Here is a 72,089-nt window from a genome sequence, read left to right as displayed (position 1 = left end):
ATAGCAATCTTGTACAAAAAAAAAGTGGGTTCTGAAATTTGCTCTTCAGGCATTGCTCAAATCACTAGGGCCCACTTATAATAAGGAGACTGTAGTTCCCAACAAAGTAGTTCAGTCCATTCACGAAGGTGCAATTATGCAGAAACATGCACAAGCTGAAATTTATTTCTATTAAAAAAAAGAGCAGATAGTAGTTTCTTTGCTAATTAACTGTAATAAAAATACATATTTTAAAATATTTTAATTGGCATACCAATCACACAGTGATCTTAATATTACACACAAGCAAACATACTTTTTTCTTATTTTTACTGACCTAGCAAAATGTATACATTTTAAATGCCAAGTTTCGGTATGCTTTTTTTATGATGACAAACAGGCAGGAAATGAGTATGAAGGAGAAATATGGTACTGTATTAGAACTGACGCCAAGAATCCCAACACATTATCATGGTTCACACCCTGTACATGATAGCAGCCAGGTTGTGATCAGGTGACTGCAAAGTTACATATAATTTGTTCAATCTACAGCCAAATGGTTGCAAGCACCATGTACTTAAATAATATGTGTAAAGTAAAAAAGAAAGAGCCCCTGAAGAAATGTTGTGCACAATAAGTATGCCCACAGCAATATATTATATCAGGTATCCAAAAAAAACAAGCAAGGTATTTCAGGGTATCCAAAAACAACAAGAACTGCAGAGAAAAATCTGATAAAAAAAATAAAAATACTCCACATGGAGCAAAATGAACTATGCTGATAAGTCTCTTTAATGACACAACTACTTGATAAAGTACAATCCCTCCTTTGTTTAAATAAAGTAATTCCTTATGTTTAGCTCTGAAAATTGCTTAGAAATAATTTCGCCCAATATTTCATATTGCTTACCTGTATATTTAACTTCAAATGCTTAGCTGCTCCACATTGTTTGGAAAAGACTGGAAATGACAGAGCTTCCTACTAGTTTACTCAGTTTGTTCAGGTGTGAAAAAAAAAAAAACATTTATGCCTAATCTGTTAAGTTAATTTGTTCTAAAGGAAAGGGAGAGTACCTTGGAGGCCTCTATTGGAAACATGCTCCTCATAGAGTACAGATTCAAGACTAGAAAAGTAATACAACTTGGGCTTACAGACAGTTTTGGAAATTTTAGGTGGCTGTTTATTGAAATAGAAATGTAAAATCTAATAGCTTTGAGTTGCTAAAAACTTTTATGGAAAACAATGCAATGCAATGGTTGCTGGGTACAAAATTACAACTATTGATAGACATGTGACCACATTCATTCAAAAGGTCCCCCTACCAATGCAAACATGGTTTCTCCTGCTCATTTCTGGCTTCAGCATTGCAGCTGCAAAGGCCCAGGGTGTTATGGGATATCTCATATGAATTCGTATCTTCGTGTAGATTGATGTCACATTAGTTTTGGGTTGGATTTCTAGAGTGCAGTTTTGCGCAGATTTTGAGATGGCCTACCAATTTTCTCAGTGAATATCAGTATTACTATTATATTACTACTATATATCACTATTATTATAACTGGGAGAGGGTAGGAGGTGCCCGTGGACATATATCAATAGTGCGGATCAAACATACAGTAGTTAGAGTAAGGTACTGAACTTCCTTGGCGCTTGGAACTTACGAGTGCGTTTTACTGCTATAAGATAGGAACTATAGTACCTTACTCTAACTACTGTATGTTTCCTACCTTCTCCCTGTCTTCTATACCCCTGTACAGGGGAGCGTACACTTGGAAGTCTTCCTAGTGAACAGTTTTTTACTTGGAGTAAATCATCCTGATTTAAAAAAACTTCTTGCTTTTACTTGGAGTAGCGACCTCCCATACTATTAGAAGCAAGGCCGAGTGGGGACGGCACTTCCTCACAGGCGAGAAAAGTGGTTGCTTGTTTTGGCAACCCAATCTAGTGGGTATATTTCTTCTCATCATACATATACTCCCAGTGTCCCTTTGATAATACACCAGATTGGGCTCCTGGTCTCCCTGTGTCCCTTTTTTATCTTCCACAAGAACCTGCCTATTATTATTACTACTCTGTTTGGCCATTACCAAAACAAATGCCTGGTATTTATAGATGATTTTACATTAACCCAAACCTGAGCAGCAACTCTAATGTAAAGTACTGCACTAAGCTAAAGGATTGCTTTTTGCGATCTCTTTTTTTTCTAATTGTGCCAGTCAAAATACATGTAAAGCTGGCCTGACATACCTAACCTGACAAACTATGTTGTAAGCATACAGCTAATGTCAGGATCCCTCCTGTAGCGTGTTCTGTCCATTGCAGTGGAGCTGCAAACGGACAGTTCTGGCTTATCTGCTTGCATTCGGTTGTTCATTCGCAATAAGTCTTATTGTCATTTGCAATTGTTCTCCAGTTCTGGGCAGCTCAGGATGCTGTCATCATTCCACCAATTGCTTGGTGCAGCTGAGATGTGGCTGGATAGCCCTGGATATCCTGCATGCATGTTGTCACATAATACTACATGTATTTCTTATGGGAGTTCATTGCATTCACAGCCATCTAGCAAATGCTAATCAAGCCAGCTCAGGATTGAATGATTACCATTCAGCTGTGTGTAAATTTGCATACTTGCATCCATTGGTTGATGCCGGCATAAAAGTCTGCCTCCCATTTTAGACTCTGCCCGACAAAGCGGTCAGTACGCTGGTCTGCTGGGCCCTTTGTCACTCTGTAAAAGATCTGTTATTGTAGTTCAATGTGACCATATTACTTGTACTTTAGCTAGTTTCTTGATAAATATATATGCATACTTGCTAATATATATTTATCCGTTAGTTGAGCTGTTTGTTATTTTTCTGTATTATTGTGTATTGCCTTGTTTCCATGCCTGATGGAGGTTTGCTGCATCCGCGGTGGGTCAGTGAAGTCCACTATCCTGATAGCTTGGATTCTTCCATCACCACGTTGGTGATTGGTAGTATTCCTGCTACTCTAGTTTCTAGGAACTTAACTATAGGCTGCAGTTGCTATTAGTTATGTTCCTGTAGTCTTGCTTGTGTGAATGCTTGCTAGTGACTGCTTGTTATCCTGCTTCTGTGGATGTGACTGTGAGCGGTGGTTGCTACTAGTTACGCTCCAATCTATAGTCCTGTCTTGTATCTGTCTGAATGTTTGCTATCGCTAGGGCAAGGCTTAGTCTTGCTAGCATTCTGTCTGTCTGTTTGTTCTTTGTCTGGTTACCCAGACCATAGGCAGCGCAATATCGCACTGCGCTGCCATTGTGTTTTATTTGTCGCGATATCGGAAGCCCAGAACTGCAGTTGCTCTGGACAACCTGTGTAGCCTCTTCCATTATCTAGCTGCTTAGCCTTGTTGTGCTGGGTGGTCAAAGAATCCCCCCCCCCCCCCCCAGCATTAAAGCTAATATATGGTGAGTGTGTTGAAGGATATTTTCAGTACCAATGGTTAAAAATGTAATTATTAGACACATATAAATATACTATTCACACCACAAAATATCTACAAAAGAAGTGGTTGTCCTTATATCTGGATAATATAAGCCATTTGAGTCACTCCTTATGCATATACTTATTGCACTATCTGACCATATTGACCACAACCACAGGGAGGCCTCATGAACTAGTCTATCTTCTTATGAGGGATTCTTAGTGTTTTCAAGAGCATATTCTGACAGTTGCTAAGATCTAACTGCCAAAATAGCAAGATACTAGCCAGCCTCCCTAACAGCAGTTAGACTTAGCAAATGATGTTCAGTAAGTGCTTTTGAAAACAAAGAAAACCCTTAGAATCCCTCACGAGGAGATGGAATAGTCCAAAACCTGTCAGTTCTGTCAGATACTTACTTTTTTCACCGGAGTGGTCCTTTAACTAGCAATCTAACATATTGAAGCTGTTAGGGATGAGAGGAAGGGGATTATTTGGGTGCTTTGACCACTCCATCCTCTAAAGATAGAGACACACATAGCAAAAATTAACCCTAAACACAAAACTCTTTTGATAGTGACATCATACTTACATACCCAAGCACCAACTAATGGCTATGCCAGCTTTCCAAGCTTTCTAATGGTATAATTTTCAGCAGGGTTGAAAGTTAGGGTAATAATATGTTATATCCCAACTTCTAAAATCAACCTTGCTTCAACTGCTTTATTCTGCTCTACTAAATCTTTTATCCTTTTGTAATTGAGGATGAAAGAGCCAAGACTTCCCACACACACAACTACGGTTAACCCCTCTTACGCGCTGCTTTTATTCAAAGAGCAATAATGATTCCCTACGTATCTTAACATCTAGGTGTCTTATCTTCTTGTGTGTTTGGTTATAAGAAAAGGAAACACAGTAGCCTTGTGTAAGCAGTAACTATGCGTGTGCAGTACTTAAAATGGCACAAAATGAAAGCTAAACTCGCTTGCTAAATAAAGCACACTTATGCCATGTACATTGTTTTGCTATTTTCATACAAGATACATTTTTGTTATTATTGTATCTGAAGGTTGCTTTATAGCAATCTTTCTACACTCAGCCCTAAAATACATTTTCCTTTTCTTTAGTACTAACACATCAAGTTTCAGGTGAGATGATAAGACAGAGAGTGAATGAGGAAGATTATGAGCCTCATGCAGTAAAGTAGATATGTCTGTTTTCATTAGTTAATCCCGACTGCTGTCAGCAAGAGGAAATGCTAAATGTGCTTTGCTCATCATAGGTAGGGAGGACGGCCGAACATCGCAAACGCGTTCACAAATTTTACTGCTGTAATGGCAGGCGAACTTCTAAAACCTTCAGGACATCTCTGCTGCCACAACTTCTATAAAAAAAAAAGTGGACAAATTGTCCAAAAATTCAAATCAATAGCAAATGATTCCCCCCAAAATATGAATTTTATGCAAACGCTTAAAAACGTATTTTAAAGAAATGTCAAGGCCACCAACTTTAGCAGTTAATGGCAAAGCCCCCGTACATTCTAGACTCCCCACATTTGCAGGGTATGTTAAGGGGAACAGTGGAAACAAGAATACATTTTTCTGCAGCAGATTTCAGAATGCCATTGCTCTAGGGCCTACTGCACTTATGATTCAGCTGTGTAAGGTGCTCAAACACCCTGAGAGAAAAAGCACAGAGAATAAAGGAGCCCCAATGGTGAACTAAAGCACAGCTGATTTAATTAGACAGTGGTACTCACAAATGAAGGTTGCAGGTGGGCAACCAAACACTGAAGGCAAGTGGAGATCAAAAACCCCGACTCCACTCGGGTGTCCAGAAGCACTGGACGTGGTTGCCCTCTTAGCAAAGGATTCCAAGTTGGTTATAAGGGTGGGAGAACACCTAACCGAAATAAAACACCCCTCCCAAAGAAGGGTGGGTAACACAACGGGGAAAGAGGCACCAAAATGGTGCTAAAACTGTGTTAAAAACAGCTAAAACGCAATGTAAGGTTAAGGTGGCTTACCTCAAAAGACGACAAATTTGTATATAAGATTCACAAATTTTATTAAGCACTAGGCAACGCATTTTGTGGTTCCTTACCCATTTCCTCAGGCCAAATACGGGCTAAAGAAAATCTCAGCCTGTGTAAGGGACACCAAGTTTTCTGGAAAAAAAAAGTGAATGCCACTACAGATAGCAGGAATCATCCTTTTTATCTTTAAGATTTCTGTAGTTTATTATATTTTTACCCCAGCCTGCTCTGCCAGCCCACCTTAGAAGATGTTGGTTGCATCTGGGAAGGCAAAAACAACCTCAGGGGTTTTATGCATACAGTTAAACACAAGCAGGAGATGGACAAAAGCTCAGCAATTTTAACATGGTTGTTGTTGCACACAATCAAATAAAAGGTCATAGTGCACTTTGCTGACTTGCTCATTATTTGGTCATTATACCAAGTTTATTACATCAGCTTTTAGAGAATACAGTAGGTGTTTGTTTGGAAGTCTGCATGTAAACTGGATTGACTATCATGAAAAATCACACTGCTATATATGAATGACCATACCCATGTAAGTTTACCAAAATTGCGGGAGATGCTTGCGCCTGCATGATACTTGTGCCTGGCTATAATTATTAAGTAATTACTTAAGATCTTTCCCACTATTTTTTCTTCTAAATAAGGTTTTTGAAGACAATTTCCCCTTGTAATGATCTGCTCAGCTGCCTGTGCAAGCAGGCAGCTTTTTGACCATTGTTTTGGTTTGCATGCTGCAGGACTCTGGAAAGGAGAGCTTCTGTCAGTTTTGCAGCTTGTGCTTGCTGAGAAATTTGCATACGTTGTCATGCAAATTGCCTGGCCACATTCATTGGAGGCGTGTACTATAAGTACTATGTGTTTCCCACAATGCTTGGCTGGTCATAAGGATTCCTTCCTGTGAAACACTCCTGGAGGAGTGTCAGCCTTACTCTTTGTTTGAAGATCAGCTTAGAGAAATTCCTGAAACTGCGCTAGGCAGGTTTCTCTAGTGCAGTTAGGATTGCTTATCTGTTTTGTTTGTTCTGTTGCGATTGTCCTGTCCCAGCGGTGGTCGAAAGGAAATCATTCTGATCTTTGTTCTTGGAGTATAGCTGGTGCAGCGGTTGCTACCAGCTATCTCTTCTGATCTGTCTCACTTGGATCACACTAGCATCCTGCGCTAGCGCTGTGGATCCTTCTGTTCTGTCTTCCTGGATCGCACTCACCTTGCGCTAGTGCTGTGGATCCTTCTGTTCTGCCTTCCTGGATCGCACTCGCCTTGCGCTAGTGCTGTGGATCCTTCTGGTCTGCTACTCTGTTCTGTCTGCCTGGATCGCACTCGCTTCGCGCTAGTGCTGTGGATCCTTCTGTTTTGTCTACCTGGATCGCACTGGCATCCTGCACTAGTGCTGTGGATCCTTCTGTTCTGTCTTCCTGGATCGCGCTAGCCACTTTCGCTAGTGCTGTGGATCCTATCTCTCGCTTGTCCCTGTTTTCGTGTGTCTGTCTTGTCTGCTACGAACGCTTACTGGAGGCTCAGGGAGGTAACCGTTAAGCAAGCGTTCGCGTCCTCTGTTTCATGTTTGTCTGTCGATGGTTAGTTAGGCGTGCTTGTCTCTATTGTGCTTATCACGTGGAGACCGCGCATAAACGCGTGCACTGTTGCGAATGAGTGCGGTCTTCGCGTTTAGCTAGCGTTTGTTGTTTTCCGTATCTCCTCATTGTCTGATTTGCTGTGCCTTTGCTACTCTCATGCTCTGCCTTGCTATACCCTTGTGTCACGTCTGGCGATCGCACTTCTCGCGATCGCGTTCCTACTTCTTATCTGCTGTGGTGTGTGCACCGTCGCGGGTTGACGACTAGTTTGGTGCACACACATACAACCTGTCCCTTTGCTCGTTCTCATTCGCAATCGCTTCTCTTGCGATTGCGTTCTGCGCTTCGTACAATTTCTGTCTGGCGTGTGTGGTAGGGCAGAGGAGCTGTTCCTCTGCACTCCACAGCTCCACCTGTCGACAGGAATTTCCCTCTACGGGTGCGTAGCACCTTTTGCTGGGTTCCTGCAATCATACGCTTGTGGAGGATTTCCGCCGTGTCAGCGCGCGCGTTGTGCGCTGATCACGGAGGAAGTTCCACAATCGTTACACCCCTGTTCTAATATTGTTTTACAGTTGAACTCATTTTTTCAAATAAAACAATTGTTGGTTACTAGCGTTGGTGTATGAATTCCGAACATCATTCTGAATTCCCCTGAACATTACACTTCAGCACCAAACCTACGAACAGGTACAATGGATTTGTTCACTTACTTGCGCTTCATGGGGCATTTTACTTGACTCCAATACTTCCTCCTTTTGACTGTGGAAATAGAAATTATTGAGTCACGTGAAACACTGCGAAGTGCAAGCAAGTGAAGTACCTCTGACCCTGTCCACAGGTTCAGTGCTGTATGGTGCTGAAGTGTGGTGTTTGGGTGATTTTGGAATGAAGTTCCAAATTCAAAGCCCAGCGATATTGTTAATACTATCAATGGATAAGGTATGCATGCACCGTTTTCTTCTTTCTTTTTTACATTTTGACTGTTAATAACTGAGGTTTGTATAGGCATTATAAGTGAATTTGTGACTACAAGATTTATACGAATGACACATCCTATGGTACGGGCTTAGATACTTTCCTTACATTAAAGTATACTTTAGCGGTCAGAAATTTTAAAAATGGGGGGGAGCAGGCATGTGCAGGAAGCGGTACTCACCACTCCCCCTGTTCTCTTCCATCCCCTCCCTTCTCTTCTAAAGATCCCACAAAATTACTTCCTGGTCAGCGAGGTTGATGACTATTGTGCATGCTCTGTCCCGGCAGAGCGTTTCCTTGACCACATACCTGCAGCCGAGAGTGCTCTGTGCATGTGCACTACATAGTGACTGCTAAGGTATCCTTTAAAGAACACCCATGACTACAATTTCTAGGTGATTCCTCTGTTGATCCAAGGATTTTATCTGATAACCATCTGGAGTTGGAAAGGATTTTTTCACCTCTGAGGGGGATTTGGTCCAAGCCGTGTAAGGGTTTTTCGTTTTCCTTTAGCTCACCTGAGATATGTGAAGTTGCAGGCTAGGGTTGCACCATATTTATAGGTAGTATAGTTGCCCCAGTATAGGTAGCTAGTATAGTTGCCCACAGTATAGGTAGTATAGTTGCCCAGTATAGGTAGTATAGTTGGTATTTGTGCTGCCATAGGAGCCTCTGCGGGTCACGCAGATCTGAGATCTACTACAAGCAGGACAGGGGAGGGGGACCTGGTAGGCCTGTCCTGCTGCAGGAAGCAACCACCGCTTTTTTCAACAAGGTAAGAGGGGAGCAGGATGCTGCCTGACGTGTGACACCACCTGAGGGAGTGGTGTCATGGTGGGATGGCCCTGTGTGTAATATAGTTTATGGTATGTTAAACCTTGATTTTCTTGTTGCAATATTGATAGTTGCACCAGCGTACCCCATGTGTGGGCCTGCTGCTAGACAGATTGCTTTTATGGTTATGCATGTAGATAATGTATATTATAGGAATATGTATCCAGTTATTTCACTTTTTTTAAAGCATGTTTTACATCAGAAGGAACTGCAGATCCTCATGGGGATGGGCAGTGCATCACAAGCTCTGTATGTTAGTTGACAATTAGCTATAATGTAAAGTGACATTAAATGTTTCTGATATATTATGTAAACGAATACTATTATTACTTAGACAAGCCAAGCATGCCTTTTACTGTGTTCAGGGTGATACATCAGGGTGATGTATGTTAACAAGCACCAACAATCTTTACATCATACTATTTTTCATTTTAATAAAACATTTTTAATTACACGCTGTAAGTATAAGGCTGATTAGAGCAGAATGTTATTTCATTTTAATAACTCTGTTGACAGGATCTTATCACAACAGCTGTGTGGAACCATGAGGCTGATTCTGATCATCCAAATGATATATGCAGTCTGTAAATTGATGGCTTCAGAATTGATGTTAAACTATAATCATCTGAGTGCATATCAAACTATTTGCATCTGATTGAATTACACATTAATTAAAGTGGGTAGTGGGAATGGAGGTCAGGCCTTTTCAATTGCACCACACTATGAACTGCTTCAAATGGACATGTGCTTTGCATGCGTACGCCAGCAGTGCTGACCCCATCATCTTCTGGTAAATGGGTGGGGTTTTTTGGAGTTAGAGTCCTACATTCATAATGTTTATGTTCAGTCTACAGCTATTAGTGACTTTATAAACACTGAGGGGCGCTGCCTGAATAGATGCCCTGCTAATAATACCTTATGGGCTAATGTTAATAATACAATAGCATCAATTATCAGATAATGATAATATTATTGTGCTGTTCTAAAAAATAAAAGAATAAATGATTCTAATCTATAGCTCTTCCTCCTGCTGCGACCAACTAAGGTGGGGTGTTCCCCTTTCCCCACCTTTCAAAAATAATCTATATATACACAATAAGAAGGTGTGCTGGACATGTACAAATGATTACCTCCTTCAAGTAAAAAGTCATTAATCGATATGTATTATATCCCATATATGCATGTAAGGTTATGTTCACCATTCATACAAACACACATACTAGATCGTGCTGGTTCCCCTTTAAAAAGTATAAAAATAAAAAAAATCTAAAGAGCTAAAAACGTATATAAAACACACTTCCTAAAATTAGGCGATTAATAATCAAGTTGTATTTAGGATTCTCAATACTCCACGAAGAGTTGTGCGATATTGTAGGTACATATAGTTTTTACCACCAAATGGTAGGATTTCCAAGGGTCTCTTTAATAAATTTTGCACTTTAAATCTCCTCTAGTGGTTTTCCTATTGAGCTATGTCCAATCTAAAAGTTAATATACATAGAAATCCTCATACGGTCTCATATTGCAATCTCACCAACCGCCGGTCACTGGAGTCCTTTGGTCCCGGTTATACCTCAATAGGCTGGGTGCAGTGTGCCCCCTTGTTGTCTATGGGCGGGATAATCTGTAGCTCCACTGTTCCAAATACTGCTATCAGCCAGTGAACTAGTTGTCCAGGCTCGATCACAGGGATCCATCTGAAAATGGCGCCTGCGAATAATGGTGCACGGTGTTGCCGCTAATCTGTTTGTCGCTTATCGCTATTTAACGTTAAAGCCTTATCGTTATTTAGCTGTTGAAAATCACCGTTAACACACAGAACCCTCTCTGTACCTATCCCTAACCCCTAGAACCCCCCCTGGTGGTGCCTAACCCCAAGACCCCCCTGGTGGTGCCTAACCCTAACCACCCCCCTGTGGTGCCTAACCCCAAGACCCCCCTGGTGGTGCCTAACCCTAACCACCCCCCTGGAGGTGCCTAAACCTAAGCACCCCCCCTGGTGGTGCTTAACCCTAACCTTGACAGTGTTACATTAAATCCATTCACCGTTTTGCAGTTAAATAATATCTGCAGTTTGGCTTATGTAGGGCGCTATTGATAAATAACGTTGCGGTGTGCCGTTTTTCGTTATGTGCGTCTCACACACAATGCTGTTGCCACTTCCTTGCATTCCACCTCATATACTTCTCACCTCTTAGGCAATTTTGAGCGGTGCCTTAAGTATAAAGGGATAGTGGCTGTCTGTAGCTAATCGGGGCGCCCCTCCACCTTCACAGAACTTCAAAGCAAAATGATTAACATGTTTCGACGGGCAGTCGGCAGTCTTCATCAGAATCATTGATTGATGGTATGTTCAAATGCCATATTTTGTAGTAATTGTACAATGGACAGCATGGCACATTCTGCCCTACATTAATGGCAAATATCTTATTTTTATTTACACAGAAATTGCTCCCACTGTACAACATATTATTAGAAAAATAACTCATTTACTCTATATTCATAAGTGTGAATTATTTGTGATAATCCTTAAAACCATAAGTGCATCTTATGTCCATTTGTGTAAATAATGAAAAATACAACCATTGCAGTTTACTGTGTAGTGTTATTGTTTTTTTCTTTCTCTGATGGTGTAACTTCCCAATAATCATGTCATCTAAAACAGCTGTTACAGATCTCTCCATGCTCTCAATATTTTTGTAACAATACTCATTCTATTGTAACTATGGAAGTAGACACCCCTTGTCATGCTAAATATGTGCAACCAAGCTTATCATGATTCAGACCTTTCACACTACTTTGTACTTGTTCAGTTATCAAGGATCTTGGCACACAACTTGACACACAAGGTGACAGATGTCATACTGCTGCATGCACATCAGATCTTCACAACTGCAGTATTAGCAGCTTTCAAGCACAGTCCAAACATCAAGCAAAAATAATAATGGAAATGCTAATGCTATCCAGGGTATATTGCATGTCTGCTAAATCCTAAATCACAAACTCAGTGGGCATGGTTTATCAAAACAGGTACACCACAAACTGATGCAAAGGTGAGGTTTACACTCACATGTCCTCTGTTGAATGAAACAACAATTGTGATTTGTTGCTCTAAGCAACTACTCTACTTTTTCTCAAGATTTATTTGAAGCTGGCATAAAGAAATGCTCTGTGCGTTTAGCACAGAGCATCATGACCCTGGTAAGTTCCAGGGAACTTGCCTCGGAGGGGAAAGGGTTACGCTTGAGGGGGGAGGAGTGGTGAGTCAGGCAGGGATGGGCTGGGGAGGAGTTAGGAGGAGCTGTAGGGAGTGCAGTTGGGGGAGGTCATTACCTCCTTAGCTGGCAGCCAGAGTAATCGTCTCACCCACCCTCCCTTAGGTTGGGGTAGTTAGGAGGGGGAGGTTGGGGTCTTTACTGTTTTTCCTTTTCTTGTTTTATTAGCTAGTGCCGATTATTATGGCTTCTGAGGGTGTGGGAACATGCGTTCGTTTAGGGTAGGGGTTTAGCTCGAGGTATGTTTTTCTTCTCGTTTCAGGTGTCACAGCTATGGTGGCGGTCCCCTCTTCTGGTAATGGTGGTTAAATGGGGCTGAGGAGCCGGAATTGGTGCTGTGGAGATTAAACGGCATGATTGGTACAAATTGTTGGGGGACAACATTGGTTGGGAGGTTTATGGATGGTGGAAGTAACTTCCAAATCGCATGTTAGCCCAGGGAACTTCTGGCATGGTTTGGGACGGCCGTTGTTCGGTTTTCATGCGGATGATGAGTGGAAGTTATTTAGGATGGGGGGCTCCTCAGTCGCCACCGGCCAGTTCTTAAAAGGGGGGATGAAGTCTTTACAAGAATTTAGAATGTTATGTTTACATTGTTGTATTTTAATGTGTTATTGTTAATTTGTCATGGTTATTTATTTTCCTGTTCTGTTGTGATTAAGCTGTGGCCGACATTAAATATCACTCCAACGAAAAGAAAGGAGTTTGTGATTATTTGGGATGAGTGTAGAAAAAGAGTCGGTCATGGCTGTATAAAAAAAAAAAAAAACAAAAAACGGGGGGTGGGGTGTAGGAATGTTGGGGGGTTGGATGAGTGGTTTGTTTTTTAGGTCAGTGTTAGCAGGGTGAGCTTTGAACGCTGCCGGGTCATGAATTAGCCCCACGATATCCTACAACAATGTTCAAGTGGGAGAGAAAAACAGACTGGCACTAGATGCCGGCCAAAGCCGTTACAGGGTCACCGGATCCTGTATATCATGCCCAACCGTGCACTCAAAAACAATAGCACATGTGTATTTGAAAAAGACAGATGAGACACTGATTGCTGCAAAAAAGTATACCTTTAATCCACGGTGTAGAGTCACAGCGGGGTACACAGTGGGGGTGAGGGAGGCCTGGCAGCTGTTTCACTTAAAAAAGCTTCCTCAGAGGCCAATAAGATGAACAAGTTGTTCATCTTATTGGCCTCTGAGATGAGATGAACAAGTTGTTCATCTTATTGGCCTCTGAGGAAGCTTTTTTAAGCGAAACAGCTGTCAGGCCTCCCTCACCCCCACTGTGTACCCGACTGTGACTCTACACAGTGGATTAAAGGTATACTTTTTTGCAGCAATCAGTGCCTCATCTGTCTTTTTCAAATACAGATACCCTACAACAAGTTGTGAGGCCAGTTTTATACCTAGCCAGTGCGTTTGCTGTGCGATGCCCCGCCCCCATAGCACCGCACTGCAATAAGCATCAATCATAACCATGCGGCAGAGTGGGCCAACAGTGTTATGTGAATAGCGCTGGACAGGAAGTACATCACTGGGATTCCTGGGGATCCCCGTCATATTCACACATACGTGCCATACCAGTGCCGCTAAACTTTAAAAAAAGTTTGCGTGACCCATTGACTTACATTTCTTCCAACGCCGCAAAAGTCCAGCGGTATCGCACTGCTGACTTAGAGGCAGATTGGAAGCAGATCGGACACTTCTGGCGCAACATGACACAGTAAGTGCTATAGATCCCATTGGCTTGCATTGTAGTTGCATTGCCCTGCTGTAAAACAGGTAATGCAACACATATTTGCAATGCACGTATTCAAGGACCCTGAATCATACCTGAAGTGTAAAAACGAGATACTGACTTCAGTAGAGGATGCGTCAGGATAGTCCAGAGGCTTCCCCGATCTCCTCACACAACTTTCTTGCAGTGCTGGCTTCTTCTTAATCATATTTGACAAAATTGTGGATGTACTGCACAGGTTGACGTCACCAAGGTCCTCGCCTGCACAGTACAATAATATACAATACAATAAAATTTGTAGTGTTTTTATCCCATAGGGCTCAAAAAACATAAACTTTTCAGATCAATACATAATTGCAGGGTGAACTGTGTTACAGAGGAAATAGTCATTTGTTCATAAATGCAAACTAAACAGAAGGCTTTTCAGTTTGGATTTAAAGCGTGATTAAATTCTGACATAACATTCAGTAAAAACATGTTTTCCTACTTGTTATTACCCAACCAGTTATCATATTTGCTTTTGTGCACAAATATTAGTCTGTTTACAAATTACAAGCTCCCAAAGTACAGTTTATCTGCTTTGAAAACTGCCATTTTAATTTACCGCATAGATGCTGTATTTAATAATATATATATAATTTTTTTTTTCCTGGTGGAACTCTATGGACGGATGTTTTTTTTTAATCCAGATAACTATGTAATGTATCCAGTGAGAATGTGTCTTCTGGGTACTCTTTCTGCTTGTATTCAGGTAAAACGCTGCTAGCAATGTTTACCAATAGTGGATGATAAGAAAAAAACAAGATAATGTAATCCCACTGAAAAATATATTGCTGTGTTTAACTGTGTGAATGCTGTTCTGCTACCAATTTTTTCTTCTGGTAGGTGATTTTATGCTGTTAAGAATCTTTTAGAGCAAAGAAGCAAATGCTGAGTTTTATACCAGTTTGAATGCTTCCAGAGATGGAGATGTTCTGACTGGGTGTGGCAAGGAGTTCCAAAGTGTAAGGGCAGCATGAACTTAACCATCCATGATGTCACAGTACTCTTACTGTTAAGCAAGACTTTATGATGAACTATGCCAAAAGCCATTAAGAGATCACTCATAATCCATCAGGATGCACCATTTGCCTAAGTCTCTTGCCATGAGCAGATTATTTCAGTTCTGGATAAAAGCTGTATCACAGCTGTGATTTTTTTTTTTTTTTTTTTTTTTTAGTGGCACCAAACTGTAGAGGGTCAAAGATGTTATTTCTTGAGAGCCTGGCTTCAAGTTGGAGACAAATCCACCAGTGCATGGGTTTTACGCCATGCATGAGCTACAAATCCTACTGGCACTTGCGTGGTATGGCAGCCTCATACTCCGATGAGAGCATGCCCACGGAGGTAAAAAGGGAACAAGTTAGCAATGGAGGGGTCAAGGAGGATCAGAGAAGCCTCTGAATCATCCAGAGGGTTCCCTCTACTTAGGTAGGTATCTAACTTTTGCCTTTTTTTTGTCACAGTTTTACTTAAAAAAATAAAATAAACAGATTTGGGGTACAGAGTCAGTCAAAACATTACACACCTAATAATTCACAGGTGCAGGGCACAATCCAAAGCATTCAGTAATTTTTCAATAGGGGTCTGCACACTGTAAGTCTGGAGCCATCAATTCACCTGCCTTCTGTCCTGCGTCTTGAAAAAGGGGGTCGTTTGGTCATGAAATGATCATAGGTGATTGGTCATCTTTACGTGTGAGATGAGGTGGAACAATAAATTGACAGCTCTTGGCTTACAGTCTGCTGACCCTCACTGAAGACTTATTGGACAAATATATGGGTTTAATGGCATAGCATATTGCTGTCTGAATACAATGGATACACTGTTATGCAGGGGAATAACTACAGGGGCAAAGCACCTGCAATTTCAAGGGGGCCCAGAGCTTTAAGGGGACCCCAACTACTAACCTTACCTTCCTCCATTAAAGAGGTCCATCCTTAGATCAGGTGTTTTTGTGGCCACACCTATGAGTGTAAGGATCATAAGGGCCACGCTTGTTTTATGATCCTTGCATAATAATGTTATACATACTTTAAGTTGCAACTACTAGTTGTGTTAGTGATACGTGTGTCTGGTGCTTTACAGTTGTGTATCTGTGCACTCATGAAATTTAGTAAAGGCAAAATGTAATTTATCCATCTTTGAGGTTTCGGGCATCTGGAACCTAGAATCCTATACTGTATATGTAGGTGCTATGGTATGTAGGTGGCATCAGTAATGTCCTACAGCAGTAGACACAACCAAATGTCACAATGCTCCTTTAGTAGTGATGAACGGTAGCTGCAGGTGTACTTTCACATAGAAAACACTAATTTCACTGCTTTGTTAAATTTTGTGGCGGACAGATTGCTTTTGCATAATCAGCTCAGAAATTGCCCCTATTAGCACCAATTATCTGTGTCCATCTCCCCAAGTATATAAAGATACAACAGTCTGCGAGTCATCAAGCATTTATAACTTTAGTTATTTGGAGACAGGCTAAGTTGAAATTGACATTCATGTCCAATATCAAGGAAACATAACTGACATTTTCTTGGCATTTGCCATTTTTTGAGCATCTGCTGCATCTTGACAAAAACTAGGGGAATGCCAGCCATAGAGATGCAATGCATCATGTTTCACTGTAAATGCCTGCCAAATACTTAAACACAACCTTTAATACTGATATTTGGACTAAATGCTGCCAAAAAACATGAAAAAGTGCAAGCAGCATTATTTAAATGCATCCTCAGGCAAACAATACTCCTGAATGTGAACTAATTTTTGGGCTGGGCATTTTACACATGGACATTTGCCTGACTACTCATCAGTGTAAACTTTTGTTTGTAGGCTCAGTTCGGCAGTCTTTGTCTCTTCCAAAGCTAAATGTAATCTATATGTGCTGAAGGTACTGAGACGGTGTGAATGGAGTTAGTGCAGTGTAAATTGGGAGGAAGCCATTCACTAATGCTGCATTTTTGTTCTTGGCTATAGTTGCCGTTGTGATATTCTGAAGGCTGTTTATCACCCCTTCAGGGGTGAAACAGGTGAACCAACGCTATGTTAACTAAACAATGCAAATAAGTATGGTAGCTATATGCAGCTTTGGGAGCTAGGTGCTTGATTTGGTGATTAGCTGATGTGTAAAACACCAACATTTTGGCATCCAGCAAATGTACCATAGCCAAAACTGGTTCTGAAATCAGCCACATGTAAACAATGATGCCAAAAAGTGTGTATGAGTTAGGGTTACATCATTTTTCAGAGGGTAAAGAAATAGGGCTGTGATCAGCTATGTGTATTCTTTAGGGTTGGCCGCTTAGAGCTAGGGCCATGCATTAGGAAATAACCTTGGGCAAGCATCAAGGAGGACATAATGTTAGAGCTATTAAAGTATATATATATATATATATCTTGTACTTATCACATTTAGCACTTTAGATTTTGAACACAAACAGAATATGGTTGTATCTTACTCAGCTTCCTTTTGTGGTGAAGTATTGTTTTCCGGTTCAAATCAGAGGTTAATTGCAGTATAATCAAATGCCACCCTTGGCAAGGGCACCCAAGTATAAGCACAACATAAACATAGTACCCTAAAGCAGACAGCTAGCTAATGATCAATGTGTTTGGAAGCTTAAGAGTAAGGTTATATAAGAAGTGGTAATCATAATGCATTTCCTGATGTACCATACTGGGCTCCTGTCTCGATAGCATTAACTTCTCTTCTGAGAACAATGTAGAATGTCTATATAAAAATGTAAAAAACACTACGGCCTCTACATTTCAGTTGCTGTTCATGTTCCTTTAAAGAGTTTATTGCAAGATAGGATATTGTAGGATAGCCACAGTATTGTTTATTACAGTGTTTTTAACACTATTACAGCATGTACCATTTTATGATAGATAGATTAAAGTGTAACCTAAAAAACAAAAATCAATCCTTGAATACAAATTAGTAAAAATGCATACATCTTCATGGCAGGAGTGTGGCAGTGGGTGCCAACGGTGCATGGACCAATGAACGTTTTACAGAGATAACCTTAGCTTCTTTTGAGGCCAAGGTTATCCCTGAAAAACAGTCATCGGGTCATGCACTGTTGGCGCCCAATGACACTCTTTTTATTCTAGCTCATCAGTCATGATAAGTACAATGATGTATGCATTTCCACTTTACTGATAATCAAACTTCATAGTGCCAGACTTTACTTTCTCTATTGTTTTGTACAAGGACTGTTCATTTGTCTGGAGCACATAAATGACTGCTGCTGATAGCTGAACCATATCCTACATTTCAATATTTCACCATATCCCGGGGGGCAAGCTCTGCCTTGTTTGAATTGTATAGTTGTTAGGATTAATCAAAAACATGTGTACAAATGCTTTATGAATATTCCTCTACACTTTTCATTAACTAAAAATACTATTCAACCAATACAAATACTATATACAACCCAACTGACCCCAGGGTTATACGTACCACATGTTGAGAACCTTCGGTCTAATATATCCATTTTAACAATAGACAGTGATGCTCCAAAGTTATCACACTTAAGTGTAACATAAATACAACTGGAAAAAAATTGGAGCAAGGAATTACACATCTATATGGTTACATGAAAGGTGTCTTATTGTTGCATGAAGTTTATTTCTAATGGAGCTACAGTACAAGAAATTTGAGATATTTTGTATTTATTAGCTAATTATATGTATTATTCTCATACTTTTGCTTATTTCACAGCTTCATTGTATTTTGTGCAAGCTCTAACTAAATCTGTATTCTTTATATAAATTTGCTTTCTACATTCTCAATGGTTTTACAGATGACATGGAATCCATGACAGCAGTCAAGGTATAGAGTACTGGGTCCATGCTGGACGTGGTACTCCTCACAAATCCAACCAAAGTAGTGTATGGTTGTAATGGTGTACAGCAGTTCAATTGCGATGTCAAACACTCTTTGCATGTTTCATTGGGATTTCCAGACTTCCTCAGGATGAGAAAATTATATAATTTGTTCAAAGGTTTAGTGTTTTTTGTGTGTGTAAGTTTTAACTCTTTTTAGATATGGCTAGGTAGGGGGAACTTATGTGTTTTTGTATTCATTCCTTCAGAAGGACTGTGGATACGACTGATCCCTATATTATTAAGGGGCTTTCGAATTCAATGATAAGTTATCCTTATACCATAACTTCCTCCTCTTTTTTCAAGACAAATGGGGCCTGATCCAATTCACTTTTTCTTCAAGTTTGCTCCTAGGGGATATATAATTATCCTCTAAGAGAAAACTTAGGATAAAAGGTTAATTGGACTAGCCTCATGAGGCTTTATACAATTATCTCTTCTTTCTTTTTTTATAATTTATAGCTGTAAGTAAAAAAAACAAAAACTTTTGTACACTTAACGGGCTTGATTCACAAGCCCATGCTAACTGTTAGCACGGTGTGCTAAAGTTAGCACGTGAAGTGCCGCTCGACGGACTTTTACGTGCTCAAAGTGCAGCGATTGCAGACATTTGCGTGCAATAACGCGGATTCTTTCATGGAAAAGTCCACGTTATCGCGCACAAATGTCCGCGATCGCGCGATCCCGGCACTTTGCGCGCACAAAAAGTCAGCGAGCGGCACTTCACGTGCTAACTGTTTAGCACGCCTGTGCTAACAGTTAGCACGGGTTTGTGAATCAAGCCCCACAACTGAAAAAGTACTAGAAAGTGGGTTAAAAAGTTATATCACACTTGAGTAATTTCTAGCTTGGTAGAAGCCATGAAGGTATTTTATTGATAAGGTTTGAAAATATCTAATAATCTATCTTTAAGAAAACTTAAGTGAAAGTAATAGGATATGGACCATAGATATAGGGAAGTGGTTGTAGTTCCATCCTCACCACTGGAGACAAAAGCGGTTTGTAGGAGGAATGAGGTACCTCCTGTGTTGGCCAGCATATAAGGAAGGGAGAGGGACTGCTTGCTCTCTGATCAACCAGTCCAGTTTGATGATTAAAGGAGTTAAGCAGTTAAAAAATGTGACAGATGACACGTTTTGGGCCAGTCCATCTTTTTAAGGGGGATTCTCAGGGCTTTCTTTGTTTTTAACAGCATTTCCTGAACAACAGTTGCAAAATCTAACTGACATAATAGTGTGCAAGTGATTAGGGAGGCCGGCTGGTATCTTGCTATTATGGCAGTTAAACTGCTGTTCAGGAAATGCTGTTGCAAACAAAGAAAGCCCTGAGAATCCCCCTTAAAAAGATGGACTGGCCCAAAACCTGTCATCTGTCACATTTTTTAACTTCCTACTTTTTTCGCGAAAGAACCCTTTTAAAGGAAACCTCACACTGGTCCCCTCCTTCTCTTTTATGAAAGTACACTGCCACTTTCAGCAAAGTATGACAATGCTGATGAGCTAAAATGTTCTGCAACTACACTCCTACTTGCCAAGGTCAAAGACAAATTCTGATAATGGCCCTTATTCAATATACTTTTTCACCTATATTTTCTCCTAGGTGATATTTTTATCAACAAAATGTCTTTTAAGCCACCAGCAAGCAAGACAATAGAATAACTTTGATAGTACTTTTTCCCCTAAGTTTGGGTACTTTTTCAATTACAGAAGATGAAACGTCATCTACTAGTAGAAAGCTAAGTGATGGCCCTGCGGACAGTTGCCGGCGAACTTGGGCTGTTTGCCCTTCACAATTAAAGCAAGTTTTTTGTAAAAAAATTGTATTTGCATTCTTTACAATAAATTAAATGGCCGTCGACTTCAGCAGTTTATTGCAAAGCCCCCCCCCCCCCCCCCCACGTGCTAGAAACACCACATTTGCAGGGTGTTAAGGAGGACAGTGGGAACATGAGAACATGAGAAATTTTTTTTCCAAAAAGACCTTGTAGTTTTTGAGAAAATCAATGTTAAAGGTGGAGGAAAATAGTCCATATTTAAATGCGATAAAATGACAGATAATGTATTAACAAGTATATAAATGTCTTTTTCTTATATGTTCAGAATGTGGGAAGCCCCCTCTAAGAAGGGGACTCCCAGATGCCAGCTCCCTCCCCAGGAGTAATTAGTAAAGGGGTACAAAGCACCCCTTACCCATTACCTTAAAGAGTTAAATGAAATTAAAACACCACCACAAAAAAGTCCTTTAACCATTTCAGCCCGCTGGGATTTTTCCCTTATGCATCAGAGCAATTTTCACCTCCCATTCATTCGCTTATCACAAGTTATCGATCTATATCTTGTTTTTTCCACCACCAATTAGGCTTTCTTTGGGTGGTACATTTTGCTAAGAATTATTTTTTTTATAAATGCATTTTAACAAGATTAACAAGGTTAATAAGAAAAAAATTGAAAAAATAATCCATGCTACCATAATTAAAACCTATGTATTTTATTTGCCTGTTTGTCTCGGTTATGACAACATTTAAATTTTGTCCCTATCACAATGTATGGCACCAATATTTTATTTGGAAATAAAGGTGCATTTTTTCCATTTTGCGTCCATCACTATTTACAAGCTTATACTTTAAAAAATGTTCATAGTATACCCCCTTCACATTCATATTTAAAAAGTTCAGACCCTTAGGTAACTATTTATGTGTTTTTTTTTTTTTTTAATTGACTTTTTTTTTTCCATTAAAAAATGTATTTGGGTAACTTTTTGGTGTGGGAAATAAACAGTCAATTTTAAATGTTAAAATGTGTGTGAATTCCCTTCAAACATGTTTGTAGATGTAGTTTTACAATTTGGCCACAAGATGGCCACCTTGAGTTTTTTTTAATCTTGTGCTTCTTGCTAACCGGAAGCACAAAGAGGACAGGGAAACTTTTTTTTGCAGAAAGACTGCGGCCTCTGGTAGGAGACCATTGGTTTTTCTGCTGGGGATTTTGATCGGTGATTGGGAATCATGTTCCCGTTCACTGATCACAGGGCTACCTGGAAACAGTACGGGGGCACAGGGGCGCGCCTGCGCTCACGCGCGGTAGCGTGCCGAAGCGTACGTACGGGGCTTTGCTATTAACCTCTAAAGTGGGCGGCCATTACATTTTTAAAAAATAACCATTAAAAAAGCAAAATATGTATTTTTTTTGGGCAACTATTTAGCAGTTGATCCTCCTCCGCCATGCCACTGTCTGGGTTTTGGTACATTTTTTACATCTTTTTAAAGAAATTGTGGCTGCAGAGATGCCCTGAAAGTTTAGAAGTTTGCCTGCTCATTAAAGTCTAAGGATCCTGCTGTGAACAGCCAGTTCTCAAACATTTGTGATAAACTGACGTTTGTGTTTATGAACGCAAAATTTGATGTTTGGTCCATCACTCATTTCCTACAGACTTCAATACAAAATAAGTGACATTAAATCTAATATGAGCATTCATTGGAATCTGGAGTAAATTCAATTAATGTAAATCAAAATGAATTAGAGCAAATCTGATCATCTCGACTATTCACAAAAAAGTATTAGGAAAGTCATAGTGAGAGCACAATTAATGTTAGGAAACCTTTCCAGGTTAGAGTTAGGCATACAGTAGGGAAAAAAAGGTTGCTGTAAAACATTCCTAACTTTGGGTTCGGTTTTCTAGGTAGTGTTATGCAATTATTTTGTGCACTCGCAAAATAGCACTGCACTGATACTCTATATAAAAATCAAACAAACAAAAAATGACATGGAAATTACAGCACCTAAATCTCTTGACCATGTAGAGGAAAAGTATCTGGGATATACTGCAGCTCATTTCCAATACAGCATTTAGCAGTTTTTCAGATCTGTACTGATATAAGGAACAAAGAACAGCAAATACACACTATCATAGAAATGTGTTCATATATCCTAGTCCTATATCCTAGTTGTGATTTTTTTGCTTTGCTTTTACATATGGAAAGTGTAAAAACATTACAAACGATAACATTTTTATAAACCATTACCCTTCTAGTTGTGATTTTAATGTATGCTCCCTATTTAATAGACACAAATTAATTTTTAAGAGAAATAGAAGAAACTGACATTTTAACATTTTTAAAAAAGGAGGGGGCAGTGCCTCCCTGTAAAATAAATAAATAAAAAATAATGGAAAAAAAATACACAAGTGACTTTTCCAGTATGCAGTTTCATCTCAGCTTGCGGTCTTGCAAAAGACCTTATGACTTTTTCAGAGTATTCATTCTCATCTCTGCTTTCAATCCTGCAAATGGTTTTGTGACTTTTTCAGAGTACACATTCTCATCTGTGCTTTCAATCCTGTAAATGGTCTTGTGGAGCATTTGAAAGGTGACATTTCTTGCTGTTTACTCAAGGGCAGAAAGCACATTCACATAAAAATGCCACGGACACTCGCAAATTAGCAGCCTTTTAAATACTTGCAGTGTGTAAGCATGGACCAGAGCCTACCAACACTCTCTGTTCCTTAGAGAATCAGAGAATCCTGCTATTGCAACATACTGTGTAATAATAAACTTTGCAGTTAGATATACATTATGCTTTCTGAAGTGTCTACTGTCTGGCAGCTATGATACCTGAATGCTTTCAATTACAATTTTAATTCTGTAAAATCTAATTAACACTGGTTACTACCAGTGACATCATAAATAATTATATTTTACATTACACTGGTAATGTCAAAACGTTGTCATTGCCACCGGAAAACAGTGCTTCTTACCTGTCCTCCATTGATTATGACAATATTATTATTATTATTATTTAGTTGATGTAGTAAATAATAACAATAAGGATACATTGTTGTTGTTGTTGTTGTTATTATTATTATTATTATTATTAGTAATAGTAGTAGTATCATCATCATCATCATCTAGTTGAAGCAGAAAAATTATACTAATAATGACATATTATTATTATTATTATTATTATTATTATTATTATTATTATTGTTATTATTAATATTATATTTACTTGATAAGGATTTTCCTGCTTGACAAGGAGTATGGTTAGAGGGGAGAACACAGCCTCTGTAGGTTTCCAGGCCAAGCTCTCCTTACCTCATGATGATATCTACGCCTAGGTGTACTATTGTAGGAGATTTGATAGCAATTAGTCTATCTCTATGTCACGTTTTGGCACTGTACTAATAAGGAGCAGATTAAGGGGAGTTGCAGGTAAACATAAAATTTGAGCACCGGAGAGCCGTAGAACTTTGGGTGCCACAATAGGTGCCCATAGAGTCATCGGTGACAGAAGAAAACTAGGGCGCTTTATCATCTCCTAAATAGTGGGCACCGGGATTTAGGAGTCAGGAAGGGGGTATTGCGATGGGTGTGGTTAAGGGTTAAGGTTAGCATCAGGAAGGGGGTTAGCAGGAGAGGAATTAAGGTTAGGTGCCAGGAAGGGGGTTTTCAACGAGGGGGGGGTTAAGGTTAGGCATCAGGAAGGGGGTTTGCATTGAGGCGCACTTAGGCTTTGGGGAGGGGGGAGGGTTCTATGTGAGAATACGGTTGGGTTTAGTTGTAGTAAAATATCTGTAACATTTGCCAATGTTTTACAATCAAATTTTACCACTGTAAAGAGTAGAATATCAGTATCGGTAAATGCATCAATATTCTGCCATTGGCTATTTTCCAATGCACAAAATACCTCGGCGCCCTTTTTTCATATACACGAGCTGCACTTCCTGACAGACCCACAAGTAATCAGCACAGCTGTGAAACACAGCACGGTTATAGCGGGTTGAAGCTGCCTTTAATTCATCTGTGTGTTGTTTGGAAGATACTTGGAGTTAGTGGGAGTTAACAGCAGCTATCTGCTGCATAAACTAAGTCTGTCTTTATCATGAATTGGTTTTAGCAGCAGCTATAGTGCTTAGTTTCTTTCCAAAGTATAAGAGGGGTAAAAAAAAAGAAAGTGGTAGAAAGGGGGGCATGGGCAAATATACCTAAAATATACATAACATCATAAGGTTTTTCAAAAGAAAATCACAGACACGCCATATCGGCAATGTAGATGTGGTTTTGACTATTTTTTTAAGCAATGTTGGCAACACAGGCAACATTAATTGCCAGGCTGCAGTGGGTGCCAAGTAACAGTGCTGCCCTACATATGGAGGCTGCACCATACTGCAGGTTAAGACCTACTTTAACCACTTGAGGACTGCAGGGCTAAACCCCCCTAGTGACCAGGCAATTTTTAGCTAAATTGGCCACTGCAGCTTTAAGGCCAAGCTGCAGGGCTGCACAACTCAGCACACAAGTGACCCCCCCCCCCCCCATTTTCTCCCCACCAACAGAGCTCTCTGTTGGTGGGGTCTGATCGCTCCCCCCATGTTTATTTTTTTTTTAAGCAATATTTGTGTTGCTGCTTTTTTAAAAAAAACAAACTGTTGCTTTAAACCCCTTCCCTCCCTCCCTCCCTCCCACCCCACAGCCGGCCAATTACGGCGATCGGCTGTCATATGCTTCTGCCTATGAGAGCCGATCGCTCTCTTGTCCCCCATTGGGACAGCCGTGTCACACGGCTGTCCCCAGTGCAGCGCTGCTGCTCATCGCAGTGCTGCACCTAGTAGATAGATGGCGTGATCGCCGTCTAACAGCCTCCCGAGCGGCAATAGCCGCTCGGAGACTGAAGGCGGGGCGGAGCTCCGCCCTCCGTGCATGAGATGCGCGCGCACCATGCGCGCGATCTCATGCAAAACAGAGCCCCAGGACTTTACGCCAATTGGCGTTAGGCGGTCCTGGGGCTGCCGCCGCGGCCAAGCCTACTGGCGTGACGCGGGCGGCAGAAGGTTAAGGCCCCCTGCACACTGCAAATCTGATTTGCGATTCCGATTTGCAATTACTATTTTCCCTGGATGCTATCAACTAGTGTTGGGCGAACACCTGGATGTTCGGGTTCGCGAACGTTCGCCGAACATGGGCGCGATGTTCGGGTGTTCGCGCCGAACTCCGAACATAATGGAAGTCAATGGGGACCCGAACTTTTGTGCTTTGTAAAGCCTCCTTACATGCTACATACCCCAAGTTTACAGGGTATGTGCACCTTGGGAGTGGGTACAAGAGGAAAAAAAAATTAGCAAAAAGAGCTTATAGTTTTTGAGAAAATCCATTTTAAAGTTTCAAAGGGAAAACTGTCTTTAAAATGCGGGAAATGTCTGTTTTCTTTGCACAGGTAGCATGCATTTTGCCGCCATGCAGTCATAAATGTAATAAAGATAAGAGGTTCCATAAACAGGGACCGGCAACGCTAACCCAGCAGCAGCACACGTGATGGAACAGGAGGAGGCGCAGGAGGAGAAGGCCACGCTTTCAGACACAACAACCCAGGCCTTGCATGAGGACAAGAAGCGTGCGGATAGCATGCTTTTTGCCGCCATGCAGTCATAAATGTAATAAAGATAAGAGGTTCCATAAACAGGGACCGGAAACGCTAACCCAGCAGCAGCACACGTGATGGAACAGGAGGAGGCGCAGGAGGAGAAGGCCACGCTTTCAGTCACAACAACCCAGGCCTTGCACGAGGACAAGAAGCGTGCGGATAGCATGCATTTTGCCGCCATGCAGTCATAAATGTAATAAAGATAAGAGGTTCCATAAACAGGGACCGGAAACGCTAACCCAGCAGCAGCACACGTGATGGAACAGGAGGAGGCGCAGGAGGAGAAGGCCACGCTTTCAGACACAACAACCCAGGCCTTGCATGAGGACAAGAAGCGTGCGGATAGCATGCATTTTGCCGCCATGCAGTCATAAATGTAATAAAGATAAGAGGTTCCATAAACAGGGACCGGAAATGCTAACCCAGCAGCAGCACACGTGATGGAACAGGAGGAGGCGCAGGAGGAGAAGGCCACGCTTTCAGACACAACAACCCAGGCCTTGCATGAGGACAAGAAGCGTGCGGATAGCATGCTTTTTGCCGCCATGCAGTCATAAATGTAATAAAGATAAGAGGTTCCATAAACAGGGACCGGAAACGCTAACCCAGCAGCAGCACACGTGATGGAACAGGAGGAGGCGCAGGAGGAGAAGGCCACGCTTTCAGACACAACAACCCAGGCCTTGCATGAGGACAAGAAGCGTGCGGATAGCATGCATTTTGCCGCCATGCAGTCATAAATGTAATAAAGATAAGAGGTTCCATAAACAGGGACCGGCAACGCTAACCCAGCAGCAGCACACGTGATGGAACAGGAGGAGGCGCAGGAGGAGAAGGCCACGCTTTCAGACACAACAACCCAGGCCTTGCATGAGGACAAGAAGCGTGCGGATAGCATGCTTTTTGCCGCCATGCAGTCATAAATGTAATAAAGATAAGAGGTTCCATAAACAGGGACCGGAAACGCTAACCCAGCAGCAGCACACGTGATGGAACAGGAGGAGGCGCAGGAGGAGAAGGCCACGCTTTCAGACACAACAACCCAGGCCTTGCATGAGGACAAGAAGCGTGCGGATAGCATGCATTTTGCCGCCATGAAGTCATAAATGTAATAAAGATAAGAGGTTCCATAAACAGGGACCGAAAACGCTAACCCAGCAGCAGCACACGTGATGGAACAGGAGGAGGCGCAGGAGGAGAAGGCCACGCTTTGAGACACAACAACCCAGGCCTTGCATGAGGACAAAAAGCGTGCGGATAGCATGCTTTTTGCTGCCATGCAGTCATAAATGTAATAAAGATAAGAGGTTCCATAAACAGGGACCGGAAACGCTAACCCAGCAGCAGCACACGTGATGGAACAGGAGGAGGCACAGGAGGAGAAGGCCACGCTTTCAGACACAACAACCCAGGCCTTGCATGAGGACAAGAAGCGTGCGGATAGCATGCATTTTGCCGCCATGCAGTCATAAATGTAATAAAGATAAGAGGTTCCATAAACAGGGACCGGCAACGCTAACCCATCACAGATGGTCATTGTTCATGTTACTTGGTTGGGGTCCAGGAGTGTTGCATAGTCGTTTCCAATTCAGGATTGATTCATTTTAATTTGAGTCAGATGGTCTGCATTTTCTGTGGAGAGGCGGATACGCCGATCTGTGACGATGCCTCCGGCAGCACTGAAACAGCGTTCCGACATAACGCTGGCTGCCGGGCAAGCCAGCACCTCTATTGCGTACATTGCCAGTTCGTGCCAGGTGTCTAGCTTCGATACCCAATAGTTGAAGGGTGCAGATGGATTGTTCAACACAGCTACGCCATCTGACATGTAGTCCTTGACCATCTTCTCCAGGCGATCGGTGTTGGAGGTGGATGTGCACGCTTGCTGTTCTGTGGGCTGCTGCATGGGTGTCAGAAAATGTTCCCACTCCAAGGACACTGCCGATACCATTCCCTTTTGTGCACTAGCTGCGGCTTGTGTTGTTTGCTGCCCTCCTGGTCGTCCTGGGTTTGCGGAAGTCAGTCTGTCGGCGTACAACTGGCTAGAGGAGGGGGAGGATGTCAATCTCCTCTCTAAAGTCTCCACAAGGGCCTGCTGGTATTCTTCCATTTTGACCTGTCTGACTCTTTCTTCAAGCAGTTTTGGAACATTGTGTTTGTACCGTGGATCCAGAAGGGTATAAACCCAGTAATTGGTGTTGTCCAGAATGCGCACAATGCGTGGGTCGCGTTCAATGCAGTCTAGCATGAATTGAGCCATGTGTGCCAGAGTCCTGCCAGAATCCTCATCATCCTCTTGTGAGCGTTGTGATAGTTGTTGTGATGCATCATAGTCGTCACCTTCTTCCTGGTCTGCTTCTGCTGACCATTCGCGCTGAAATGTGGAAGTCCAACGTGCAGCGCTCTGGCCCTCGTCAGTGGTGGCATGAAATTCCTGCTCCAACTCCAGCTGTTCCTCCTCCTCTTCTTCGTCATAGCTGCTGGGGCCAGCGTTTCCTGAGGCGGATGGCCTGATGTTGGTACCATCACGCTGATCGTTTTCTCCTTCAGATTCCCCCAGTTGCATCATGACAGCTGTTTCCTTGATTTTCAACATTGACTTCTTCAGTAAACACAGCAGTGGTATGGCAATGCTGACTGAAGAGTTGTCACTGCTCACAAGCAATGTGGATTGCTCAAAATTTTGGAGGACTTGGCAGATCGGATCCACAGAAGCTTGGCAGCTGTCCGGATGCGCCTCGGTACTGCGCCGTCATGTACTGGACCACTGCACTCTTCTGCTCGCAAAAGCGGGCTAGCATGTGCAGCGTAGAATTCCAGCACGTAGGGACATCACACAGCAAGCGATGGTGGGGGAGATTGAAGCGCTCCTGCATCTTGGCGAGTGCCCCCGAAGCAGTACTGGAATTTCTACAATGTTTGGCCACTCGTCGCACCTTCAACAGAAGATCGGCCATGCCTGGGTATGTCCTCAGGAACCGCTGAACTACTAGGTTCATCACGTGCGCCAGGCAAGGGATGTGTGTCAGCTTAGCCAACCTTAAAGCGCGAATGAGATTACTCCCATTATCACACACAACCATGCCCGGTTTCAGGTCCAGCGGTGCCAGCCACAAATCCGTCTGTTCCTTTATTCCCCTCCAAATTTCCTCCCCTGTGTGCTGCTTATCCCCAAGGCAGATCAGCTTCAGCAACGCTTGCTGACGCATGCCAACAGCTGTGCTGCACTGCTTCCACGATCCTACTGCTGCTGGGTTAGCGTTTCCGGATGAGGTACAGCTTTGAGATGCATTGGAGGAGAAGGAGTCAGAGAGGTAGGTGCTGCTGTTGTTATCCAGTGGGAGGGACGGCGGTGCAGCTGTTTGCGGCGTGGGCAACACCCGCGCCATAGCAGGTGAGGAATCGCTGCCAGGCTCCACAAGGTTCACCCAGTGCGCGGTAAGGGAGATGTATCGACCCTGGCTGAACGCACTCGTCCAGGTGTCAGTGGTGAGGTGAACCTTGCAGGCAACGGCATTCTTCAAGCTTCTGGTTATTTTGCTGACCACGTGCTCATGCAACTCAGGCACTGCAGAGCGCGCAAAGTGGTAGCGGCTGGGAACCACGTAACGTGGGATGGCCACTGACATCATGCCCTTGAAGCTGTTTGTCTCCACCACTCGATATGGCAGCATTTCGCAGGCCAGAAGCTTGGCTATGCTGGCTGTTACTGCCACGGCCCGGGGGTCATTTGCTGGCAATTTCCTCTTGCGCTCAAGCATCTCCGAGACAGACAACTGAACCGTAGGGCTGCACACTGAACGGCTGTTGGTTGTTGTGTTTGATGACTGGGAGACCTCAAGAGCACTATTCCGGAAAGTGACAGTGTCAGCGTCGTCTGATGTTTGTGAATGTTGTGAACCACGCAATGGCTGGGCTACTGCTGCTGCTGAGGAGGGTCTGGTGGTGAGTCTGGTGACCCCAAGGGAGGCAGTGTTGCTGCTGGTACCCTGTCCTGGCGGCCACAGAGTGGGATGTTTGGATACCATGTGGCGGGTCATGCTGGTGGTGGAGAGGTTGTTAATATGTTTCCCCCTGCTCAGGCGGGTCTTGCACACCTTGCAAATCACCATGGTACCATCCTCACTGCAGTCTTCAAAGAAAGGCCAGACTTTGGAGCACCTGCCTTGCTGGCGATTTCTGTTTGCGCCTCTTTTTTGTCTCACTTGAACTTCCACACTTGTGGTGCCTGAAATTTTGCGCCGCCTACCTTGTGGCACAAGTCGAACTCGTGCAGCAGTGGGTTCTTCAACAGACTCGTCTGTGCTGCTGCTACGACGGCGATGTTCTCCTTCACATACAAAATCTAGGTCTCTGTCAACATTGTCCATACCCTCCTCCTCCTCTTCCATCTCCTCAAACTCGTCATATGTGATTGTGGGCCGCCGCCGTGGAGTAGAGCTCCCCGCAACAACCTCTGCGCAGCACACTCCAACGTCGTCTTCAAGATCTTCTCGGCCGACCTCCTGCAATTGAAACCCCTCCTGCCCAACTTGCTCTGGGATTTGGGTTTCCGAGTCCTCCTCGGACTCGCCTTGCATTTCAGTGCGCGGTGCATTTCCCACAGTCAATGGTTGTGAATCCGGGCACAAAATTTCTGGCAGTTCCATTGACCTTTGAAAGGTGGAAGTTTGTTGGGCTGGGAATAGCTCCTGCGAATACCCCATTGTGTCCTGAGGAAATTCTTCGGACTGGTTATTTGGCAGTTGTGTGCGTGGTGTCGCTGCCGGTTGTGTCTGCTTTGTGCCCACTGGCTCCTTGTAACTGGCTGAGGACTCGGACCTCGTGCGTGATATGCTGGTGCTGCTTAACCCACTGCTGGACGCTTGAGAGGTCATCCAATTAATTATCTGGTCCTGTTCTTTTGGATTTGTGAGGGTTGATTTCCTGGACAACATGGGCGGTATTGAGTGGGTTTTCTTCGGTGCTCCACTGTGGCCTGTACGTGAACCGTCAGGGGGAACACCTCTTCCCTTGCCCCTCCCTCTTTCACAGGATTTCTTCTTCATTTCACTTATCCGTAAAAGTACACGCTGACTGGCAGCAGTACAGTGGCAGTACAGAAATGCTATACAGTGGCGGGTGAGCGGTGTACTACTATTCCCAGCAGCGACACAGAGCACAATGCTATACAGTGGTGGGTGAGCGGTGTACTACTATTCCCAGCAGCGACACAGAGCACAATGCTATACAGTGGTGGGTGAGCGATGTACTACTGTTCCCAGCAGTCACACAGAGTGGCTATATAGTGTGGCTATATAGTGTGGCTGAGCGGTGTACTACTATTCCCAGCAGCGACACAGAGCACAATGCTATACAGGGTGAGCGGTGTACTACTGTTCCCAGCAGAGACACAGAGTGGCAGTAAACACTGTTATAATTTAAGTAGGCCTCAGTTATTTGGACTGAGTTAGTCAAAAAGGCTTGATGAGCAGACCTGCCCTTTAAGGGGATTTTCTCGGAGAGAGAAAATCTGCGGTTCTGTCAGCAGAACTAGAACATACCAAGAAGCTGTTCTGTTGACAAGGCCGCAGGTCTCCCTGACCTGGGCATGTACCGCCACTAAAACAATAAACATCAGCCATGTTTTGTAAATATCCACATTCCTGCATATAGGTCAGAAGCCTCATTGATTATTAATGAAGTAGGTGTGTATGATGACACCACAAGTGGGTCCACCAATAGACTGATATAGGGGATGGCGAAGATTATGTCATATTTAACTCTTTCCTAGTCGGTATTAAACCCGGAGTGAGCGATGGAGAGGGCATTCTGCTCTTTACTTTCGCACTAGCTAGCAAGGCTGACTGGGACCTCTAAGTATGTTTTTCCTTTCTGTAATCTGATATAATGTATGCTGTACATAGGTAGTCTAGATGTAACATAGAGTAGATACAAGAAGACCTGGGTATTTTCAGCAGGAAGGTATTCACGCAGCTGTAACGCAACATGGAAGTCTGCTTTGCCAGGAGATGATAAACTGTATCTATCTGTATTTCTGTTACTTGAATAAATAATGTAAACATTGAAGAAGCCTGAGGAAGTCTATCTCCTACTTGCTATGTTGAGAGTCAAGTGATCTCACAGTCTGTGAGACGGTGGTGTCGAAGCAAGGTGATATAGAACAGGTTCTAACAGTGGTGCTGAAACCCTTCCCTGCCTAGCAAAACAGGCAGACAGGGGCCGGGGGCCGAAGAAGTTTTCAAGATATTACACAGCAAAACAAGCAGAATAAACGCGGACTGTAAAGCTTATCAAGCTGAGACTGATAAGTGGTGTGGGGAGTGTGCGTTGCGTGAGCCAAGCAAGCACACGGGCTGCAATTCGAGGATCAGCAGCGAAACTCTTGGACGTTACACTGTAACTGAAGGTGCACACAGTTACAAGCCTAAACCTGGATCGCAACGGGACACTCCGGGGCCAGCTGGCAACTTGCTGCGGGAGAAATCGATCCCCTGAGCCGGTCCAATGTGGTGGGGGCCACAGAGTTGACGCTCAGATTACGCTCAGGAGTTCCGGAGTCCACAGAAGTTTCGCGGGAGAACAGTTGCGAAAGCTGATGAATTGTGAAGAGTCTGCAGATCAGGCACGTATGATTTACGTTGTTATATTGCATTATCTTTATTGTACAAGGAGAGGATAATGTGTTCTGTGTTTTGTGTTAATTGTAGTATGGAGGCTGCGGGCTTCTCATCTCTCCCGTGCATGGTGGGAGGGGTGAGGTTAGGAGCAGCTCCGCGTTAAATACAGGGTGCTGTTTTCAGAGTTTATGTGCTTTGATTTTTCTCTTAGGATTCAATGTTCCTGTGTTGCATACTTACGTAGTGGTAATATACGGTTTAGAATGTGGTTACATCCACAGTTGTCGCAGGCATGTTTTCTTTCGCGGGTCAGATGTTGATTGGGTTTTTTTTTCTCTCTCTTTCTCCTCTTGTTCCCTTTTTTTGTCCATCTTTTGCTCTTATTTTACAGAGAAGATCTGGGAAATGGGCCAGAGGTGTGTAGGGGGGGGGGGGGGGGGGGGTCCCCCGCGGCAGGAGAGAAGCCAGCTGTGTGTCACTCTGTTAGTAGTAGATGGGGGAGAGAGAGGTAGCTGAGTAGACAGGAGAGGGAAGTTGAGACAGTTGTTCTAACAAACACAATGCTATATAGTGTGGCTGAGCGGTGTACTACTATTCCCAGCAGCGACACAGAGCACAATGCTATACAGGGTGAGCTGTGTACTACTGTTCCCAGCAGACACACAGAGTGGCAGTAAACACAATGCTATATAGTGTGGCTGAGCGGTGTACTACTATTCCCAGCAGCGACACAGAGCACAATGCTATACAGGGTGAGCGGTGTACTACTGTTCCCAGCAGACACACAGAGTGGCAGTAAACACAATGCTATATAGTGTAGCTGAGCGGTGTACTACTATTCCCAGCAGCGACACAGAGCACAATGCTATACAGGGTGAGCGGTGTACTACTGTTCCCAGCAGAGACACAGAGTGGCAGTAAACACAATGCTATATAGTGTGGGTGAGCGGTGTACTACTATTCCCAGCAGCGACACAGAGCACAATGCTATACAGGGTGAGCGGTGTACTACTATTCCCAGCAGAGACACAGAGTGGCAGTAAACACAATGCTATATAGTGTGGCTGAGCGGTGTACTACTATTCCCAGCAGCGACACAGAGCACAATGCTATACAGGGTGAGTGGTGTACTACTGTTCCCAGCAGACACACAAAGTGGCAGTAAACACAATGCTATATAGTGTGGCTGAGCGGTGTACTACTATTCCCAGCAGAGACACAGAGCACAATGCTATACAGGGTGAGCGGTGTACTACTGTTCCCAGCAGACACACAGAGTGGCAGTAAACACAATGCAATATAGTGTGGCTGAGCGGTGTACTACTATTCCCAGCAGCGACACAGAGCACAATGCTATACAGGGTGAGTGGTGTACTACTGTTCCCAGCAGACACACAGAGTGGCAGTAAACACAATGCTATATAGTGTGGCTGAGCTGTGTACTACTATTTCCAGCAGCGACACAGAGCACAATGCTATACAGGGTGAGTGTTGTACTACTGTTCCCAGCAGACACACAGAGTGGCAGTAAACACAATGCTATATAGTGTGGCTGAGCGGTGTACTACTATTCCCAGCAGCGACACAGAGCACAATGCTATACAGGGTGAGTGGTGTACTACTGTTCCCAGCAGACACACAGAGTGGCAGTAAACACAATGCTATATAGTGTGGCTGAGCAGTGTACTACTATTCCCAGCAGCGACACAGAGCACAATGCTATACAGGGTGAGTGTTGTACTACTGTTCCCAGCAGACACACAGAGTGGCAGTAAACACAATGCTATATAGTGTGGCTGAGCGGTGTACTACTATTCCCAGCAGCGACACAGAGCACAATGCTATACAGGGTGAGCGGTGTACTACTGTTCCCAGCAGACACACAGAGTGGCAGTAAACACAATGCTATATAGTGTGGCTGAGCTGTGTACTACTATTCCCAGCAGCGACACAGAGCACAATGCTATACAGGGTGAGTGGTGTACTACTGTTCCCAGCAGACACACAGAGTGGCAGTAAACACAATGCTATATAGGGTGGCTGAGCGGTGTACTACTATTCCCAGCAGCGTCACAGAGCACAATGCTATACAGGGTGAGCGGTGTACTACTGTTCCCAGCAGACACACAGAGTGGCAGTAAACACAATGCTATATAGTGTGGCTGAGCGGTGTACTACTATTCACAGCAGCGACACAGAGCACAATGCTATACAGGGTGAGCGGTGTACTACTGTTCCCAGCAGAGACACAGAGTGGCAGTAAACACAATGCTATATAGTGTGGGTGAGCGGCCATGCGCTCTTAGTTCGGCCATATGGCCGAACAGGTTGGCCGAACACCATCAGGTGTTCGGCCGAACTCGAACATCACCCGAAAAGGGTGATGTTCTGCAGAACCCGAACAGTGGCGAACACTGTTCGCCCAACACTACTATCAACACAAGAAGAAAAATTCAGCATAAAGTAGCGATTAAAAAATATCGCAAATCTGAATCTCATGTAAAGTCAGGCAAAATCGTGAATCAGAATCGCATGTAGTGTGCAAGAGCTCTAAGACCTTTTTTGCAGTTTGTGCTTTAGAAGGTCTTGTGTGGGATCCCCCAGGAGTCGTGCCTTTCCCCGCCTCCTAAACGCCTCCAAAGCGCCAGAGGTTGTCCATGATATGGAAAAGAGGTCTGTAGGAGAGAAGGACACTGTGTTGCTCCTCTCTTATAGAGCCCCATATACAGGATCTTCTCAAAAAATTTGCATATTATGATAAAGTTCATTATTTTCTGTAATGTACTGATAAACATTAGACTTTCATATATTTTAGATTCAAATACACACAACTGAAGTAGTTCAAGCCTTTTATTGTTTTAATATTGATAATTTTGGCATACAGCTCATGAAAACCCAAATTTCCTATCTCAAAAATCAGCATATTTCATCCGACCAATAAAAGGAAAGTGTTTTTTAAACAAAAAAAGTCAACCTTCAAATAATTATGTTCAGTTATGCACTCAATACTTGGTCGGGAATCCTTTTGCAGAAATGACAGCTTCAATGCGGCGTGGCATGGAGGCAATCAGCCTGTTGCACTGCTCAGGTGTTATGGAGGCCCATGATGCTTCGATAGCGGCCTTAACCTATTTTAGTTCCTGGACGTAGAAACTACGTCGAAAATGTCTCAAACTCCCTCAAACTTTCCCTCTGTTCTCCTTAACATACTCTACCACTTTGGCGATTCTAGCATGTATCGGTACTTTGCCATTAACCGCTAAAATCAGCGGCTATTGACTTCAACGTTGAATTCAAATTTTGGACATGAAAATTAACAGTAAAATGCGAACGGTGAACTGCCGTTATTCACCGGGAGCCATTCACCAGCGAATGTGTTCAGCCTTCCATATTTATTAGTAAGGTTTGAAAATTTCTCTTTGGAGAAAACTCCGGGGAGAAGTGAATAGGATATGGGTCAATATGTGTTACTTTTATTAGCTTCTGTTGGAGGTTCCATAAGCAGGGAAAACAATGGTTACTAAAAAAAAACAAATGTAAAGATTTGAGCAGAAGGAATGGAACATGGAGACATTGTTGTTATCTCTTTTATGCCACATATATACAACACCTTAAACAAAGAAATCCCACTACTGTACATCTTACAAAACACATTCTCTGCACCTAGTAATGGAAGATATCTGTAATATATGCACATATTCTTCAAGTATATGTGCGATAATGAGATACAGCCTAAGCCAGTCTCGGGCCCATCTTATTCATGTTAGCTGTGTTTTGTAGTTATTGTTGGTCAGGTACTGATCCTCCCAGGAGTAGAGCTGTTAGCCGAGTAGCTATCTTGTAATTCTGCTGTGATTGGTGTGTGTCCTCCCAGAGCATTCTTTATAAATGGTTCACTCAGCGTTGTTACCCTTCCCAGTCTACATTGCATTTGCATTATATTATTTATATCAGCATAATTCCGTTATATTTTTCCACATGGAACCTCTTTTGCCAAGCAACCCCAAATCATTAGTATGTCTAGTCCAGGTAGAAAACTGAACAAGTTTAACATGAATTGCACACACTGCAAAGAAAGAAAGATTGTCAAGGTCGTGTGATACAAACATCAACCAGGGGAATTTAAAATGAGGTTATTGTGACAAATTGTAAATACATGGGTTGCCTTCAGAAAAGGCTGCATGGCAACATTGTCACTGCTTCCAGAGAACCGGCAAAATAACTGATCCAGCCCTGTCTTGTATAATCCTTCAAATTATCAGAATTAACTTTATTTGCAGAGTAATTGGCATACCCGGAATTGTCTGTGGTACACATGGGCAGTGGAAATAAAGAAAAAACACAGCATAGACCTATAGCAAGCATATACACCTATGACAAACCTATAGCAAACCCAGCATAGACATAAGGGGAATGCTTAAAGCGGACCTGGAATCAGAAGTCCTCTCTGCTTTTAAAAGATAAACACCATAAAAACCTTTAACCCAAAAACATTTATTTGTTACAGCTGATACAAATCTTAAAATAAATCTGCACTGATTCTACTTCCCGATTCATGGAACCAGACATATAGTTAGCATCCAGTGCTTTCAAATGGGCTTATCTGCCATCTCTGCCATAGGCAGTCATGTGATATGGGGAGAGATCAGATTACAACTTGTGTTTATACACAAATGAAGGGGAATTAGACAGGCTAAACTCTCTAAATTTCTCTGTGTTTTTTCTTCTATCCTGTGCAAGAGTTCAGGTCCACTTTAACCTCATGACGACAGATGGCGATCTCACTACTGGGTTACAGTGCCGGAGGGAAAACTGCAGCACTGGAGCCCAGGGAGGCGAGTGTGTGCTGGGCTGCTGCAGATCTCCCTAGCAGTGCTGCTCGGATACCCCTTTTCAAAATCTGGATTAGATCCGGATACCCAGATATCCGATCCGGGTTGGATATCCGAGTTCAAAATTTTCCAATCCGAATCGGATATCCGACCCTACTATCCAGGATATCCAGCCGGATGCGAATATCTGGATAGAAAAACCAGAAGTGGCCTTTAAATTGCTTTAAAAACGTTTTTGAGGGTAAATGAGGCATGTAGCATCATTATTTTGTACAGGGGAACACTAATTGATGATGTGGGGACTTTAAAGAGAACCCGAGGTGGGGTTCTGACAATGCAATCCACATACAGAGGCTGGGTCTGCCTATACTGCCCAGCCTCTGTTGCTATCCCAATCCCCCCTAAGCCCCCCTGCACTCTGCTATCCCCCATAAATCACAGCCACGCAGCGGGCTGTGTTTACCTCTGTACTGTCAGTCTGCCGCTCCCCCGCCTCCTGCATTGCTACGGTCCCTGCCCGTGTCCCTTCCCTCCAATCAGCGGGTTACCCGGATATCCGGAATCCGGATGAGCAGCCCTGCTCCCTAGCAGCATGATTTTTCCCCCAGTTTTAGGGTCTAAAAGCATGAAAAAAATTGCACCGCTTTTAGACCCTCAAATCCAGAACGAATCATACCTCCAAGGGGGTTAATGTACAGCATGAGAAGCACACAATTTACAGCATGTTTCAGAATTCCATTTATTAATTTTGTGCATGATATAAGCATGGCAGGAATGCAGAAATATTTTCAAAGGTGGCTCCTCTCTTTATCAAGCTTAAACAGCCATATGAGCCCAGCAGTTCTCCACATTGCTCCAGCTGCACCTATGATTGGCTGGCTCTTTAGAGGCTCTCAACTGGTTCCTGGTGGGAGACTACCAGTCTCCCATAAGGTCTGTTTTTGCAGTGTACATTTGGTTGTCCTGTCTCTGGGATGATATTAGTGGCACAGCGGCAGGCACTAATTTGATGTTATAGCTCCTGGCAATTTTACTCGATTGGGTCTTTCGCTCTAGGGTAGCAGCCATGGAATCCTTCTTGCTGGACACTACCTCTTTTCTCTCTAGGATTGCACAGGTTGGTGAGATATGCAGGTCTATCTTTTTATGCACTATGGATGTTACAAGCCTCTAGATTTCTATCCCACATGAGGCTGGTCTACGGTTGATAGAGGAAGTCTTCACATCTATGTCTCTCTCTGCACCACTTTCTAATTTTCTGCTCAACGCTCTTCAAGTTGTGCTAACCCAAAATTACTTTTCCTTTGAAAGGGTCTGATACTAACAGTGCCAGGGCACAGCTATGGGCAGCAACATGGCTCCTGGCTATGCTAATCTATTTATGGACAATTGTGAGAGGAGATTTATGTATACTCACCCTCTATATGCTGCTGGAGTCCTGATTTTTCTTAGGTATATTGATGATATCTTATTTAATTTGGCAAGGATCTGAGGAACAACTCCTATCTTTCAAACATGACCTTGATGAGGCACTGCCATCCATCAAATTCATGCTAGAGTATAGCTCTTCAGAGGTCCACTTTCTGACTGTCCTCGTGTACCTTAAGGATGGCCTTCTACGGACCAGACCTTTTAAGAAACCTACAGACAAGCATACCTACCTCTCCGCTGACAGCCATCACCCAAAACGACTTAAGGCAGGTCTTCATTATAGTCAATTCATAGAATATCTTCTGATGATGCAAAATTTTACTCTGAGGTCGGTAATATGTATGAAAATTTCAAACGCAGAGGGAATCGGGATGATGTGCTAAGGGAAGCTCTGGATAGGGCATCCAATCTGAATAGAACAGAACTACTAGCATTTAAACCTAAAGAGGACTCCAAAAAGATACCTATGGTACTCTCACCTTTGTCCCAACAGGCCGCATCTACCATACACCAGCATTGGCATATCCTTTAGTAGTGATCCAGCTTTGGGGACCACCTTTAAGGATCCACCTATCTGTGCTTACCGTAGAGCAAAGAACCTTCGCGACTCATTGGTCCATGCTCAGAGCACTCTGCCACCCAAACAGCAGGTAATTGGCTTTCATTGGCCCCTAAACCACAGGGCATGTTTCCCTGTGGCCACTGTATGCAGTGTAATTTTGTTAGCCGTGGCGAATACTTTACACATCCCCAGAAGGGTTATCACATCTATTTACGTACTTTTGCTAATTGCTCAGCAAAATGAGTGAACTGCCTTATCACATGCCCATGTAGCTTGGTATATGTTGGTCAAACATCACGCGATATACGACGTAGAATAAGTGAACACCGCAGCAACATACGCTGCGGTGCTCTGGATGAACCCCTAGTCAAACATCTTATGCAGGCAGGCCATCAGGTTTCTCAACTTCACTTCAGAGTGATAGAAGTTGTCCACCCACCTCTGGGGGGGGGGGGGTTGGGTTCAACTTCAAACAAAAATTGCTCCAGAGGGAGCTGTTCTAGATATACAAGTTACAGAAAAAATATCCCATTGGATTAAATGAGGATGTTGATCTTGCTTGTTTTCTGTAATGATTACTAAATATGTTGCTGTTGACACTGGTCTATTGGGGGCCACTGTCACTTTAAATGAATTGCTTCCGCTTTAACTTACATTTGGGCAAAACTGTGATATATTGATTTCTCTGAAAACGCAGGGTCTGGGTAATATAGGAGGGTGCCAACGCCGCCGCTCATTTATTTTTACTTACTCTGCAGCATTTCCATATGCACTTGTAAGGGGACCATGTTGTCTCCATTAACTTTTTACTTGAATCACACTAAGTTTGCACCATCCATATGGACTGTGATTGGCCATGTGTCTTTACATGAAAAAGGACTATACACATACGCTTCTCTAAGCAGTTTGTTTCCAAGTGCTTTATTATGTCTTATGTATCTTTACTGTGTAACAGCTGTTGATTATTAATGATTGTGTAAGTGTAATATACATTTGATTGGTTTCAACCATATTGACCAATAATTGATGCTGTGAACAATTGTATGTTATTTTTGAATACAAACGAATTTGCAATTGAATTGCATGGTGTGCTTGTCCATTTGTTTATTTAGACTACCAGTCTCCCATCAGGTCTGTTCCTGCAGTGTACATTTGGCCCCGCCTAGTTGTCCTGCCTCTGGGATATTATTAGCGGCACAGCGGCCCTGTAGTTCTGTGATTAGTGGCTCTTCGGAGCTTATATGTATATCTACTAGATGTAGTCCATGCTAGGCTCATATGGCTATTTAAATTTGATAAAGAGAGAAGGCTCCTCTCTAAAGTTGCTGTATTTCTGCCATGTTTATATCATGCGCAAATGAGTAAATAGTATGCTGAAACTTTGAAGGATTATATAAGATGGTGCTGGATTAGGTTTTTTCTTTTGTGCTGATACTGTTGTCTTCCCTCTTGGGAAAGAGGGGATTGACCCGGGCATGTTGCCTATTGAAAATGGTGGGTGCTGTCGTCTTTTGCTGTTGTGACTGCTTCTAGAGATACAGGCTGATCATGAAATATATTCTGGATACATATTTGAACAAAGGTCTTAAGATCAAACTTTTTGGAAGGTTTCAGAAACATAGATACCAGTAATTATGCAAGTATGTGTTAAGCTACACCCCCTGTATTAACCACTTCAGGACCACAGTGCTAAACCCCCCTAAAGACCAGGCTATTTTTTGTTAAATTGGCCACTGCAGCTTTAAGGCCAAGCTGCAAGGCCGCACAACACAGCACACTAGTGATTAGTGATCCCCCCCTCTTTTTCCCCAGTGTTTGCCCCCCCAGTGTTTGTTTATTTTTTTTATAAATATTTGTTGGTTTTTTTGTTTTTGTTTTTCCATTGTTTTACTGTTTCTTTCTTTAGTTTTTTTAAAAAATTTTATATGCTGCTGATCACAGCGCTGTACATGGTAATTAGACATCGGTTTTGCTGTCTAACAGTCTCCCATGCATCGATCGCTGCTCGGAGACTGAAGGTGGGGCGGAGCTCTGCCCCTCAAGCAGGAGATGCGTGCACAGCCTGCGCTCGATCTTCTGCAGTGGCTGGCCCCTGGACCAATTGGCGTTAGGTAGATGCTAACAAAAAAGATAGATACTGATCCTACAAAGGTTTCCTGTGTTCCACCGCATTCCTCTTTGTGTACGAGTATGGCCATGCTGCACCCGTTCGAGTATGGCTGCACCTGCGCAGTGACATAGGGCTACTCATGGACAAGTGGCTCCAGTTTATACTCATGCAGGTTCAGTATGGCCACACTCGTACACAACAAGGAGCATGGCCCCTATAATATATCTGACATGCTTTTATCAGATACGTTTCAGGGGTCATTGCGCTGCAACAGAGGGGCAAGGAGGATATAGAAAGCCTCTCAAGAATCCATAGGCTTCTCTCTTTCTAGGAATGGATCTTTTTGGTTAGCATCCACCTCTGGTACACTTTATAGAATAAATAGTATGAGCATGAATATGTTTGGATTCTGTAGGACATATACCCCAAATGGCACTTGAATTCTCAGCAGCCAGCACACTGTCCCTTAAAGTAGTTTTGTACAGAGCTGTATTTTTGGCAAAATTGTACTCGCAGCTACAATGTCAAGTGCCACTGTGCCAATGGGACAACAGAGTAAGCATCTCGGGGTGACCCAAAACCACTAGGAAAGAGCCAATGGGTAAAGAATATAATTTGTTTTTTGGGTTTGAGGCTTTGAGTAGGCTCTAATAAGGGATATTTTTGTGCATTGACTATATGTTAGCAGTTCATTCATGTGGTCACATATAATACAATTTAAGTACGCCAAAGGCTGCAATAGTGGTATAGTATTGAGCAAACTGTTGGAAGCATTGCTTTATGTAAATCAGGAGGTCCTAAAGTAGGTCATGGAATCCAGATGAATAGTGTCCAGACAGAAAGTAAAGCACAATGCAGTTAACAAATGGATCATAAAAATAAACGTCAGATTCATCTGCAGACAACCACTAGGTATCCCATATTTCTACAGAGGAATGATATCATCGATATATCCCATAATTCTACAGAGGAATCATAGAGAGTAGTCAATCGCCAGTGCCTAAATGTATACCTAAATGTATACCTGTATAGTAAAGTTGCACTGGGCTGTGTGGCAGAGAAGTCAAACCACCAATGTCCTAATGAAATACTTCCCCAACTGTACTCAAGCCCCTAAAATATATTCTATGCATGGACACATTTGTAATTGAGAATATGTTAAATGTGTCATTCAGAACCTAAATACTTCCATACACTTAGTTCATTAAGTTCCCAAACATGAACATTAGCTGAATTGTGGATTAACTTTCAATTGTACAACTAAAACATGCCTGAGTATACGAGTTCACTAATGTGTAAAACATCAATGACAAAGCGTCATTAACGCATTAATTTCTTCTACACTGCTCCCTATAGTGACAACTTTCTAGATAGTTTTAACTTTGTTGGAGAAGGAATGACACATTAATTATAAGCAACAGTGGTTAGCTAGCAGAGCATCTAGAGGGCAATGCACTCATCACAATTCCTTGGTGCTGTCAGCTGGACAAAGACAATTAGAATGTAGAAAATGTTAGACTTGATGGACTTCTATTTGCTTGTTTTCTTCACTCTTAAAATCCAAGTCCCTGTGAAACCATTGAGTTGGACATATGATACATGCCTGATTTCATTTCTATTATAGAAACATTCATGAATTTTTATTGCTACAAGTCATTACCACACCAAACCTTTTGGCAAAAATATCAGATCATTTAAAGTGACAATGAAGCAAAAAAAAAAGTATGATTTAATTAATTGTATGTGTTGTATGGATAATTAATAGAACATAGTAGCAAAGAAAAGTCTCATTTTTAGTTTGTTGTATAGCTCTTTTTTAAGACATCGCAGCATTCTCTAATATTTGCAGTTTGCAAACTGCACTCTGTATTTTAAACTATGAAACAGAGCAGAGCTAATGACCGTTTGAACTTTCCTGCAGTAAAACCTTAAACAAACAGTGAGACACAGGTTGAGATAAGTGCTTCAAAAAACAGCACTGTTGCTGACCCAAGTTAGGTCTGAGAGCTCAGAGAAGCTCTTTTGCATAAATAGCAACTGAAGTTTCTTAACCTCCCTGGCGGTACAATAAATCCGCCAGTGGGCAGCGCAGCACTTTTATTTTTTTTTAAAGCATGTAGCTAGCCTAGCACTAGCTACATGCTTCCCCACTCCCTTCGCTATCCCTCCCACCCCTCCGATCGCCGCCGGCGCTTTTACCCTGCAGGGTATCCCATTCTGAACGGGATTCTCTGTATGGGCTTACCCATCGCCATGGCGACGATCGCAATGACGTCACCACGGGTGTTCCGATCTACCCCTCAGCGCTGCCTGGCACTGATTGGCCAGGCAGCCAAAGGGGTCTGGGGGCAGGCGGCGCGGCGGATAGTGGTGAATCGGCGGGTAGCGGCGACGATCGTTATGCACACGCAGCTAGCAAAGTGCTAGCTGCGTGTAGCAAAAAAAAATTATGTAAATCGGCCCAGCAGGGCCTGAGCGGCACCCTCCAGCGGCTTACCCCGTGTCACACACGGGGTTACCGCCAAGGAGGTTAAAGAACAAGTGACACCCATGCTAACCTAGAAATACAAAAACACATAAATAAGTAGATAAATACTAGTTCTACTTACATAACAGATGTATTGCTCAGTCCACGTTATGATTCCTGTGAATTTTATAAAGGAAAAGCAGAGAATCCTATTCTAGAAAGTTTCCATTTTGGCTACCTATGAAGGAAGATAATCATGACATCATTTCCTCTCTCACTCTTTTTTTTTCTCATCTTGCAAATTGTGTATTCGTTACCCGCCCTCCTCCCAGAGTCTTCAGACACTCTCACCAAGGTCTATACTAGGAAGTGCACTGTATTATGCCATTAGAAAGATGAGGAAATGAAGGGAAGAGGAGAAATATGTTATAGATAAAAAGATCACCCAGCATGCAACTGTTTAGCAATGGCAATTAAAGGGCCAGTGTGCCTAAGGTATGCGATAACCCATTGAAAGTTTTGAATGCAGGATTAGCATCTTTATCACTTAATACACTAAGACCAGTTGCTGTTGAAATTAGATTTTTATGGTGACAATCCCACTTTAACTCTTCCTGTACTGGAAACAATATGAGACTCATATCTGTGTTACACATGTTTTATTTCTTTACTGTGCTATACATACAAATCATTATCTCAAAAGTTTTATTTTCACTTCAGATTCCCTTTAACGTGCATTACTCCATTTAACTGATTAGCTATATTGCAAGTGTTTGAACAAACTGTTAGTTTATTTTTTATGCATCAATATATAGCACTGACATCCTCTGAGGTGCTTTACAGAGCATTATGTTTCATTACTAACTCTCCCTCCAAGGGCTTCACAATTTAATCTTTACCATAGTCATATGTGTTTGATAGTCCAAGCTTAATTTATTTTGTAGGGTTAGGAAACCAGAGTGCCCAGAGGAATCCCACACAAACACAGGGAAAACATACAAAGTGCATGCCGATAACGTCCTATCTCAGATTCAAACCAGGGACCCAGCATTGTAAGAGAAGGGTGCCATCTACTACCCCACTGTTACCGACCATACAATGCAATAAAAATACTGAGAGGGATTAGGATGTACAGGAAAAAAAATAGGGCAACCCCTGCATCCTCACTAGTGATGGACAAACATTTTTGACGACGGACAGAATGTTTGTTCACCATTCGCATATCATTTCACGAACGTTTATCTCAAGGTAACGTGCAGGTGCCCTGTAGTGTTGATCGAACACCTGGATGTTTGGGTTCAGGTCGGTTGGGCCGAACATCATCCAGATGTTTGGCATATTCGGCCGAACACCGAACCCCATTAAAGTCTATGGGGATCGGAGCCGTGGGGGGCCGCAGAGCTGGAGGGGATAGCAGGCAGGACGGGGGTATTGGGCATAGCGGCGGGGAGGGGGGTCAGATCCCCCCCTCCCTCACCTGGGTCCCCCGACCTCCGCTCCCCTCCAGCTTTAAAAAGTTAAGTAGCATCGGCTACTATTAAGAGGTAACGGGCGGGGATCGCTCACCTCTTCCGCGTTCCAGCATGCGCTACACTGACGTCACTTCCTGCAACGCCGTCCACTTACAATACAGTGGGCGGCGTGGCAGGAAGTGACGTCAGTGGAGCGCACGCTGGAAAGCAGAAAGGTGAGTGATCCCCGTCCGTTACCTCTTAATAGTAGCCGAAGCTACTTACATTTTTAAAGCTGGAGGGGAGTGGAGGTCAGGGGACCCAGGTGAGGAAGGGGGGATCCGACCCCCCTCCCCGCCGCTTTGCCCAATACCCCCGTCCTGCCCGCTACCCCTCCACCTGGGTGGCCGCCCCCACCCCCCCCCCACCACTGTTCGGCCGAGCACCATGAGGTGCTCAGATGGGTTAGAGCAGAATTTAAACACCCCGATAATAACGAACAGTGGCGAACACTGTTTGATCAACACTAGTGCCCTGCCCTGTGTGTCAGTGGGGTGTAGCTTATACAGCAATGAGAGGGTGGGAGAGACTGGCAGATCCTAAGTATAGCAAGCCCCGGAGCATCTTTAAAATTCCCTCTAGTGCCCCCATTGGTATTTTAACAGACCAATGGGAGTCCTCTTTGGTTCGTTGGTCCATTGAAAGATCAATGGGGCACTAGTGGGAACTTTAAAGATGCTCTGGGCTTGCTATATTAGTATTATTGCATTTTACCTATTTGTGGAAATGGGCAAGGGATATCCTTATACAAATTTCACCTGGGGAGGGGGCGGGCACCAGAGGTAGGAAAGAGTCCTTTGACCATGAATTGGACAAGGGCTCTGAGGGAGAAGGGGGTGGGGGGAAGGACTTTTGCTATCCCAGCCTGCATGGGTGACAAGGGGTTAAAGAGGCTAAGGGACGGGGGAGGGGGATACATGTAATTTTTTTATTGAACTTTTTATAGACCAAACCATAGGTATAGTTGCCAGGGGTGCTTATACAGCAATATTGAAGCTGTACAGCAATTACAAAGCATTACCAGTAACACCCGGTTTCCAGGTGGTCCATACACACCGCGTGCTGATCACCTGAAAACCTCAGCATGAAATTCACTGCTCTTTCTTTTGACACATGTAAATTTACACTACTGATAGGCTAATACATTATTTGTCATTTAACCACATTTAACCAGTTCACCCCCAAGGGTTTTTATCCTAACGGACCAGAGCAATTTTCAGTTGTCAGCGCTCCTCCCTTTTATTCCCTAATAACTTTATTACTACTTATCACAAGAAAATGATCTATACCTCGTTTTTTTCGCCACCAATTAGGCTTTCTGTGGATAGTACATTTTGCTAAGAATTTTTTTATTCTAAATGCATTTTAATGAGAAAAACAGAAAAAAAAAGAAAAAAAATCATTATTTCTCAGTGTTCAGCCTTTATAGTTTTAAAATTAAACATTCTCCTGTGGATAAAACAAACACGTTTTATTTGCCCAGTGGTCCCGATAATTAAACCGTTTAGATTATGTCCCTACCACAATGTATGGCGACAGTATATTATTTTGAAATATAAGTGGTTATTTTTCTGTTTGTTCTGGCCATAACTACAAGCCCCTATGTAATAAATTAAAATTAATTTTCCCCCATAAAATATAGAATAAAAAAAGCTGAGTCCCTAAGGCAACTATTTATTTATTTTTTTTAAGCTGATTTTTTTTTTTTACAAGTGTTTTTTTTGGGGGGGAGGGTTGGAAGTGTAATTTTATTAATGATGTGTATATACTTGAAAATGTATGTATTTTGTAAGTGTAATATACTTTTTGGCCACAAGATGGCGCTGGTGAACACTCATAGGACGTGTTCACTTTTTTTTTTTTTTTTTTTTGCACACTTTATTAAACTGTTACATTTCCTGTTTATGTGAATGGACGTAGCCGCTGTTCGCGGTCACGTCCATTCACTCCAGGCACTGCGATTGGGTAGAGGACTGTTCAGTCCTCTTCCCCAATCGCCCAGCACGGGATCCCGACGGTAATGGCGGCGGTAGCGGCGGACACACGGCGGTAGCAGCGGCGGGAATGCGCGACGTATTAAAACGTCATGTTGCTGTTAATAGAGGTAAGCATGACGTTTTAATACGTTAGGATGGCGGTAAATGGTTAAAGTGGCCTTAAAATTCAGCATTTTCTTCTTTGTTCTAAGATTCCTCACAGCCTTAAACCTACTAGCACAAACAAAAATTTTAGCAGAACAGCACTTTGTCATGCCGTGGAAAGCCCCTTCAGCTTATGATCTGCATTCAAAAAGGAGATGATCATTATCTTTTGTGTGCATTACTCAGTTGTTACATTCTTAGCTGCTCTCAGAAGGAGCTGTCTATGTTTCTAGCATGCACACCGTTCCGAAGAGTTAACTAGTAGATTTTAATATATAATTAAAAGCAGCTTGAATACAATGCAATGGCAGCTTTCAGAGCAGATACACTGTACTTTGGGAACTTGCAATTTTTAAACAGACAATATTACTTGTGCTCAAAAGCAAATATAATAACTGTATGGGTAATAAAAAGTAGGAAAACACATTTTATTGAATATTTTTTCAGAGTTTGTATCATTATGTCATATGTACCACAGCACACCTGTAAATGGCTGTCTTGCACAACTGTTTTGCCTGTTTTATGTACTTTGCCTATGCTATGTGAACGACAAATAATTCAGAGTACAACTCCTGTCGTACTTGGCGAATAAAAGTGATTCTGAGAGTTTCAGACCACTTTAAAAAACAAACAAACAAAAAACAATTAAAAAAAAACACTTTTTTCCTATTGTAACTTTTTAAAATCGATTTTTATCAAACTATAAGTCTTTATGAAAGATTTTCCCCCTTGTTCCAACTGTTCTCCTTAACATACTCTGCAAATTTGGCATGGGGGCTTTGCTATTAACTGCTAAAGTTGGTGGCTGTTGACATCTCTTTTAAAAACCATTAAAAAAGTGGTCGCATAAAATACTTTTTTGGCAAATATTTTGACATAAATCCCCCTCTGCCATCCCACTGTCCGGGTTTTTGGACAAGTTTGACACTCTTAGAAGAACTTGTGGTTGCCAATATGCCCTGAAGGTTTTTGAAGTTCACTTGCTTTTATAAAGTCAATGGGATCTCCGTGGACACAAATTTTCACAATTAAATTTATGAGTGATGTTTGTTTTCGTGAATTTTTGCAGTAAAATTCAGGAATGGTTTGTGAACGTCTGTTTGCAATGTTCGTCCATCACTAATCTTCACAGGTTTCTCCCCAACGTTCCCACAGATGTGTCATTCCCTTCCCTGTGCAATGAATAGGTCAGTGGTGCAATCCTAGAGACAATGAGAGGCCAGGGATTTTGTCTCTTGATATGTGCAGACACCTGAGTGAGCCTTGAGCCAGTGACACAAATAAAAAGATCATAATTCTGAAAAGTCTTTATTCACATTTTAATTTTAAATCCCAAAGCTTTGTTTTTTTATTACTTAACTAATATAAACTGCAGCAAAAACGTTGGGGTGCATTCCCACTAATGCATTGCATTGCAGCCTAATGTTGCATGTAAACTCATTGCCCATACACTTCTATGGACCTGTTCTCATCTCTGTGTCCTAATAGTTCACACCATCCTCACTTGCTACACCTACGTTTCTGGTTAGTATGAGTGATTATGGGCACATTCCATAGATATTGACCAGGCTTTGAGCGTGTGTGTGTGTGTGTCCATCCATAAAATGCACAGTGTGTCCATTGCAGTTCCCACACATTATAACGTGTATTATGCAATATACATTGTGTGAATCTAGCCTTAAAGTGTTAGGGTACTTACTGTATAATTATGGGTGATACATTTTTTAAAAAAAAAAGTCCCTGGTTAATAGTGCAATGTTTTGGCAATGTTAATTTTACATAATTTTAAAGCTAGACATGTTAATCCAAGTATGTACAGTATAAGTTGCTTTACTGCAGTTATTCTGATAGTAAACAAGCTGCAGTCTATATAGATATGTTTTAATAATATGATTATAATATACACCCAGTATTTTTACATTAACTTGATTCTTTAAACGCATTAAAAAGGGTTTTTACTATATACAGTGGGATGCGAAAGTTTGGGTAACCTTGCTAATCGATATATATAAAGAGGTTGGCACTCAGGATACTCATACCCCTTAGTAGGTTTGAGTTAAAAAATACACATATGATACAGCAGTTAAGATATAATCCCTCTGTAGTCCATATTTCAAATGAAAATAAAAATATAAATGTCCAGGTGCTTAGACCCTAAATTAAAAACAATATATGGCTGGAATATTTCCTCTTCCTGATGTCACATGTAATGCACTCCTGGCTAATATTTCAACAGCAGACCTCCACCAACACCCTTTGTGGTCCACTCACCGCTGTCCTAGACCAACCAATGGTCTATATACGCCTTGGGACCATTACCGGGTCGTCCCCCACCTCTGCGACAAGATAGTTCCACTGATGACACCAGATACTTCTTCAGAAGGAACCAGCCTTCATATTCATGCTCATACAAAAAAACTCCATATAGTGTAATACTGCTTAAAAAGTTTATTTATAAAACGCAATTGCACTCACATGTATCCTCTTTTAAAATAGCGCGTAGAGTATTGTTTGAGCGGGCCCTCCCCCGCATAGGTGGCCAGGCTGGTAGGCTCGTCTAAACGTATTCCCCCGTCTTCCACCGCACGTACGGAGATCAAGAACGCCACACGTGTCCTCCTCGCCGCCGCTCACCCACACGCTGCACTTCCGCCTTCACGTCAGACTCCGCCCTATCGATTTCGTCACACAGTGACTCATCAGGGGCATGGAGTCTGACGCGTATGGCGGACATTTTTATGCCTGGCGCGCCCTCCGCGCAGACTCAGTACCCCTCTGTGTAGCCTGCAAGTCTGCTGCCATCTAGAGTACAGTTTCATAATTACATCTTCCATAAAATTAAAACTCTCTCCATTACTTCTAATACCTAAACACTTAAATTATATAATAAAACTACTTGAAGAGACATTTGTGTATGTTTGATTCCCACCCCTACAATACAGGTCCCTCATTATCACATTATTCCTTACCATGTGTGCCATGCAGTCCCGCTCATCGCACCCTCGTGTATAAACTACCATCTACCATGTAAATCCACCTCCCCTCCACCCTTGGAAGATGTAATTATGAAACTGTACTCTAGATGGCGGCAGACTTGCAGGCTACACAGAGGGGTACTGAGTCTGCGCGGAGGGCGCGCCAGGCATAAAAATGTCCGCCTTACGCGTCAGACTCCATGCCCCTGATGAGTCACTGTGTGACGAAACCGATAGGGCGGAGTCTGACGTGAAGGCGGAAGTGCAGCGTGTGGGTGAGCGGCGGCGAGGAGGACACGTGTGGCATTCCTGATCTCCGTACGCGTGGCGGAAGACGGGGGAATACGTTTAGACGAGCCTGCCAGCCTGGCCACCTATGCGGGGGAGAGCCCGCTCAAACAATACTCTACGCGCTATTTTAAAAGAGGATACATGTGAGTGCAATTGCATTTTATAAATAAACTTTTTAAGCAGTATTACACTATATGGAGTTTTTTTGTATGAGGATGAATATGAAGGCTGGTTCCTTCTGAAGAAGTATCTGGTGTCATCAGTGGAACTATCTTGTCGCAGAGGTGGGGGACGACCCGGTAATGGTCCCAAGGCGTATATAGACCATTGGTTGGTCTAGGACAGCGGTGAGTGGACCACAAAGGGTGTTGGTGGAGGTCTGCTGTTGAAATATTAGCCAGGAGTGCATTACATGTGACATCAGGAAGAGGAAATATTCCAGCCATATATTGTTTTTAATTTAGGGTCTAAGCATCTGGACATTTATATTTTTATTTTCATTTGAAATATGGACTACAGAGGGATTATATCTTAACTGCTGTATCATATGTGTATTTTTTAACTCAAACCTACTGAGGGGTATGAGTATCCTGAGCGCCAACCTCTTTATATATATTGTTATTGTTTAAGAGGAGGCGAACAGGAGTGTTGCCAAAGTTTACCATTCCTGAATTAGCTGTGAGCGCTTACCTCTTGTGGATATAAACCTTGCTAATCGCCCTGATTTTCCTGTATAAATCATTGGTTGTTACATTAAAAAATGTCAGTTAAATATATCATATAGGAGACACACAGTGATATTTGAGAAGTGAAATTAAGTTTATTGGATTTACAGAAAGTGCACAACATTTTTTAAATAAAATTAGGCAGGTGCATAAATGTGGGCACTGTTGTTTTTTTATGTATTTCAAAATCCTTTGAACTAATTATTGGAACTCAAATTAGCTTGGTAAGCTTAGTAACCTTGGCGAAATAAACTTGATTCTGATTCTAACCCCTGGCCTACATGCACAGGTGAATCTTCTCTGAAGAGTAGCAACATGGGGGTCTCAAAACAACTCTCAAGTGATCTGAAGACAAATATTGTTCACCATCATGGTTTAGAGGAAGGATACAGAAAGCAGTCTCAGATTTCAGCTGTCTGTTTCCACAGTTAGGAACATATTGAGGTAATGGAAGACCACCAGCTCAGTTCAAGTTAAGGCTCAAAGTGACAGACCAAGAAAAATCTTGGATAGACAGAAGCGACTAATGGTGAGAACAGTCAGAGTGAACCCACAGACCAGCACCAAAGACCTACAACATCATCTTGCTGCAGATGGAGTCACTGTGCCTCGTTCAACCATTCGGCACGCTTTACACAAGGAGATGCTGTATGCAGAGGAAGCCTTTTCTTCACCCACAGCACAAGCAGAGCCGCTTGAGGTACGCTAAAGCACATTTGGACAAGACAGCTTCATTTTGGAATAAGGTAGTGTGGATTGATGAAACTAAAGCTGAGTTATTTGGGCATAACATTGGGCGTTATGCATGGAGGAAAAACAACACAGCATTCCAAGAAAAATCACCTGCTACCTACAGTAAAATATGGTGGCATTTCCATCATGTTGTGGGGTTGTGAGGCCAGTGCAGGGACTGGGAATCTTGTTAAAGTTGAGGGACGCATGGATTCCACTCAGTATCAGCAGATTATGGAGACCAATATCCAGGAATCGGTGACAAAGCTGAAGCTGCACCAGGGCTGGATCTTTCAACAAGACAACGACCCTAAACACTGCTCAAAATCTACTAAGGCATTCATGCAGAGGAACAAGTACAAAGTTCTGGAATGGCCATCTCAGACTCCAGACCTGAATATAATTTAAAATCTGTGGTGTGAGTTAGAGAGCTGTCCATGCTCGGAAGCCATCCAACCTGAATGAACTAGAGATGTTTTGTAAAGAGGAATGGTCCAAAATACCTTCAACCAGAATCCAGACTCTCTTTGGAACCCACAGGAAGCGTTTGGACGCTGTAATTTCTGCAAAAGGAGGATCTACTAAATATTGATTTCATTTCTTTTTTGTGGTGCCCAAATTTATGCACCTGCCTAATTTTGTTTAAACAATTATTGCACACTTTCTGTAAAATAAACGTCATTTCACTTCTCAAATATAACTGTGTGTGTCTCCTATATGATATTTAACTGACATTTGTATCATAACCAATGACTTAAACCGGAAAATCATGATCAACAAGGTTGCCCAAACTTTTGCATCTCACTGTATATCTTAAAGGACCACTATACAAAGGACAAACATATGCAAAGATACACATAAGTACATATGTCTCAAAGTTAAAGGGACACTATCGAATGACATGTTTTTTTCAATTGATATAGGAAATGTTTGGGAAGTGCTGCTAAGTGTTGGTGTATACATCTAAATCCATATCTCTCTGTTTACTGTTATCTAATCCCTTTCACACTTTTCTGACTGCAGTCTGCTGAAATTCTGATGGCAGACTGTCAAGAGGGGAGAGGGGATTCCCTTCACAGTGCATCATTAACTCTATGGGCTTGATTCACAAAGCCGTGCTAACTGTTTAGCACGGGTGTGCTAAACAGTTAGCACGTGAAGTGCCGTTTGCGGACTTTTGCACGCGCAAAGTGCTGCGATTCGCGCAATCGCGGACTTGCAAAAGTCCACGATTGCGCGAATCGCGGCAGTTTGCACGGCTTTGTGAATCAAGCCCTATGTGTGCAGAGAGCTCAGTCAGATACAGGCAGAGCTTTCTCTCACAGAGAGCAGAGAAAATGTATCTTATGTGCAACATAAACATCTGTAAGTGTGTGTGTGTAATCTGATACATGACAACAAAAGCCTGTCAGGTAATATGCTTTAATATTACACTGTTCTTAGCATGTCAGGTTGCAGAGATTCTTACAGATTCATACCTCTGCAAATGATACATTCCAAACGTAGCTAACATCTACACACAATGAATTACAGCTTTTGCCTCTGATATTTAACTAAAATGTTTACACAGCTACTTAGACATTATTTGTACGTTGTCCTTTTAGCACACATGGTTTGATAGTGTTCCTTTAAGCGCACTACATATTACTTTCCTCCTATGTTGCTGTCGCTTGCAGCAGGTGGAAAAAAACTGACAGTTCATCAAATTTTGGACTATTCCATCTCTTATGGGGATTCTCAGTTTTTGTCAGTGATTCATAGAAAAGCACTCCCTTGGAAAGGATTACCATATTTTTCAGGCTATAAGATGCTCTGGACTATGACACACCTAGGTTTAGAGGTCCAAAACCACATAAAAAATATACTGAACTTGTGGTGTCCATGGTTCAGGGGTGTCTTGTAGATGTTAACTCACAATTATTGTGTCCCTCATCTCCTCCTGTGCCCCCCATGTGTCCTCTGCCCCCCGTGTCTTTCGCTTCCCCTTGTTGTCTTCTCCACTCACCTGTGTATAGATAAAAGCAGTGGCAGTGCATCTCACCTCATCCAGCCCACGGTGATCAGAGACCTCTCTCTCTCACACACTGCACTGGAGCATTGAAGGAGAGCTCTCATCACTGCTGGCTCCGATGGATAAGGTGAGAGTCATGCTGCTGCTGCTTTTATGTATACAAGGGGAGCAGAGGAGGACACAAGTAAGCGGAGGGCAGGCAGTTCATATCGGTGGGCATTCATAAGTTGGGGACTCCCCAGGGGTTTAGCAATAGGAGGTGCAGAGGTTGCAAAAGCATCGGGGCCTTTGGGCCAGAGGGGCCCACCCTCAAATGCAGTATTGGCTCTTAATTGGTCCTGTGCTGGCAATAATCACTTCTATAGATGTTTTAAATAATAGTAGTCATTAACAAGTTGTTCCCCATCCCCTTCTTGCACCTCTGATACTGTGGCTGTCCTTGGCAGGTTTTAGTTCGTCATATCAATTGTTCTGTATAGAGAGCTTGGGGGGGGGGGGCTCAATGTAAAACTTGCACTGGGGCACAGGGCTCCCTAGCTACACCACTAGGACTTCATGTATTTGAAATATAGGACACAGCAACTTTTTCTCCCCATTTCTGGGGGAGAAAAAGTGTGTCTTATAGTCTGACAAAATACAGTATACACAAAGATGCTGGCCTGTCTTTCTACTCACATATGTAAGAAAATACAAAAGAGGATTAGCGTGCAACAGGTTTTATTATAGCAACGCAGCTAAATTCCAGATTCTTCCCAGAGGCTAATGCTGTGAAGTAAAACTTTCCTATACCTCACTTATAAAACTATGCACCTAGATTAATTACTTGTCAACTCCAACAATCTTTTGTGATCATTTTGGATGACAGCTTTCCAATGATGACTGCACAGACGTGCTTACTCAGCTCCCTACCACACAGCGTGTACTGTCCTATAAAGGGAGGAAATAATCCAGCCCTCCTGCAAACTGAACTGGAGAAATATTTAGCAGAATACCAAGGATTTACCAACTCGGTGGGCTGCTGAGGAGAAGGTGGCAGATGTTAGGGGACACATCTATGCATAGTTATAGTCTAATGTTTGTATTGAGCTTTACAAGTGCAAGTATTTTCTGACTCAAATCTGCTGCAAACCTCTTCAGATGTTTACACTTGTGACACAGGGAAATTGGAGGAGCAAAGCTTGTAAAGGAAAAAAAAAATCAGAAATTATTTGACGCTGGCAACAGATGGATTTGTATTAGAAGCATGTTTTCGTCTGCCACAACCTTGCTTGATAAAGGATTACTATGGTACATTATGTATAATGATCTTTTCTGGATACACAGTTTGTGGCAGGCCTTTGGATAACACACTGGGTCTGATTTGCAAAGGCATCTCCACAGATCTCCAGTGAGCATATCATAAGTGACCCAGCATACGTGTACTGAATTTTTAAATGGCGTGAGCTATTTTTTAAAGCTTATCTGGAGTGACATGAAGAGATAAACATGGGTATAGATAGTTTTATCCCTTTTTAGAAGTTGTCTGACGTACCATTGTTTTGCAGTACAGGAAAAGTTAGTATCGTCACATGTCTTCTACTCGCCAGCTTGCTCCAGCCTGCCAATCTACACTGGCACACAGACAATCCAATCCCTTGGATACAATCGATGTGTCGGAAGGCTGAGATTGGGTTTAACTGACAGACCAAGAGGGATGTGCATACACATGCAATTGCTTCTCACAATTAAACCACCTATTCTATTTGGGAAAAAGTACTCGCTATCTAATCTTAACTAGGAAAGAAAGGGTTAACACAAAAGCCTAATCTTTCAAAATAAATATATACAGTGCATATTTAATATGCACTGGGAGGTGGTCGAGGAAGGGTCATCTATTGCGCAAGTAAAAGTAATTTTTGGCCTGTTTTGAGCACCGTACAACAAACCTAATTCTGAAGAGACCATTACCTAAATATATTAGGTACTGTATATTGGCAAGCAAGAGTGCTTCCCTCGTCTGTTTGTTCAAAAATGACTTTTGTCATTTATTAAGAAAGTGCAATTAGGTTATTAAATAAATATATATAAGTAACAAAATGAACAATGTAGCAAAAAGCATTAAAATAAAGAGGAGAAAGACAGGAAAAGGAATACTTAAATTTTGGTAAGTCCATTTTTTTGTGGAAATCTAAGCAGAAACATGTTTTTGTTTAGGAGTCCCAGCTCAAAAAGCTATCTTGTTGGGACCCTAGGTGTTGGTTTCAGTGGTGCTCACCCGGAATCCGGAACTTTTTTCAGCTATCCAAATCGGATTCCAGATTTCTATGCTAACCGGTTAGCAATCCGCGGATATTTGGTCGCATACCCGGATATCCGTGGATATCCGGATCCGAATACTGTAACTAAGGAGATGACGTCATTGAGCCAAACAGAGGGCTCCCAAGGGCTCCCAGCAGAAGCCCTAGCAACCAATCACAGAGGGGAACTCTGGCCAGCCCCCCCCCCCCCGTATATAAAGAGGCGGCCATGTTGAGGGAACTCATCCTTGCTGACTGCACACTGAGAGAGACACTCCAGTGTTGTTTGGTTAAAGCAAGTGCATTGTATTGTTAAACCCAGCGTTTTTGCACATTAACACCTGTACTATAACACTCTGTCATTGTTGTTTAGCTAGTTTGATGTATTGCGATTTTAGTTTTAGTTAGTGTGTGTGTCTGTGACAGTCTCTGCTGCAGCCTGCAGCAGCTCTGCTAGTTAGGTGTCTGTGCTGTTTGTGCACACAGGCCAGGCCTGTGCTATTGCCTTAGCTACAGTGTAGTTTAGGGAATAGGATTACTGTATAATTGTGTAGTTATTTAGTACTGCGGTGCTAGATGTTAGAGTAGTACAGTGTCTGTGTTAGCTTACTAGTAGTGTTGGGCGAACAGTGTTCGCCACTGTTCGGGTTCTGCAGAACATCACCCTGTTCGGGTGATGTTCGAGTTCGGCCGAACACCTCATGGTGTTCGGCCTTTTTAGTTCGGGTTCGCCCGAACAGCTCAATGCCCAGCCGAACAGGGCCCCTGTTCGGCCGAACAGGGCCCTGTTCGGCCGAATACTGCCCCCCTATGGGGTTGCAGGCATAAGGGGGGAGCATGCCCCGGTCGCGGGGGGGGTCGGAAATTCCCCCCACCCCCTCCGCTAGCGCTCTCCCCTCTGCCCGCCTCCCCATACAAAAATTTTCCGTAAAGTTCAATAGTACCTTCAGTGGCTGGCTGGCACTGTGGTGTGAGTGAGTAGGAGAAGTCCGAGTAGGACGCGTTGAGGCCGGGCAGCGGGCGGTTCAGCGGTAGTACCCTTGTGGTACTTCCGCCCTTTCTCTGACCTCACGTCCTCTACGTGATGACGCATACGAGGGTACGCGTTGATGCGTACCCTCGTATGCAGAGGACGTGAGGCCCTTTCTCTGACCTCACGTCCTCTACATGATGACGCATACGAGGGTACGCGTGACGCGTACCCTCGTATGCAGAGGACGTGAGGTCAGAGAAAGGGCGGAAGTACCCCAAGGGTACTACCGCTGAACCGCCCGCTGCCCGGCCTCAACGCGTCCTACTCGGACTCCTCCTACTCACTCACACCACAGTGCCAGCCAGCCACTGAAGGTACTATTGAACTTTACGCAAAATTTTTGTATGGGGAAGCAGGCAGAGGGGGGAGCGCTAGCGGAGGGGGTTGGGGGAATTTCCGACCCCCCCATGACCGGGGCATGCTCCCCCCTTATGCCTGCGACCCCATAGGGCCCCCAAAAGCGGGATGTTCGGGGGAGTTCGGGCCGAACATGCCGAACATCTGGCCCATGTTCGGCGAACGGACCCGAACCCGAACATCCAGGTGTTCGCCCAACACTACTTACTAGTACAGATTACTGCATTTCTGCTGTGCTGCTGCTGACTCTGAGTGTCAGTGTGTGTGACAGACTGTTAGTGTGCACACTGTGTTCTATTCTGCTGTCTGTCACTCCGTGCAGATTCATTCAAGTCCAACACCAATTACCCCGATTTCAATAAAGTGCAAGTACCCCACATCCATCTGGTGACATCATCAATCATCACACAAACTTTCACTATGTCTGCTGGCACTGGCAGCCGGGGGAAGGGCATCAAGGCCATCAAACACAATTGCTGTGTAATTTTTTGGGAGGTGTCTGTGCTGTCCGAGTTGTGGGGAGGCCCCGACTGCGGCAGTACGACCACTTCCTGGAACCTCTCCTAATGTTTTACTGAGCTATGGTACCAACACACTAAGTGCTGTGGTGAACTATCTAAACACAATTGCTGTGTAATTTTTTGGGAGGTGTCTGTGCTGTCCGAGTTGTGGGGAGGCCCCAACTGCGGCAGTACGACCACTTCCTGGAACCTCTCCTAATGTTTTACTGAGCTGTGGTACCAACACACTAAGTGCCGTGGTGAACTATCTAAACACAATTGCTGTGTAATTTTTTTGGAGGTGTCTGAGCTGAAAACTGTCATGTCCCAGATGTGCAGTTGGACTTTGGGCACAATGTGGGCTGCACGACCGCTGTCTGGAACCTACTCCTGATGTTAATTTACAGCCATTTTTTTGGGGGGGGGTTAACTCCCCACACTCCCCACACAATAAATTAGTGTTTCCCTTTAAAAAAAACATGATGCTACATGCATCATTTACCTCAAAAAACCTTTTGGAAGCTATTTATAGGCCACTTTTGGTTTTTCTATCTGGATACACGAATCCGCCTGGATAATGCGTTCGCATATCCGCATGTACGTGGATATCAGAACGTTTGTATCCAGATATCCGGATTTTGAAAAGGGGTATCCGAGCACCCCTGGTTGGTTTGTAGGTGTTATAATTTGCATGGAGTTTGTGCGCTGCACCTGGAGCAAACAGAAACCAACGCACAAACCCGCAACCAGGCAGAGATGTCACTGTTTAGGAAAAGACTGCCAAACCAGGAGTAAATGAATAATAAGGATTTATTATTAAATGAAAATAAAGAAATACTGTGCATTCACCTCATGCACAGAAACAATCAGTATCAACTTGCAGGCAATGTATTCTACACACATACAACACACTGCATCAAAGAACACTGGCAGATATATACAATAAGCATACAAGGTATGAAAATCAGGGTTTATACAAGGACCTCTCTGCATAAGCGAGCTATGCAGAGTAGATCCAGTGTATAGAATTGTGTGCACACAGACCCTGGATCCAGAATAGTAATACAACATAAACCTAGGAATATATATACAAAATACAGATTACAATCGAGGAGGAGACACACGGATAGTCGGCAAGCAGAGGTCATACACAGGAGATCAAACAGTACAGTAATCGCTAGGCAAAGAGTAGTCGGTATACAAGCACAAGGTCAAAACACGGGAGATCAATACAGCAGGGAATCAAGGAACAAGGTAATCAGGAACAGGGAACTCCGGACAGGATGGCTAGGATCAGGAACAAAGAGCTAGCAAGTTCTGAGTGTTCAGGTGTGGCCTAAATACCATGCTGAAAGGCCATGTGATAGTCCAGGCCTCCTCCCTGTCTGTGAAGACATCTCCAGAGAGTCCACCCTCTGCTGGTGGGCAGAGGAAAGTTCAGGCTGTAACTTCATAGAGGCTGGTGACATCTGCTGGTGAAGCAGAGGTAGTACATACAGGAATCTACCAGCAGATGCAGATTGTAACATTACCCCCCCCTGAAGGAGCAGCCTCCGGATGCTCCATTTGGACTTATGCCCACCTGGGTCCCAGAAAATACTGGCAAAGAGGCAGGCCATAAATCGGTCAGCACATGAGGCCACAACCCGGGTATTACCAGGCTGACTGGACAAAAGGACCCAGAGGCAATAGGACATGTTGCAAGTCCCTCTGAAGACCTTTGGGTGAAACAAAAAAATGAAGGACACCAAGAAGAGCCATAGATTGGACATCCACAGGAGCAGGGCATCTGAGGTCATCAAATAAAACAGAAAACTGGATGCCATCAGGAAGGGATGCATAATGGCCATAAACAGGAGGAGCAGGATACCACCAGGAGAGGCACCAGACAGGAACTCATCAGGAGAGGTACCAGACAGGATCTCATCAGGAGAGGTACCAGCAGGAGCAGCAGATGGGAGGGCATCGGCAGAAGCAGCAGACGGGAGGGCATCGGCAGCAACTGCGGACTTGGAGGCAACAGGAGCAGCAACTGCGGACTTGGAGGCAACAGGAGCAGCAACTGCAGACTTGGAGGCAACAGGAGCAGCAACTGCAGACTTGGAGGCAACAGGAGCAGCAACTGCAGACTTGGAGGCAACAGGAGCAGCAACTGCAGACTTGGAGGCAACAGGAGCGGGAACTGCAGACTTGGAGGCAACAGGAGCGGGAACTGCAGACTTGGAGGCAACAGGAGCGGGAACTGCAGACTTGGAAGCAACAGGAGCAGGAACTGCAGACTTGGAGGCAACAGGAGCAGGAACTGCAGACTTGGAGGCAACAGGAGCAGGAACTGCAGACTTGGAGGCAACAGGAGCAGGAACTGCAGACTTGGAGGCAACAGGAGCAGGAACTGCAGACTTGGAAGCAACAGGAGCAGGAACTGCAGACTTGGAGGCAACAGGAGCAGGAACTGCAGACTTGGAGGCAACAGGAGCAGGAACTGCAGACTTGGAGGCAACAGGAGCAGGAACTGCAGACTTGGAGGCAACAGGAGCAGGAACTGCAGACTTGGAGGCAACAGGAGCAGGAACTGCAGACTTGGAGGCAACAGGAGCAGGAACTGCAGACTTGGAGGCAACAGGAGCAGGAACTGCAGACTTGGAGGCAACAGGAGCAGGAACTGCAGACTTGGAGGCAACAGGAGCAGGAACTGCAGACTTGGAGGCAACAGGAGCAGGAACTGCAGACTTGGAGGCAACAGGAGCAGGAACTGCAGACTTGGAGGCAACAGGAGCAGGAACTGCAGACTTGGAGGCAACAGGAGCAGGAACTGCAGACTTGGAGGCAACAGGAGCAGGAACTGCAGACTTGGAGGCAACAGGAGCAGGAACAGCAGACTGTGGGTTATCAGGAGCAGGAACAGCAGACTGTGGGTTATCAGGAGCAGGAACAGCAGACTGTGGGTTATCAGGAGCAGGAACAGCAGACTGTGGGTTATCAGAAGCAGGAACAGCAGACTGTAAGCCATCAGGATGGATAAACTGAAAGTCATTTTCCAATAGAGCAGGCAAAGCAGCAGACTGGACAACAGTTTGTAAATGCAGGGTATCTGGAAGAATCTGTGGGAATTGAGTACCAGAAAATGTCTTTGAGGACAAGCCATCAGCAGAAATGAGTGTGCGCTTAGCCTCAGCAGAAGACTGTGGGAGCCCTCTTTCAGCCGAGCATTGAGGAAGCTGGATCTCAGCAGGAGTCTGTGGAAACAGGGCATTAACAGGGGTCTGTGGTGCCTGAGTGTCAGACATCTGTGCGGGTTGAGCCTCAGCATAAGTCTGTGCTCTAGCAGAAGTTGAAGGGCAAAGGGCATCAGCAGAGACTCGAGAAAGCTGGACCTTTGGCTGAGCGACTGGCTGGACCACTGGCTGCATAGCTGACAAGACCCTTGGCAGAGCTATTAGCTGAACCTCAGATCGAGCAACTGGCAGACCAACTGATCGAGCACCCGGCTGGGCCTTTGGCTGAGCTGTGGAGTACGATTCTGCTGGAACGGCAGACTGAGACTTTGCCGGAGCAGCTGGCAGGAGACTTGCTGAGACGTCTGGATGACCCACTGCCGGACCAACTGACAGAGGTTCTGCCAAGCTGTCTGACTGGGTCACTGCCAAACTGAACAGGGACACTGCCAAGCCGACCGACAAGGATACTGCCAAATCTTCTGAAAGGGAAAACATTGGGCCGACGGACACTGGTACTGCTGAGCTTACAGACACTGGTACTGCTGAGCTGACTGGCACAGGCAGGGCTGAGGAGACTGGCACAGGCAGGGCTGAGGAGACTGGCACAGGCAGGGCTGAGGAGACTGGCACAGGCAGGGCTGAGGAGACTGGCACAGGCAGGGCTGAGGAGACTGGCACAGGCAGGGCTGAGGAGACTGGCACAGGCAGGGCTGAGGAGACTGGCACAGGCAGGGCTGAGGAGACTGGCACAGGCAGGGCTGAGGAGACTGGCACAGGCAGGGCTGAGGAGACTGGCACAGGCAGGGCTGAGGAGACTGGCACGGCTGAGGAGACTGGCGCTGGCACGACAGGAGTAACTGGCACGACTGAGGTAAGTGGTACAGGCAGAGCTGAGGTAACTGGCATAACAGGGACAGCAGGCTGGAGTGAAGATGGATTATGTTTCGGTAAAGATACAGTTTGTGGATCTGCGGAAACTGGCAACATAACTGTTGGAGTCTTTGCGGTGGTAACTGGAAGGATGGAGGCTGTAGGAAAATATTTCCGTTTGAACTTAGATTTTTGACTCAGTCTGGAAGCAGGGGTGAGTTTAACAAAGTCCTGATGTGCAGAAGAACAGGGCAGGTATGATGTAGGTAGCTGGAATGACCATGGAGTGGATCTAACCGCAGTTTGTAAAGGAGCAGTTCTTTTATGATTTTTGGATACAGGTAATTCCAAGTCCGTGGAACAGGTTACTGAGGACAGAGAGCATGTCTCTCCCTTGATGCCTGGGGCAGAATTAACAGGTGGTGTGCTCTGATAATCATAAGAATGAGACAAAATTCTTTGCCAAGCGATTACTAGACCAGAACCTGATTCATATTTACAAGTCTTGTGATCAACCATAGACTGGACAGCACGCATGCATGCAAATATATATGAATCCCCTTTTTCTAGATAGAACTCAAGAAATCGATCCCAGTCACTCTTAAGGTAACCATACATCTGATCAATCTGTTCAGGATGGAATACTGGATCAAAGCTGACAAACTTATTGCTGGAACTGACAGGGTTAACATTGGCTGCTGAATGCTGCACAAACTGACTACCAGAAAACTCAGAAGGATCTTTTTTATGCAAAATCTTTTTCCATTCATCAATCAAAGGAAGTACACGGTCAGACTTGCAAACATTCAGGTTCATCAGAGAAGTTGCAGATTTTATACATGCATCCAAAAATGTCTTTTCTTTTGTGGAATAGAATTCATTAAATGATTCCCAATCATACTTTAATTCATCATTTAGTGCATTAATTTCCCATCTACTGAATGGGGGATCCCAATCACTCTTAATGGGAGCTTGCAGATTACCCTGAGCATAATTGCAGGACTGAACTGTCTGTTTGGAAGTGACAGGAATATGATTAGTTTTAATTGGCTTGGTTTGGTTTATTACTGAAGAGGAGTTGTTATTGCAATAGACAGGCAGGGATCTAACTTGAGTCCAGGAGGTAGAAGGGTCTCTTACTGCAATTAGGGTTTGCAGAATCTGCAACAATGCTTGCATCTCAGATTCTGCAGAGTTGCCCTGCTGCATAAAAGATTTAACGTGCATAACAATTTGCATTAACTCTTCACGGGAATATGCTGACAATTCCTTATAACACTCATATTGGTCTTCCTCTGCTAGCAAGGAGTAGAAGTTATTGTGCTGAATAGTCCAATCAACTTCCATAGCTGAAACAAAAGAGATTCCAGTATTAATGGAAGTAGCAGGATTATGAGTGGGCTTAATTGATTGAATCTGGTTAATTACTGGCCAGGATTTGGCTTGATTCAAAGGGGCAGCAGGACAATTAATGGGGCCTGATAAATTACCCGGAACATGCATTGTGGAATAAGCAACTGAATTTTGTTGGGCTTCAGAACAACATTCATGCAAAACCGACAAAAAGTCTTTTAAATCATAAGGAAAGGTTCTTTCATTACTCACAGACTGAACCCATGAAATCAGCTGCTGCAGATCCTCAAATGAATCGTCTGCAAACGTATAATAGCAAAGTTTCCTTTTGTCTCTTGCTAGAATAGCATATTCAGACAGGTGCTTTAAATCCATGTCAATCATGGCTGGAGAAACAGGATCTCAGACCTTTTCCTAGTGACAAATTGTTTGGCTAGCTCTTCTGTTATAATTTGCATGGAGTTTGTGCGCTGCACCTGGAGCAAACAGAAACCAACGCACAAACCCGCAACCAGGCAGAGATGTCACTGTTTAGGAAAAGACTGCCAAACCAGGAGTAAATGAATAATAAGGATTTATTATTAAATGAAAATAAAGAAATACTGTGCATTCACCTCATGCACAGAAACAATCAGTATCAACTTGCAGGCAATGTATTCTACACACATACAACACACTGCATCAAAGAACACTGGCAGATATATACAATAAGCATACAAGGTATGAAAATCAGGGTTTATACAAGGACCTCTCTGCATAAGCGAGCTATGCAGAGTAGATCCAGTGTATAGAATTGTGTGCACACAGACCCTGGATCCAGAATAGTAATACAACATAAACCTAGGAATATATATACAAAATACAGATTACAATCGAGGAGGAGACACACGGATAGTCGGCAAGCAGAGGTCATACACAGGAGATCAAACAGTACAGTAATCGCTAGGCAAAGAGTAGTCGGTATACAAGCACAAGGTCAAAACACGGGAGATCAATACAGCAGGGAATCAAGGAACAAGGTAATCAGGAACAGGGAACTCCGGACAGGATGGCTAGGATCAGGAACAAAGAGCTAGCAAGTTCTGAGTGTTCAGGTGTGGCCTAAATACCATGCTGAAAGGCCATGTGATAGTCCAGGCCTCCTCCCTGTCTGTGAAGACATCTCCAGAGAGTCCACCCTCTGCTGGTGGGCAGAGGAAAGTTCAGGCTGTAACTTCATAGAGGCTGGTGACATCTGCTGGTGAAGCAGAGGTAGTACATACAGGAATCTACCAGCAGATGCAGATTGTAACAGTAGGTGTATTTTTGGAAGGTTAAGATGCCCTCAGGTCAAGTTTTCTTTTGGTGAGCCCTTGCTTGGGAGGTGGGGTTACCACCAGCTTTAGTTGATCCTACCCTCACATTTGAAGGAAGACATTTTACAGTTATGACTTTCAGAACCAGATCTCCATGATCCTCCACTGGACATGTAATGCAGTAATAAAATCATAACTCTCACATGTTTCTGGTCAATTTAAGAACAAACAGCATTTTCCTAGAATGAATTTTTACCATAATATTTAATAACCAGGGTTTGCCTGCAGATACAAAAGTGAGATCCACAGGTCCGGCCCAGCAATTAATTGAGATATGTTTCATAGGGAAAAGGCGTATGATTAAAAATGGACAAATGTAAAATGTATGCTATTTAAAACCGATGGGCTCAAATAATCACCCGCTATGGTGCTAGGGATGAGTCTAGAGTGAGCCAAACCTCCTGCAGGGACTTCCCTTTTATCCCCTCCCTGCCATGTCCTGCCATCGAGGTGCCTAACTGGAAGGTGCAAACACTGTTCAGAGACTGCTAGGGGACAGATGGCTTGTGGCATGCAAAGTGAAGAATAACACACAGAACCCAGTCAAAATAAAATGCCATTTTTATATCATTCTTATAACGTTTAACTCATACTGCCGCCATGACAGATAATTGTAAATGAGCATTTTGAACAGCTTATCAAATTCAGGCTGGTTCCTGAAATGTAAATAGAAGCCAAAACAGATGATAAACAGTGAGAGAAGGCCTCTGCCAATGTTTTAGTGCTGGAAAGTTCAAAGGGTCATTATTTTTGGTCAGAAAGGCAGATTTGCTGTTTGCTGTTCAGAAAGAAGTTCACAATTAAGTTTAAATTGGACATAAGAATATAAGGTTCAGCTCTTTGTTTACTTTACCTTAAGTAAAACACATACAAATAATTATCTTATTCTCACTTCAGGTTCATTTTAAATTTATTATAGACCTTTTCTGAATTATTTTAAAGAATAGCACAGGGGTTGCTGCAGTCTCATGTAGGCAACCACAGTGAGACCCTTATTATTATTTTTTGAATAAATCTATGCATTAAAAAAATATATATGAATGCTGTGTACAACTGCAATTGCATAAACCCAAAGCCACTAATTTGTAAACCTCTCAAAAGCACAATTAGCAGTGCATTACAAACTTGTACTGCTCTCAACATTGAAAGTAAATATTTTTACATGCAGAGAATGCTTTTGAATGTTATTTTATGTACCATGGAGTAGGTATTAAAATTTTAATTTAGAGAGTTTAAGTTCACTTAAAAATAAGAATTCCACAAAGTGTAATTGGGCTGGATACTGTTTTGCAATGTATACCTTATTGTGCCTTAAATGTTAGCAGCAACACAATTTATGAACATAATTTTTTGCATTCTGACTTATGTCTGAGAATTAATCTGAGCAATAAATACAGAAAAATGTAATCTGACACACACACACACACACACACACACACACACACACACACACACACACACACACACACACACACACACACACACACACACACACACACACACACACACACACACACACACACACACACACACACTAACTATGTGGAGAGAAGAGGGGAAAAGATGAGTAGACAGTATACTGTTGCAGGAATAACTATAGCATTGGCTAAGGTTTAGGCTACAGAGGACACTGCAATGAGGAATACGCTACAAGGAGCACAGGCACAATATACTACAAGGGACAATGGAACGCTGGAATAAATTACATGGGATGCTAGAATTCAGACAAAACAATACAAATACAAAGATACAAAGTGTGGGTTTGCACTAGCTGTAGCCATTCATCTCCGAAATGGATGCCGGCACTTGTGCACATAGATCTGAATCCGTGTTGCTGTTGCATACACAGCTATAGGGATTCTGGAGGATTTGTTCAGAGTTCTGAAGACTTCAGAATTTATTCACATGCACACATCTGGAAACATCCTATTGATTTCAATATGCTTACATTTTGGATTCACATTTGTGCACTTGAAATTGGGCACAAACAGCCCCATTGTAAACGGGCCCTAAATAAGTGGAATGCATTACAGAAGACACTGGAAAGCTGAAAAAATCTACGGGGACACTGGGATACTAAAAGATACTGTGTGAGACACTGGAGAACACAAAACCACAAGAAAGCCAGAATATGCAAAAAAACTGAATGCTAAAACACTGGGAAGTTGAAACACACTACATGTGACCCTAGCATGCTGTAAAACACTACAGAGGGCACCTGAATTATGAATACACTAAAAGGAACACTAGGACACACCATCAGGAGAAACTTTGGACATGATGGAAATGTTCTTGTGGACTCCCCACCACGTACAAGTATGGCCATACTGTGCCTGTGCAAGTACAGCCCACAGTTGTGCAGTGGCATAAAGGTGATGGTGCACAGCTGTACACAAGTGGTTTGTGCCACTGTGAATGTTCAGGGTGTACTCATACAGGTGTAGTATGGCTGCACACATACATGGAGGAGAGAGTGGCTGGCAATGGGATGGTCTTGGCCAGCAGTGGTAGAGTCCCGGACAGACTGGGAAGCCTCTGGAGAATCTAGAGGTAAGTATCAGTTTTTTAAGTCTTTTCTTTGTCACGAGTCTGCATTTACTTACCACCATTGCATAGGCACAGTGCAGGACTGCCAATGCTAGAACAAGGTACTCAAAGGAAAGTAGTGTCTGACAAAATATTTTGGAGGGCACGAAACAGTGGAGCTTGGAGAGTACAGCTCTTTGCTCTAATAGTGTCTAAAAACAAAATAAAAAGATATAAATAATAATAATAAAACATTCAACACTGGTAAAAGACAAATAGACAAACACCCGGCAACCGGGAGCCCGATCTGGTGTAATACCCTCTTAGTTGGTTCGACGTGAAGAAAATTCTATTGCCAATATACTCACAAGGGTGGGTTGCTCCCAAGAGGCAACCACTCGTATCTGCAGGTGGAGAAATACCGTCTCCACTCGGCCTTTTCTGTAGTTCCACGGTCGCAACTCCAAAAATGAAAATATATATTTCCGACTCTCCAGGTGAGAGAGAACAAAAATGTCCTACTAGGTAGGATATGATTGGTAAATTTGGAAGGTTGGGGGCGCCCAATTGGAAACAAAGCTAGATCTTCAATTCGAGGAAGATCACGATTAAAAAGAGGTGTTTTTTTAGGAAAATAAAATCAAAGTTTCTTAAAAAATGCAATAAAATATATGCAATAAAATGTAGTTTCATTATTGAATGCAATCAGCACTATGACAACGCTTTTCTCGGCGTAAGCCGCTTCCTCAGGTCAAGTGAGTGCCTTGATGAAAAATAAAAATAAAAACATGAGGTGGCACTCAGAACTTTTGTAGCCATAAGCAATACATAAGAACACAGCAAATTACAAATTAAAACAACAGTATGGATGTAGAAAAAAGAAAAAAGACATTTACAGACAATGATATTCGATGCTATGCATATATTACTCCGCTAAAAAACATTTCCAGACAATAATATTCAATGTTATGCATGTATTAATCCACTATTAATCCTCAAATAGTGGTGAAAAATGACAGATTACCATAAGAGAGGCTAGCATTTTTATAGAGTACAGGTGGTATTGGACATAACATAAACCAGTAAAAATATTTCTATAGTGCAGACGCAGGAAGTATAGCTGCAGCTCTCTAATGATAGAAGTTCATTGGAAGATAGAAGTTTATTAGAAAATCAGTAGTAGTATGTGAACCTTTTAGTGTACCCACATATATGTAAACATGTGTCTATCTGCCAGTGGTGGGCCCTGGAGCAGCAGGTTCGTGGAAGGAAACATATATATATATATATATATATATATATATATATATATATATATATATATATATATATATATATATATAAATACACATGTGCGTTCCTCTGTGGGTGGTAGGCCCTGATACAGCAAGTTTAAAAGAGCATGAGGAGAGAGAGGAATGTGGGTGGGAGATATGGGAGACTAATAATGAGGGGAGCTGATTTTGAGGGGGGGGGGGAAGGAAAACGAGGGGGGTGTGAGGGAAAGATTTGAGGGGTGGATGGAAGACGAACATTGAATATTATTGTCTGGAAATGTTTTTTAGCGGAGTAATATATGCATAGCATCGAATATCATTGTCTGTAAATGTCTTTTTTTCTTTTTTCTACATCCATACTGTTGTTTTAATTTGTAATTTGCTGTGTTCTTATGTATTGCTTATGGCTACAAAAGTTCTGAGCGCCACCTCATGTTTTTGTTTTTATTTTTCATCAAGGCACTCACTTGACCTGAGGAAGCGGCTTACGCCGAGAAACGCGTTGTCATAGTGCTGATCGCATTCAATAAATGAAACTATATTTTATTGCATATATTTTATTGCATTTTTTAAGAAACTTTGATTTTATTTTCCTAAAAAAACACCTCTTTTTAATCGTGATCTTCCTCGAATTGAAGATCTAGCTTTGTTTCCAATTGGGCGCCTCCAACCTTCCAAATTTACCAATAATAAAAAAAATAATAGTTATCCCACTAGTGCAAGATACACATCTGCATAATTATATAATCTCTGTAAGGTACTGAAGATAAAGTTTCAGTACATTACAAATGTTTAATGCATAACCTTCATGGACTTTAATTGCATATTTGTGTGAGAATTAAAAAGCAGAATTGAAGTTAAAGCAACCTTGAAGCGACAATAAACGTATGAGATAATGAATTCTATGTGTAGTACAACAAAGAAATAGAACATTAGTAGCAATGACAACTGTCTCGTATTGATATCCAGTACAGGAAGAGTTAAGAAACTTTAATTGTTATCTATGCAAAATAGCTTCTCTTAGCTCTTTGACCCAACTTGGGTCGAAGACAGTCCTGTTTTCTGAAGCAGTTATACAGCAAAGAAACAGCGAGAGACAGGTTGGGATACGATTTTACTGCAGAAAAGTACAAAGGGTTGTTAGCTCTGGTCTGTTTTATAGTTTTAAAATACAGGGTGTGGTTTGTAAACTGCAAATGACAGAATGATGCAATGTAATAAAAAAAAAAGCTATATAACTAAAAAATTAAACATAATTTACTACTAATGTTCTCTTCATTATCTGTACTACACCTACAATTCATTACATCATTATTTTTTTTATTTTTTTCGTTTCAGGTTTGCTTAAAAATGATAGGTCTACCAGTGTATATCAAAAGGCCTGTACTGAGAGAGAAAGAAACATTATGGAATGGATTAGTCTGAGCACTCTGAATAATAGAGCAGTATTTTGATGATATACAGTATATCTTCTTGAATTGGACAATAAATGCTATCATTTTTATCCAAACTTCCTGCCATGCCAAAAAGAATACAATACTCCATACAGTCTGTGGTTCATCAGTTTGGATCAGCTGGATGTGAACTGGAACAAACTGCCTTTAAACTGGAAAACCAGAAATGAATATATTGGCAGTAAACAGAAGCACAAAACAAAAAATTGTTTTTTGCTTTGTGATGCAATGAACATTTGCATCCGTAAAATGTGTAGTTTTGAGGAGGAAAGAACATCCAAAGGTAGAAATACTCATTATTACCCATTATACCTTATATAGCTTATTATGCTAATTTTTTACTCGGGTTAGCTTAAACATTATCAGAAGAAGGTTTACAGCAAGGCTCTATCAACTAAATGTTATTTGACGCTGACATCTGGTATCATTATGCCCATCAGTTGCTGTCACAAATCAGAATCAGAACTGTGGAAAGAACACTCTGGTTTACAATGCAAGGATTTCTCAGCGTAAGGTTACTAAACTGTTATGTGTTTAAAATATATTGCACAAATACATGGGGCTTAGGATAATTTAACTATGTTTTTCAACATACTGGAACATGGTGATCTAAATTAGCTGTTTATCAGCTGTTTTCTTATTTGTGGTCTGTAGATTTTCTAACTCTGGTTTTCAAGCTCTCAAGGGGAAACATGAACTATGTGGCTCAGTGACCTGCAATCTTCTTCCTCAGAGCATGTGAGAATGACAATTGGTTCCGCTAAGACATATGTCCTGATCCTAACTGTCATTTTACATGACTAATTTGCTACTCAAATATGAAATATACAGAGGCTTCGAACTTCTGCAGGCACCGTTCAATCTTTAATTTTGTTATGTTACAACTTGACACTACAATTGCCCCTTTCATACTCAGTACCACATCAAAACAAAGTAAAAACAATATTATAGACAGTTTTGTACATGTATTAAAAAGAAAAATACTGAAATATCACATTAATATAGGTATTCAGACCTTTTGCAACAACACCTGAAATTAAGCCCAGGTGCTTCCTATTTATCTTAATTGCTGATGATTTGTTTCTACACCTTAATTAGCGTCCACCTCTGATGAATTCAATTGATTGGCTATGATTTGTAAGGGTATACCTCTCTCTCTATAGAAAGACTGATCAATGACATTGCATATCAGGGCAAGTCATAAGGTCATAGGAATTGCTTACAGAGCTCAGAGACAGGATTGTTGCAAAGCACAGGGTTCCC

Source organism: Hyperolius riggenbachi, chromosome 2 (assembly GCF_040937935.1).
Source record: "Hyperolius riggenbachi isolate aHypRig1 chromosome 2, aHypRig1.pri, whole genome shotgun sequence".
NCBI lineage: Eukaryota > Metazoa > Chordata > Amphibia > Anura > Hyperoliidae > Hyperolius > Hyperolius riggenbachi.
This window is presented reverse-complemented; position numbering follows the sequence as displayed.